Here is a 72089-nt window from a genome sequence, read left to right as displayed (position 1 = left end):
GAGGCCACATGTCACATACTTTTTTATCTCGTGTAAGGGGAAACAAAACATGTCCACAACACGTAACGACCTTCGTGACCGAGATTGCGTAGGCAATTCCAGGTCGCATGCTGCAACAACTTTGATCGTTCAGTAGCACATAACTTCGATTGGAAAGTACATGAAATACCGGACGAATCAAAGGGACGGGAGTACCCTTCAGAAAACAGGCCAAATTCGTGACCCCCGCATTGCAAAGACCGTGAAGAGACACCTGCTTGTATATCATAGAATGACATACAGCAGTCTCACATTCGCTTCCGCCAAGAAAGACCTCTTTTTCGCCATTCGGACATCTATAGCCAAAGGGCAACTCCCAATCTTCCTTAATAAAGCTATCTCCTAGTTGCTCATATCGTCCCACTGCAAGATGTTTCAGGCAGCTTGAGAAACGAAAGGTCGAAATCGGTAAATTAATAATGCCATGTAAGAGCCAGATAGTTGAAGGACTCTCTACTACCGTGAAGGGCAACCTATCTAACTTCTCTACTTGATGCAGGGTGAAACTAGCCTCCCTTTTAGCCATTGTGACTTGTTCCCTGGAAAAATTAAAAGCAGTGAAGAATTCACTCCCATTAATATACTTCCATGGAATGTGGCCACTTTTCAGCGTCTGTAATGTCCAACCTAGCTGCATGATGGAACGTAGCTGTGTCTGCCCATGATATAACCAGGACGAGTCTGTCTGAGTGATATCAATAGCAGACGACACTATATTCGATAGCGAATAAATCCTGTTGGACAATGTATTCATGCCGTTGTCGACGACAGCTAATGTTTTTTCTAAATTTTCTTTATCTAGTTGCCTTAAACGCGCAGCAGCCTCAATCTGGGAAAGTTTCCAAATTTCATTGTACGTAGCATATAAAAACATTTTCGAGCGCTGTTTCCTAGGACCCAGCAGAAAATCCTGCAAGTCTATATTTTCAGAAAGAGTGTTCAGGTGTTTCTTAACTGCGGCTAACGTGTTCGTTTGTACCCATTGCTGGCACAGCTTACCCACACTGTATGTTGTAACTATACCTGTATGTTGACCCGATATAAAGCGAGGGTCTGGCCTGTTAATTGAAAAAAAACCTGAATAGTTCAAAAAACGCGCTTGACACTCATTAGTGTCAGTAGGCCATATTAAAGCTCCCGCCGGGACTGGAAAGCGAAGAATTATAGGTACCAGCCTTAACCATGGCATCTAGCCTTTCCTCAGTGATATTAAGGAAGCGTTGCCAATCCTTATCTTTGCCGGAGTAGGGATACTGGGCGTGTTCAGATCTTTAATTTTTGCTAACCCCAGACAGGATGTCTGCTCAATAGTGTCATTTAAGAAAATCATTTGCACAGGAATCAGGCATGCTCGAAATAAAGCCTCCCTACCCTGTATTTGCCAATCATGTGTTCCCCATACACTTTTCAAGTCGATAGTGCTCTTCCAGTATTCGTAACCCTCAACTGCGTGCCGGGAAACAAAGGGATCTGAATATATCAATTTTGTATCAGTTAGCAAAATCTTTCTTATTTGTGCCGGAGGTATTTTAAAATAATATGACTCTGCTTTTCTTGTATGATGCCCAGAAAAGTATGTAAATTTATCGCTATAATACTTTGGACTCCCCACCTGTGGTGTAGAACAGTGTTCCCACTGTGTGTAGTTCAATACTGGCCTGTATCTAGTGGCACGGTGTAGGTAGTGATGTCCCCAATTGTTATAGCAAAACATTTCCCCATAATTCATTGTATAATCATATGTTTTGACTACCACCCACGAGGCTATTGGAGTAATGCTCGTTCTAGTCTAATATATCTCTGTTCACAAAGATGGCCGCCGTAATTTTGCTTGAGTCCTTCTTTTATTTCTGAGACCTGTTCCCGGAGTGTAGTCCTTCTACAGTTTTGACCACCCTCTCCCATTTTTGCCGGGAAAACTTCTCTTTAAAAGACTCGCACCGAGTCGGGAAGTTGTCTTTTCGGGATAGCACGTCAGGGTAGGTTCCCCTGCAGACTGCCGTCATCCACAAAGTAAGTGACCTCGCGTTTGTGTGTTTATCGCTTTTTTCGGTTACTTATTTACTCTGGGGACGTACATTGAGCTCAACTAATGACATCTCTCAAAGTATTAACAGACTTAGGTCGGGGTAATCCCTTAATATTCTATGGATAACCACGCTTTGCCAGTGTGTTTTTGCCTTTGTAAATCACCACACAGACTATTACACTCTGCTACAGTACTCACCAAGCCTTTTTAGAAATATTTTCTGTTGTAAAACTGTTTTATTCCTCCCAGTTTTCCTTCAACAAATGTCATAAATGCTAGTGACGAGTCTGTGTATGAATTTCCAAATGACATGGACTAATAATGTGCTTGATGTTCATAATCAATTTAACCAACTGACCTCTAGTAGTGAATGTGACTGTTTTGGTACTGATTGATTACACTGCATTCATGGTGTCTGCTTTACCACTTTATTAGTAGTGACCGCTTTCGGCATGCTACTTCCCAAGGGGCCCCCGATGTACCAAGGGATGGTAAGCATATTGTCTTATTATGTTTTTACACAACTGGTTACTACACACTGTTGTGTCACGGGTGTCCTTCCTTATTTTTCCGTGTGTTTTGATCAAAATGATTTGTTTGTATTTTTCTAGGGCGACCATTAGAGGTTTCTGACAATTAGTGAACTTCAATGTAAGTGACTATATGATTTGTTTGACATTTTTGCAAACTTTCGGTAATATAGACAGGAGAAGTCTTATTATGTATTGGTCCTGAAGAAGCGTCATAGGATCTTGTTAGACCACTGTACGCGAAACATGTTGACCATGTCCTAGGAGCCCGACGATAATCTCCTTAAGCTCCAGCACCATGCAGAAAGTGGTTCAGCATTATTCCTCATTTTACACTTTCCTTCTGTTTTTAATCTTGGTCCCGGTCTTATTCCATTGAATAATTAAATTGACTCGCTCCTATTAGGACTGGGAACCAATTTTAGCTTTCACTCTCCTGCCAGGATTAGCGCCTGACCGCAACACCAGGTCTTGTAGTGTCCGCTACCACGGCTGCTACTTAAAAGATCTCCGGCAAAGAGCCCCCTTACGGGGAGCCCGTCAGACATTGCAGCGCCGGTCTGACGAGGAGCTACCCGATGATGAAGCATGACATCCTCTCGGATGTGTGAGGGCTCTTGCTCCTGAACTTTAATGTTCCCCTAGTGATTATATTTTTCCATTTGGAACAGTGTACACCTTTTTTGTATGTTCAGATAATTGGGAGACCGTACACTGGACCAAGTAATCTCCCAGTCCCTCCCTTTGTTGATAATCATATACATCATCACTTTCAAAAGCGGAATAGTCCTTCATTTCAGTTAGCATGGAGTCAACTGTTTGGACATCCCAATCATCAGACACAACATCAGGTGTAAATACATCAGTCATTGAAATTTTGAACACTTATGGTATTTGAATAATTTCTGTAGGCTCTTATATATCGAATGGAACATTGTCCCACACAATGCCATCAGTAATTGGTATCGCTGTAATATTTAAAGGGGACAAATCTCTTCAGACCTTATGTGAAGAATGATGCAGTGTTAAAACTTCAGCAACAGGCTCCACAGAGGAGCGATCAGGAATGTAGTGACCATTTATTAGTAAAAAGAAAACAGTCACAAAACCAATCCATAAAAATAATGCAATAAATGTCAAACAGAACCACAAGTAGCTCCATGGATATATCAAATAGTTCTTTTTAAGCCATCGATACAGCTTACTACTCTTTGAAACATTGTCAATCATAGTAGCGATGAATCCGAAGAAAAATCATCAATGTCAATGAAATATCCAGAGGTAGTCTCTGCAAACACAGGAGCCGATGTACTCTGGTTCACTGCACGTGGAGGCTTTTGGTAGACAACTTCATCAGTCGTTGAAGTGTTCGTGCAAAAAACAGCTAAATCTTGAAGCGGGGTGGTCACTGAAGATGTGACTGGACCCAACAAAAGTTCATTTTCCGCCCTCCCATGGTCGAGGAAGTGTCTGGAACAGCAGATGACATTGTTGCATAGTCTATAGTACTGATGTTCATCCTACTATGTAGACGGATGTCCGGTTGGGTAGTGAGATGGGATCGGGAACCACCCAAGCGACCTCCTGGTCTACTGTGAAGGATAGGCCACATGGTGTAGTTTGATATCATCAATGGAGATGAATCTGTTTGTCTTAGAACCAGACAGTGGTGGAAAGAGGACAGTCCTGGTGCCTTGTATTCCCAAGACTGGTACAGGTGCTCTGTATGATGGACCGAACTCCTTCTTTACAGCGATCTTCTCACGAACCAGATCCCCACCTTTAGGAATCCAGCCAGTTGAAGTTTTCACCAAATCCCTTATTCCCAAGGTGGCAGCACTTGCAGATGATTTATCATCAAGAAATTGTTGAAGCTCCTGTAAAACAGTGAGACGTTCTTTTATGGCAAATGGTGTGTCTGCTGCCACCATACCAGGGGCATCAAGATCTGGGACATACATAGGTATCCCAAAGAGAACCTCATATGGAGAGCGTCCCCCCAAGGACCGTCTTGGCAGATTATTCAGTGCTCTCTGGACCCCATATAGGTGGTGTAACCAAATGCGGCCTGAACCTAATACTCAAGCTGTTATGGACTGCTTTAGATCACGATTCTGCCTCTCCACGACCGAATTTCCCTCGGGATGGTATGGTGAGGAGTAATGGAGTTCAACACCCATCGTCCCCATGGTGTCCCTGAATGCCTTAGAGGCAAATGCAGGGCCCTGGTCGAATGGAATGCTGCAACCGCATATGTACCGATAAAGATCAGCAAATCTTTTATAACAGTCCAGGCGTCAGCCGACCGCTGTGGCCATACCCACAGGAATCTAGAACAGGAATCTACAGCCACTAAAATGTATCTGTATGCACCATCAGGCTGTAAGGGACCACAATAGTCTAGGTACACACACTGTAGTGGCTTGTCGGACACTAAGAGGGATGTCTGCGGTGGGCGTTTGATATTAGAGCCCTTGATCAGCTGGTAAATGTCACAGCAAAGGACATACTGCTTTGTACGTCTGCATAGACCAGGCCACCAGTAGCGTTGCTGTAGGAGTGTTATTGTGGCCTTTATACCAGCATGTGCAGAAGCGACACCCTCATATGCTGCTGTAATCAGATCTAATCTCTGGTCTTCATTGGGGATCACTCAATCTCCAACCCCAGGAATCGTTGTGTAAGCAACATTCTGTGCACTGATTTGGTAAGTATAGTTTGTAGGGTATCCTTTCGGAAGGGTCTTGCCTGCAGCCGAAGCTTTAACGGCAATCAATATTTCATTATCCAATCTCGTCCGAGAATGAGTCACTGCAGCCACAGAAGACGTAGCTACTGATGCTTTGGCCGCTTCATCAGCCAATGTATTACCGGTAATGTGTACTCCTACACGTTGGTGTCCTAATGTATGGACTACATGGACACATGATAGCTTATCCTTAAGATCAGCCACCCTCCCTCACAATGTCTTGTGTTTAATGTTGTTCCCTTTAGAATCTCTAAATTCGTTCAGTTTCCAATTATTGAGATATTCGTTGTATGACTGGACGCAGTAATATGAGTCACAGACTATCAAAGTCTGGCTTCCTGTCTCAGTATGTTCAAGCACTAGAATAAGATCTTTAAACTCAGCCAACTGGGCTGTGCAGTCCCCTAAGGTCTGCGTGTGGGTATTGTGAGGGTGGAAAACTCCATCTTCAATCACTCCGCTCACGGCTGCGCAAGCTGCCGAGTATTGATGTTTAGTACCTACTGCCAGTTGTGCTGAACCGTCAGTGTATATGACAGTATGGTACCTGTCGAGTGGCAAGATATTCAGAGGAGCGGGGTACTCTTGTTCATACTGGAGAAATTCCTGTGTCTGAAGTTTTGGATCGAATATATAATCAACATCAGTGGCGGTCAGAGAAGTTGCCCATTGTATCCAACGTGGATGTAACGCCTTAGCGTTAGGAACGCTCGCTTTGGTGACAGCCTCTAAGGCCGGCACCGGGGAGACAACTATAATACGTTTCCCCTGGGCAAGTGGCCTCTCCTTTATGACGGCCATCTGAACTGCTGTCAGTATTTTTTCTGTCGGTGCACAACGCTGTTCAGCATTTGAGTATAAATGTGATTTATATGCTATGGGTACTGTGTCATCCTCATTAAAGGTGACATAAGTAAATCCAAGGGCACCAGCAATTATTCTGATGACCAAGTTTGTTTTATTGTCACGTGTGTGTGTAAGTGTTTAGCTTCTAGCATGTCCTGTTGCATGTCCCTAAGGATGTGTGTGTGTTCAATTGTCCAGCGTCTGCTAGAAAAATTGGGCTGAACTAAGTCATAAAGTGGCTTGATGCGTTCTGCATAATTTGGAATGTATGTTCTGCCAAAATTGAAGAAACCCAGTAAAGACTGTAATTTCTTAAGTGTGTTCGGAGGCTGTAGTTGAACACACTTCTCTAGAAAGTGCGGGGCCAGGCTCTTCCCCTCGTTTGATAGCTCATATCCCAGGAATAATACGCTAAGAAAGGCTATCTTGCTTTTCTTAAAATTGAATTTATAACCAAGGCCTGCAAACCCCAAAATGATCCGATCGACCCTCGCAAGATGAATGTCGAGGACGTCGTCTGTGAGATATATGTCATCCACATAGGACAATGCCTTGGAATCAATATCATGTAATATTGATGCTACACGGGCTGAAAACAGGCCTGGGCTATTTTTATAGCCTTGAGGTAAACAACAAAAGCGTTTCTGAGAGCCAAACGAAAATGCACTTAGGTCCCTACTTTCATGTGCTAAATTCTGGCAGAAGAATCCATTAGATATGTCTAATGTTGTTTTGTATTTTTTACGCACCATATTGTTTATCAGTGCTGTGCTGTGCACATTTTGTATAGCATATGTGCGTGTATGACTATTTAAGTGTCTATAATCAACGACTACTCTATATGAATGGTCTGGCTTTGCAACGGGGAATAACGGATTATTCATTGCAGATGTTCAGGGCTCAATTACTCCCTGGTACTCAAGTTGGGTGAGGATTTCCTTCACCGGAGCTTTTGCTTCATGTTTAACCGGGTATTGCGGCTGCGGTTGGGGTGTAGACCTAACGGGAATAATATGACAAGGAGACTCCTTGTCCCAACCTACATGACTGCGGTATAGTGCAGGTGCCTGTGCTAAAGCCCATTCAGAAGCATAGGCTTCTTTATCTGCTTCTGGAACAAGATCGGAGAAAGAAGGCAAAATGACATCTTCCCCATGCGGGAGCTTGCGGACGTGTTCAGGTGGCCAATCTCTTTCGGCCAATAGGATATCACTAGTAAGTTCATCCCAAAATATCACACTAATAGTGCGCTCTACGTCTCCCTCTATCTGAATTTTTAAATCATAAACCCTATCAGGGGGGAGAACGCGGCCATCCGCTGTTTCAACCGCGATGTAATCGCTAGTTGCTGTTGCATCCATATGATCTTTCAGACTCAGGCGACATATCGTGACTTCTGCCGCACTGTCTAACAGAGTCACTGCCCACGTCTTGTTCCTCAACAGCATTCTCAATTTTACTGGCATTTTTAACTGTCAGAGCCGCCACCTTTTTCTTTTTAAACTGTGGCTTTTGTTGAGGAGTTTTTTCTTCTTTTTTAATGGTAGACTGTTGTGAGTCTTTCTTTTCTTTCACGTAGTCTGGACGTCGATCTTGACGGCCCCCTCTCTCGCTACGTCTATCCGGTGCGTCCTGAAAGGAACGAGAGGGATGTGAAACAGTATATCTGTCTAGAGTTTTAATGTTCTCCCTATTTCTGAGATTATATCTCCTTTCGGAGTTCTCCGGGTGTGGAGAATCAGCTCTCTTATTCCTTCTTTCTTTGAAAACTTTTTGTTTGTCCCAGCGCTTCTTTGAGCCCTCTTGTGCCTGCTTCGTACCCTCCTTGTGGGCGGTACTTTGTATTTCCAATTTTTTAGGTTTGGCTCCCAAACTATCCCGTCCTATACTAGTATAGATATCGGAAATTATTTTCGGTAGCTGTCGCTCTTGTTCCTGGTGTGGAGTTTCCCGGAGATGCTGGCGAATTGCCAGTGCCACCGCTTCCCCTTTAATATTACTTAGTATTATTGACGAAACAGCGTCAAAGTTACGCATTAATTTCATCCCCAAATCCAGGGCTGGTGCAGCCCCATGCTCATTTTGTATTTGTTTTAACGCTTCCGGCAAGTTGCCAAGTGTCGGGGTACCATGTGTGGTAGTATATATGGCAGCGAAGACTGTACCCCCTATGGCACAGTCATCCACCGAGGGAACCATCCCAAAAGGCAAGCACATAGTGAGCAATCTATGTTTTTCCTGTGGTCCCGTATGGGGAAACACAGCTTCCAGCTGATTAGTTTTCTGGGCAATCCAGAACGGTATTTTTTCCCGTTCCGTGGGCACTTTACCCATAATAGTATGTACTGTTTGTGGATTAATCCCAGTAGCCAATTGATAACCACCAGCTACTGGCGGTGCCGGACACGCTGGTGTTGTGTTCAATGTTCACATTACGAACTGGACTAATCGTCTATATAATGCCACTAATTCATTATATAAAACTCGTAAATCTGCTATTGGCATAGTCTGTATGCCTGGGTGAGGTGTGTATGTAGCAAACATAGGCCATGTAGGTCCATCATTACTTAAGGGACCTAACCTCACTCTTCATAATACATGTGGTAGGGCGCCTTCAAACCAGTTCTGATGCTCCTGGTATGTGAGCGATATTTCATGATACTGGTATGCTTGGTACCATAAAGGTACGTTTGCAACTTCATATGTGTGGAATGTGTTTGTTCTTTGGTCAACCTCAGGAAAGGTGACCCAACAGTAAAATGTTTCTGTTTGGTATGCTTCAGTAGCTTCTATTATCCGAGTAACATCCCCGCCCTCATCTGTAAGGCCATGCGCTAATAAATGTTGTGTTAGTGCATGTCTAACATTTTCAGGAATGTCAATGGCATCAGCCATATTTGTTAGAGAAATGAAACACCAGAAATGGGAAGTATAGTCCTTTTATGAGTTCGAGCTCGAACAACCTACAGCTTAATCAGGTGTTACCTTTTGAGCTGAGGAGGATTCTCCCAAAGACCACAGACGTCTCCGTATAATGGTACTTAGGGTACCTGTGGTCTGTGAGACAGTGATAGTCAGGGTATCCGTAAATTAGTGCCTAAACACCATCGTTTGTGGTGCCATGTCGTAGTTTGGACTCTTGCTCTGAGCAAGACTGCTGGTTTAGGGATGACAGTACTTTTGTTTGTAGGCGACTACGTCTTTCCTACAACAAGTCGCAACTGTTTTCCCAACCTTACCGGCTCATTAGCAGCACCTCACCAGAAACACAATGGTAAAAGGTGATTTATGGCAGCCGTGACGCATGGACTCGAGAATAAGATATCTCAGGGAGTGTTGTGGTTAAACGGAGATTACCCTTTTCTCACAGATATATTATGTCTCATACAAACACAGGCAATGACGCAGATACAGTAGAGTTATAATGGTTTTTATTTAACATAACTGCAATTTGCGATAAGTTGCATGGGCTGCAATGATTAGGATAATGAATAAAGCAAGAAACAGAATTGTGAAGACAAGAGTCATTATTATAAACACCCCCACCATCTTGCAATATGTAGGAAAAATATATGAGATGTAATATGCCCTAATACCCTAATGTGAAAAGGCCTAACCTCCTACCTAAAGGAGAGCTGGGTTTGTTAAACCTAATCTGCCAATGCCCTGTCCATGAGAGGAGCCCCCCCAGCCCTCGTTACCTTGGAATGAGGTCCCTATCTCAGTCTCCGCAGGGACACGAAGACTGGGTCAGCGTCAAGACGACTGCAGCATTGGTATCAGCGATGGTGGTGATGCCCTCTGGTCGGAATCCCTCTGATTATCTGTCTAAAGTGTGATGTATTTATACAGATCTACAAGGTCCCCTGAAGCAGGTGTGTTCCTAAACAATAGATAACATATTTTCGGTAGCTGTCGCTCTTGTTCCTGGTGTGGAGTTTCCCGGAGATGCTGGCGAATTGCCAGTGCCACCGCTTCCCCTTTAATATTACTTAGTATTATTGACGATACAGCGTCGAAGTTACGCATTAATTTCATCCCCAAATCCAGGGCTGGTGCAGCCCCATGCTCATTTTGTATTTGTTTTAACGCTTCCGGCAAGTTGCCAAGTGTCGGGGTACCATGTGTGGTAGTATATATGGCAGCGAAGACTGTACCCCATATGGCACAGTCATCCACCGAGGGAACCATCCCAAAAGGCAAGCACATAGTGAGCAATCTATGTTTTTCCTGTGGTCCCGTATGGGGAAACACAGCTTCCAGCTGATTAGTTTTCTGGGCAATCCAGAACGGTATTTTTTCCCGTTCCGTGGGCACTTTACCCATAATAGTATGTACTGTTTGTGGATTAATCCCAGTAGCCAATTGATAACCACCAGCTACTGGCGGTGCCGGACACGCTGGTGTTGTGTTCAATGTTCGCATTACGAACTGGACTAATCGTCTATATAATGCCACTAATTCATTATATAAAACTCGTAAATCTGCTATTGGCATAGTCTGTATGCCTGGGTGAGGTGTGTATGTAGCAAACATAGGCCATGTAGGTCCATCATTACTTAAGGGACCTAACCTCACTCTTCGTAATACATGTGGTAGGGCGCCTTCAAACCAGTTCTGATGCTCCTGGTATGTGAGCGATATTTCATGATACTGGTATGCTTGGTACCATAAAGGTACGTTTGCAACTTCATATGTGTGGAATGTGTTTGTTCTTTGGTCAACCTCAGGAAAGGTGACCCAACAGTAAAATGTTTCTGTTTGGTATGCTTCAGTAGCTTCTATTATCCGAGTAACATCCCGCCCTCATCTGTAAGGCCATGCGCTAATAAATGTTGTGTTAGTGCATGTCTAACATTTTCAGGAATGTCAATGGCATCAGCCATATTTGTTAGAGAAACGAAACACCAGAAATGGGAAGTATAGTCCTTTTATGAGTTCGAGCTCGAACAACCTACAGCTTAATCAGGTGTTACCTTTTGAGCTGAGGAGGATTCTCCCAAAGACCACGGACGTCTCCGTATAATGGTACTTAGGGTACCTGTTGTCTGTGAGACAGTGATAGTCAGGGTATCTGTAAATTAGTGCCTAAACACCATCGTTTGTGGTGCCATGTCGTAGTTTGGACTCTTGCTCTGAGCAAGACTGCTGGTTTAGGGATGACAGTACTTTTGTTTGTAGGCGACTACGTCTTTCCTACAACAAGTCGCAACTGTTTTCCCAACCTTACCGGCTCATTAGCAGCACCTCACCAGAAACACAATGGTAAAAGGTGATTTATGGCAGCCGTTACGCATGGACTCGAGAATAAGATATCTCAGGGAGTGTTGTGGTTAAACGGAGATTACCCTTTTCTCACAGATATATTATGTCTCATACAAACACAGGCAATGACGCAGATACAGTAGAGTTATAATGGTTTTTATTTAACATAACTGCAATTTGCGATAAGTTGCATGGGCTGCAATGATTAGGATAATGAATAAAGCAAGAAACAGAATTGTGAAGACAAGAGTCATTATTATAAACACCCCCACCATCTTGCAATATGTAGGAAAAATATATGAGATGTAATATGCCCTAATACCCTAATGTGAAAAGGCCTAACCTCCTACCTAAAGGAGAGCTGGGTTTGTTAAACCTAATCTGCCAATGCCCTGTCCATGAGAGGAGCCCCCCAACCCTCGTTACCTTGGAATGAGGTCCCTATCTCAGACTCCGCAGGGACACGAAGACTGGGTCCGCGTCAAGACGACTGCAGCATCGGTATCAGCGATGGTGGCGATGCCCTCTGGTCGGAATCCCTCTGATTATCTGTCTAAAGTGTGATGTATTTATACAGATCTACAAGGTCCCCTGAAGTAGATGTGTTCCTAAACAATAGATAACAGACATGCTTGGGACGGCAATTAATATCAACAATCCCTCGAAAGTATAGAGAGGGAAAATCCCTAAGTGTGAACACCTACTGTTTGTTTGTCTTTGGTGCTTGATCTTGACGCCTTGGCGCGGTGACACTGATAATGTAGCTCATAACAAGTGGCCTAACTATAAACAAGGGAACCATCTTAGAAGAAATAAATAATTAAATGGGCTAAGACAGAGCAAGCTAAGTAGGTTAAAAGTCACTAGGTGACGGGGGGCACGAGTCTACAAGCCAGAAGCTAAGCTAACTCCTGTTATCCCATTTAAACGAACTAGGATTCACTACAATTGTAGAAATCTCCTTCTAACAGAGTCCATTGGTAGCGTGTTGGAGAGAGAGACAAGATAGGGTTTGGACATAAAATAGAATCCTCACTTAATTTGCACGCAGTAGGCTCTATAAGCCAATTGTAACATGTCCTCGGGTGTAGGAGGCTGGCCTGGCTTATAGTGGGTACCTTGTGGTACTTACACCCTTGTGCCAGGTCCAGTTATCCCTTATTAGTAGAATAGAGGTGTTTCTAGCAGCTTAGGCTGATAGAAGGTAGCTATGGCAAAGCAGCTTAGGCTGAACTATGAGACATGCAAAGCTCCTACTACACCACTTATATCATATAGCACAATATCATAAGAAAACACAATACACAGAGTTACTAAAAATAAAGGTACTTTATTTTTATGACAATATGCCAAAAGTATCTCAGTGAGTACCCTCATTTAGAAGGTAAGTAATATGCACAAGTTATATGTACACAAACCCAAAACAGGTAAGTAATAGTAAGAAAAGTGATGCAAACAGTGTAGAATTACAATAGGATGCAATAGGTGAACATAGGTGTAGGGGCAACACAAACCATATACTCCAAAAGTGGAATGCGAATCACAAATGGACCCCAGACCTATGGGAGCTTGTAGAGGGTCGCTGGGACTGTAAGAAAACAGTCAGGGTGTCCAAGATACCCCAACCCAAGACCCTGAAAAGTAGGAGTAAAGTACCCCTACTACTCCAAAAGGACACAATAGTCGTGATAAGGGGATTCTGCAAAAACCACAAACACCAGCAAAGCAGTGAAGACGGATTCATGGACCTTAGGACCTGCAAAGCAAGGGGACCAAGTCCAATAGTCGCGATAGTGTCCAGGGGGGGCAGGAGCCCAGGAAACCCCGGATGAAGGTGCAAGGAAGCTGCCTCCGGATGGAGGAAGCTTAGGATTCTGCAACAACGAAGAGTGCTAGGAACTTCTCCTTTGGAAGGAAGATGTCCCACGGCGTGCTGAAGGTTGCAGGAGTTTTCCTACGCAGAAATACCGCAAACAAGCCTTGTTAGCTGCAAGGGTTGCGGTAGAGGATTTTGGGTGCTGCTGTGGACCAGGAAGGACCAGGATGTCGCCCCTTGGAAGAGGAGACAGAGGAGGTACTCAGCAACTCAGAGAGCCCCCACAGAAGCAGGCAGCACCCGCAGAAGTACTGAAGCAGGCACTTAGAAGATTTGTGAACTGGAACTAGCTCAGAGTCACAAAGGAGGGTCCCACGACGTCGGAGTCCAACTCAGAGGGTTGAGCACTGCAGGACGGAGTGCTGGGGACCCAGGCTAGGCTGTGCACGAAGGAATCCTTGGAGAAGTGCACAAAAGCCAGAGCAGCTGCAAATCACGCAGTACACAGGTTTGCAGTCTAGCTTGGGGAGGCAAGGACTTACCTCCACCAAACTTGGACTGAAGGATCACTGGACTCTGGGAGTCATTTGGATAGAGTTCCTGTGTTCCAGGGACCACGCTCGTCAGATGAGAGGGGACCCAGAGGACCGGTGATGCAGTCTTTTGGTGCCTGCGTTAGCAGGGGGAAGATTCCGTCGACCCACGGGAGATTTCTTCTTGGCTTCCAGTGCAGGGTGAAGGCAGACAGCCCCCAGAGCATGCACCACCAGGAAACAGTCAAGAAAGCCAGCAGGATGAGGCACTACAATGTTGCTGGTAGTCGTCTTGCTACTTTGTTGCGGTTTTGCAGGCGTCCTGGAACAGCCAGCGGTCGATCCTTGGCAGAAGTCGAAGAGGGAAGTGCAGAGGAACTCTGGTGAGCTCTTGCATTCGTTATCTGAAGAATACCCCAGAGGAGAGACCCTAAATAGCTAGAAAAGGAGGTTTGGCTACCAGAAAGGAGGATTGGCTACCAAGAAAGGTAAGAGCCTATCAGAGGGGGTCTCTGACGTCACCTGCTGGGACTGGCCACTCAGAGCAGTCCAGTGTGCCCCCAACACCTCTGGATCCAAGATGGCAGAGGTCTGGGACACACTGGAGGAGCTCCGGGCACCTCCCCTGGGAGGTATTGGTCAGGGGAGTGGTCACTCCCCTTTCCTTTGTCCAGTTTCACACCAGAGCAGGGCTGGGGGATCCCTGAACCGGTGTAGACTGGCTTATGCAGAGATGGGCACCATCTGTGCCCATCAAAGCATTTCCAGAGGCTGGGGGAGGCTACTTGTCCCCAGCCCTTCACACCTATTTCCAAAGGGAGAGGGTGTAACACCCTCTCTCAGAGGAAATCCTTTGTTCTGCCTTCCTGGGCTGGGGCTGCCCAGACCCCAGGAGGGCAGAAACCTGTCTGAGGGGTTGGCAGCAGCAGCAGCTGCAGTGGAAACCCCGGAAAGGCAGTTTGGCAGCACCCAGGTTCTGCGCTAGAGACCCGGGGGATCATGGAATTGTCACCCCAATACCAGAATGGTATTGGGGTGACAATTCCATGATCTTAGACATGTTACATGGCCATGTTTGGAGTTACCAATGTGACGCTATACATAGATAGTGACCTATGTGTAGTGCACGCATGTAATGGTGTCCCCGCACTCACAAAGTTTGGGGAATTTGCCCTGAACGATGTGGAGGCAACTTGGCTAGTGCCAGGGTGCCCACACACTAAGTAACTTGGCACCCAACCTTCACCAAGGGAGGGTTAGACATATAGGTGACTTATAAGTTACTTATGTGCAGTGAAAAATGGCTGTGAAATAACATGGATGTTATTTCACTCTGGTTGCAGTGGCAGGTCCTTTAAGAATTGTCTGAGCTCCCTATGGGTGGCAAAAGAAATGCTGCAGCCCATAGGGATCTCCTGCAACTCCAATACCCTGGGTACCTAAGTACCATATATAAGGGGATTATATGGGTGTACAAGTGTGACTATGAGAATTGGTAAATTTAGTCACTAGCCTGCAGTGACAAATTTAGAAAGCGGAGAGAGCATAAACACTGAGGTTCTGGTTAGCAGAGCCTCAGTGATACAGTTAGGCACCACACAGGGAACACATACAGGGCACATACTATGAGCAATGGGGTCCTGCCTGGCAGGATCCCAGTGACACAAGGGCTAAAACAAACATACATACAGTGAAAATGGGGGTAACATGCCAGGCAAGATGGTACTTTCCTACACAGGGTACTTGTATGCAAATCCCATTTTGTGAAAAATATAATACTGCATGCAATTTACAGAGGAGGTCTCGTCCCAGCAAATTATAGGGTGCATCTGGTGACAGGAGAAACTGATGGGACGCTGTGAAATCCTCAACAGAAACTGGTAGGGGTTCTGATAACTCTTCATGCATCTGCATTCCATTTGCAGCTACAGTAGTTACTGTTTCGCCACTACTGGAACCCAACTTGTTTCCTTCTACTTAGATAGTTGCACCACTAGCTATAAGGAAGTCCATTTCCTCACCTCCTATTTTAATGGGGAACATGGAATTCTCCTCAGGTTTGGCAGATACCTTCATTATAATGCACTGGGCTCGTCGGTTTTCTGCTGCTTGGGTCATCTCACTCTCTGCATGGTCCTTTGCCGATCCATGTTGTTCCTGAAAAGGGTTCCTCAGGGAGTGCTGTGTTTGTCTGATGTCTCTAGGCATGGGTGGTGCTGATGGCTAGACCTCATCTCTGTCAAACCTGTCATACCTGTTGTTTCTATCTTTTCTCTCATAGGGGTCATTACTGTCATTTCTATCTGTTCGACCTCTATAACTTTATAATTTCTGCCCCAGTGCCCATACCTCCGGCAAATATAGCACTGATCACTACTCTTGTCTCTTCTCTGGGAATCCTTGTCCTTCATACTGTTTATGCTGCGCCCCCTGATAGTACATTCCCTCTGGCTCATCCTCTCTTTGTACTTGCTACATCATCCCTTTGTCAGTTTTAGCTGAGTCCTTCTTTACTTTGAAAATACCATTCCTTTCCATAGTTGTCAGAAGCATGCACAACTCTCGATATCCTTTATTAGACCAATTAGGGTGTCACAGTTTACAACTATGGGCCACAAATGCTAATAATCCATTCTTAAATGTCTGAGTTGCCAATACTTTATATGCCTTTGTCATGCGTGGTACCCCTGCACTATTATCCCATGCTTCATTGAACCTTAGGATGTAATCAGCCACTGGATCACCTGACTTCTGCACTGTGGCTGTTACTTGAGAAAAATCACCATGTTTCACTGCTAAGCCACTTATTGTGTCCCCGACAGACTCTAACCAATTCAACAATCTAGTCTCTGTGACATCCATATTATTAGTCAGTATTGTCCAATCTCTTTCTTGTGGAATTTGGAACGCCCTCTTTACCAAAGACCATCTGCTACCATATCCTAGTTTTAGTAATATTTCTACACCTCTGGGAAGGGGGATATAAGCAATGCATATTTTATCAAGCCATTCGTAATATTTCACACTGGCTATGAATGGGTCTCGGGCATCCTTAGCCATCTGAGCTGCTTCCAAAGGAGTCCATGGTTTTAACATTGCTGTTCCTCCTAACCCTATTTTTGGTGCAGTCATTTTAGGGTTTAATAGTACATCATTGGTAAATGAGTTCTCACCCTTTCCCTTTAGTGCCCGTGTGCATGACTGTGTAAGTATTAGCCGTTCTCTGCTATCTATCTTATCCTGAAGTTCATTAATGGAGTGTTGCAATTTCTCCCTTTCAGTGTTCACCTATTCCTGGAACTTATCTGCCTCTCGCCTTAAGTGAGCTAACTGCTCTCATTACCCCTCATTGTTTTTCTCTTTTGCACTCATCCATAAATCATCCCTTAGACCAAAAGTGGAAGTTGGGGCAGGGGTTTCAACAGCAAGCGATCCCTTTCCCCCAAAGGATAGATGTCTATTCAGGACCGGTGTTGTGGCGCCACCTTCTCTGGGACTAGTTGGCATGTCAGATACCCTAGTTAAATAACCTTCCAGGGATATATGGAAATAAGGGACACGCGGTAAGCCTGGTTTTGGACCCAGAGCCTACTTGTGTGTGTTATTTATTTCACAATGTATGTAGGGGCCTCAAAGTGATGGGTAAATTGAAGTTGTTTGAGGAGGTAGAACTGGCCCTGCAGGATGGGTGCTTTGTTCCAGTGTTAGGGAACTGCTCTCATTGTTATCTCTACCTGTGCTCCAGGAATTTAATTCACTATTCACATCCAATCTCTGTCTTTTCCTTTCTTCCTCTGTTAACAACAGTATTTCTTCCTCAGTTAATGTACTACAAGTTATTTGCCCATTGTTTGCTCCTTCCCCTAATTTGACATAAAGGCCTCGAGGCTTAGAGGTGATAAACACTTTCTTCAATTTATTTATGTCAATATACACTTGGCGGTGAATCCAAATACACAGCAAAGCAGCAGCCCTTCTAGAAGTAGTGGCATTTGGTATTGCTTTAACTTTGTCTACTTCAGCTGTCGTCAAACCACAGTGGTTACATAGTGACAAAAAATGCTGCTCTGTTTGCACATAGTTACTTAATATTAATAAACATTGGCTATATTTTGTAGGCCAATCCTTTGCTAGTTCTAGCTCCTTTTTAATAGGTTTTTCACGTTCCCTGTTCACCATTGCTACTGCAGAACAGTTCCTGGACTCTGTGGAAACATTTTCCGTGCCGTTCTTTTTTGAAAGGAGAACTTTCTTTTTAGCAATTGAAAGCCACTGCTGGAAGCAATTGCTTATATAGTGTGAATCCCATGATGGGCCTCCCTGTAATTATATAGCCCCTGATTCTGACCTCCGCCGTCCGCCAAGGTACCGCCGACAAATGACTGCACTGCGGTCAAAAGACCGCGCGGCCATTCTTACATTTCCGCTGGGCTGGCGGGCGCTCTCCAAAAGAGCGCCCGCCGGCCCAGCGGAAATGCCCCTGCAATGAGGACGCCGGCTCAGAATTGAGCCGGCGTAGTTGCAGGGGTGCGACGGGTGCAGTTGCACCCGTCGCGTATTTCAGTGTCTGCAAAGCAGACACTGAAATACTTTGTGGGGCCCTCTTACGGGGGCCCCTGCAGTGCCCATGCCATTGGCATGGGCACTGCAGGGGCCCCCAGGGGCCCCGCGCCACCCCCTACCGCCATCCTGTTCATGGCGGGTTTCCCGCCATGAACAGGATGGCGATAGGGGGTGTCTGAATCCATGGAGGATTCAATGGGGCAGCGGTAAACCGGCGGGAGACCGCCGGTTTACCCTTTCTGACCGCGGCTGAACCGCCGCGGTCAGAATGCCCTTGGGAGCACCGCCAGCCTGTTGGCGGTGCTCCCGTGGTCGGGGACCCTGGCGGTCACCGGCCGACAGGGTCAGAATGACCCCCATAGTCTCTTTCAAGTGTTCAATATCATCTATTTCAAGAGTACCAAACCTAGGCCATCTCCCTTTATTTCCCTTCCAAGTCCAGACTAGTGCACAGAAAGGTGTTATATATTCCAGACAAATTGTATCTTCTAGAACTTGAGCTGCAGGGCTATCTGGTGGTAATTTAAAACATTTCTCTCCTTTCAGTTGTTTAAACTACGTTTCATTCACAGTTTTACACCCTGAAACAGAAACACAATAGTTGCATCCTGCAAAACAAATTGTTAAGCAGGAAAAAGTACTATGCACTGGTGGATAGAGAGAGAGAGACAGGGAAAATAAAGAGCTGTTGACAACTTTGAGACACCACATAAACAGTTTTTCTTCTCTAATGCAGCAATGGTCTACTTTACATATAATTCAAAGAAATATTTCAATGAAACATAGTGGCACATTTACACTTAATCAACACATAATTCAAATATAGCCATTGATCAATGACAGGTTATTTTGTTTGTGCACATTTCAAAATCATTTCCCTGTGTTCCAGTGCCTGCTGATCAAATGTTTCCCAAGCTACACCCTGTGAGGGGTTTTATTTATTTATATATATTTTTTTTTCTCTGGTTTACCCTTTAAAACAAAATACAGTTTTTTCTTCTCTCTGGCTCAGGCTCTCCTGCATTGTCTTATTATTCTCCAAAAGAATTTGCCACTATCATTTAACGTAATAATACGGATAACTATCCATAGTCCCCTGTTTAATTGCCAGCTATATTTGTATTTACACCTCAATCCCTAGTTTTACTACCAGCTATATTATAAGTGTTGAAAGGCCACAACAGCAAGGTATTTAATTTACCGGTGGTGACATCTCACTCATCCCACTTCTGACACCATTTGTTAGGGAAACTACTTCTCCAAACCTCCTCAGAGTGACACAAAGAAATCGCAAACACCAGGCAAGGCTACGGAACAGATAAAATGTTTGTTGAGGTACCAAGGTTTATTGGCAGCCCAAGGCAGAAGGCACACCCACATCTCAGTGTTACGCCTTACAAAACAAGCATCTTCTGCCCTGAGTCATTTAAGTCAGGCAGTGATATATGTTACAAAGTGCTGTCACAGCAAAACCCCAAAAGTGGACATAGTCCAAACATGGGCAAGCATATACAAAATAGGAATGCTGCATATACACAAACTTCTAGACTACAGAGTAAAATTATACATAATGCAGTGTGGGCACAAACAAGTGAACAGACAATAGGTGGACTGATTGCAGGCAGAAAGGAGCTGTGACCTTGCTTGTAGGTTTGCCTGACTTGATGAACTTATTGTGTAAGACAGAGCTAAACTTAACATGGCTTGGACAGGTTTGTTTGCACAGCTGGCATAGGTGTCAGAGAGATCAGCAGAGTAGTCTTGGGGCAGTGCTAAAATAGTAACGTGGACAAGGGGAACCATTCTGTGAATGAGAGGGGGAGCACATGAGCAATAAGCTTGTTCAGATGCAGGAATAAATAGCTTAGTGGGATTCAGATAATGGTGGAGATAATTGGAACTAAAGTATGATATCTATGTGGTACATTCATATGGATATATATTTTTTTTCTAAACAATTTGTGTCCCCTAAGGACTTCACCTCCCTCTCCCCAAGCCACAGGCTCATTGGCTTAGAACATAGGTACTCACAAACATTTCCCAAGGGGCCAAAACATATGGTCTGAGGTGTGACCTGCACTGATGCCAGCAGTGTAGTGGCCAGTGGTGTGGAAGGGTTGTAAGGAGGACATAGGGGGAACAAAGCATGCACAGGGTGTGGACAGTGAGTCATGAAGTTATTTTGAACATTGTTTTATACTGCCTCTAAATTAAGCCCCAAGGAGCTTATTTACAAGCCCCTTACCCCACCGGTCCGCCACTTTTTCCCCATAGAAAAATGGAAGCATTGGCAGCGCAAGAGGCTTGTAAATAAGCCCCCTAATCTCTAAAAGACTCATATATTTGGCAATATTGTGTATTCTGTATCTGACTCACTATCCCTCTACCGCACCCTAGGAAAAGCTACATTTGGCGCGTCAAATGTACAACAAAAGTAAGTTGATTACTGAACTGGAATCAAATAGAACTTTAGTTCTCACAATTTCCTTGTGCATTTAGGGCTACATGTATCAAACTCTGGTTTTGCGACTCGCAATTTGCGAGTCACAAAACGGGATGTAAGTAGAAATTGCAATTCCAGTTTGCGATTCGGTACGGAGTCGCCTTGCAATTTGCGAAATCACAAAGTGCAATTTTGCAAATTGCACAAGGGTGTGGCCCGGACTCGCAAATTGCGGTGCCAAAAAAAAAAAGAAGAAAACACACTTCCTGGTTCTGAGTGATGACATCAGAACCAGGAAGTACCCCCCATGGAACTGGGAGGAGTCTACCCAGCACAGACAGCAGAGGCACACCCAGCTGAGAGGAGCAACTGCAGCCATGGCAGCTTAGACCAAGGAGACATCCACTGCAGGGAGGAAGAGGAAACTAAAGTGTTCTGATAAGGAGCTGGAGGTCAGGACTGAGGAGTGCTGCCTGCACCATGAGGTCCTGTTTGGCAAGGCAGCATGAGTGTCCCTGACACAGAGAAGAAGAAGATCTGGCAGGACATTCAGAGTACGATCAATGCGATAGGAGTCAGCCATCGCACCACTGACGAGGTACGCAAAAGGTGGTACGACCTCAGGTCCAGGACCAAAGAAAGGGTGGCAGAGCGGATGAGGGAGGTGCACCGAACTGGTGGAGGACCATCCACAGTACCACCTCCTACAGCCATTGAGAACATGGTGGAGACCACTCTGGAGCCGGAGGCTGTTGTTGGAATTGGGGACCTGGACAGTTCTGCTCCGGGAACATCCAAAAGTAAGTAGCAAATCTTACTTATTTACACTATTCAATGCACCATGCACACAAACACAGTACACAAAAGCATGCATCCTCCAAATTTGTTCCATGCCTATATTGAAACCTACAGAACAATGCATTATGGGCAATGTAGTACAGTAGTCCAACTTTTGAGGAATATTTATTTTGATACACCAAACATATGAGAGGCACTGACAGTGTATCCCCTGTGTCCCACAGGTCTCCCACAAGTACCCACCGATGACCCTACTGTACAGGGAGATGAATCTGCCACCATCACCGCAGATGAGGCAGCCAGTGTATCAGCAGGGGAGTGCATGACCACACCACTTGTCCACCATGCATGTGATACCACAGAGGAGACAGATGTGAACACTGAGACAGGCAATCTGACACCGGGGCCACAGATGAGTGTGAGTCAGCCACATAGGTCAGCTGGGTCTGGCCGGAGACCGCAACGTCAAACAGTCAGCAGGTGAGGAGGATGTCACAGGGGAACAATTCCTAAGACTGGAGGCATCCTTACTGAGCAGTCACCGCCTGCAAAATAAACATATGTGGTTAATGAACAGGGGCCTGCACAGACTGCAACAGACCCTCTCACAGGGTTTTGCCAAAGTTGACACACATTTCACCACCAGGAACAACAACATGGCAAACCTCACCACCGCCATCAATGACCTGTGCAGGGAAATGGTGGCGGATAGGGCCCCTGCAAGGCACAGAGAGTGCAACACTGCTACCCGTTTGGACCGGCTGAGTCAGTCGATTGGCCGCTTTGCAACCACTACTACCTGCCTGTCAAGGCGCACTGTAACGCTACAGGTGGAACCTGGGCATTTTGCCAGTGATGTAGGAAGGGGACTAAGGCGCATAAGTCATGCAGTAGACCTAATACAGACCACCCAGGCAGCAAGGCGCATTGGCGATACCCCTCAGGATAGTGAGGACATCTAGAGCGTGAGCAACGTTTCCGCCTCAGATGCACGCATCCTGCGGAGTAGCAGTGCCTGCCAAACATCAGGGGACCAACGAGGATCAGGCCATGGTGGACATAGTCGCAGGAGGGTGTGATTTTGCTAATCTGGGATTTGCCCGAGGCACATGATGTAAATGTGTCAGACATTGTAACATTTTACGTTTGTATTGCTGTTTAGACGTCAACAGTTCATTATTACACTCCTGACATTAAAAGGATTTTTTTTTTGCACAACCTGCTCTGTGTGTCTTACATTTGTGAGTGCTGTAATGGTTACCATGTACCTTCCAAAGTAGTGAGTTGCAATGTGGTCCCGTTTCTGTCTGCCCTCCATTGCGATGCTACCATCCCCAGCCTGTTGTTGTGGTGGCTCTTGCTCCTCATCCTCCGAATCTGTGTCATCTAGGGTGAGATGTAGCCCATGTCTGGTTGCTATGTTGTGTAGAATGGCACATGTTGCCACAATATTGCATGCAGTCTCTGGGGCATACTGGAGTGCCCCTCCACTTTTGTGCAGGCATCAAAAAAGTGACTTCAACATGCCAAAGGTCCTCTCAATGACGGTTCTGATTCACCGATGTCCAATGTTGTGGCGCCTCTCATTCTAATTGGCAGGTGTTAGGTATGGGATGAGTATACATGGCCTCAGAGCATATGCACTGTCACCTGTGTAACAATACAGCAGATATGAGCATGGCTCCATGTGGTTCTGCAGTGACATGTATTGAAGACATCAGTATGTACTACACAGTACCTAATAAATATCCTTCACCAAACTCCCCACGTTCTAGGCGTTGGTGTATCCCACTGTGCCTGAATTTGTATGCATCATGTGTACTCCCTGGAAATGTTGCCACTATGTCAGTTATTACATTATGGGCATCACATACCACCTGGATGTTGAGTGAGTGGGTACATTTCCTATTGCGGAACACATATTCCAGATTTGCAGGTGGGCAAATGTGTATATATGTCCCGTCCACACACCCTATTACATGGGGGAAATTTGCAATTCTGTAGAAGTCCAACTTGGTGTTGTGCATTTCCTCCTCATTCCTGGAAAGGTATATGTATCTGGACATGTGTGCGAGTATGGTATCTAAGAACCGTCTAAGGAATTGTAACAGGGCACTTTGGGACACCCCACAGCAACAGCAATCACCCCCTGGTAGCTACCCGAGGCCAAGAGATGCAGTGAGCAGAGCACTTGCACATGTGTGGGGATAGAGCAGCTGCGCAAAGTCTGGCGTTCTAGCTGAGGTTTTAGCAGTTCAATAATCTCTAAGATTACTGTGCTGCTCAGTCTGTATTTGTCATACATTTCCTCCTCAGTTTGTTGGCCTTCCTGGTTCTGTATATCCTCTCCTGTCTCCGCCTCCTCCTCCTCTGCTGGGCAGCCTGGACTCTCTTCCTCCATGCAGTCACGTAGAGTGCAGCCATTTTGAGAAACCCAGATGCCTTCTGGGTCTGCTTTTATACTTTGGTTCTGGTTACCACCTGTTTGAAATCAGTGATAATCTGGGAGTGCAAAACGGGCTTTTTGCGACTATTCGCAATTAGCGACTACCTTGTACATGCGGTTTGTGAGTCGCAAATTGCGATTTCTTAATTGCGAGTCGCAATCACAAGCCACAATTTTTACGAGTCGGTAATTGGTCGCATCGCTATTTGGGACTCCGAAATGGCATTGGAACATACCATTTCGCTTTTTGCACGGTTGCAAATAGCGCTGTGACCAATTTGTGACTCGCAAAACCTTCGTACATGTGGCCCTTAGTCTCTTATCTATTAACCTAAGGTATTGTAATGTTATGGTACCGACTTCTAAAACAGTCCTTGACAAAGACCATCAAACAAGGTGTGAAATTCACTGAGCTGTGCAGACACAAACACCCAACCGCCACTGCTAGACATGGGACAGCAGGAACGTTTTAGCCATGGAACTATTAAACTTGACGTTTAATCCTGGCTTTACTACTTAGCACAAAATGTGCTGGTTGTGTACTCTGTATTTAAAGTCTGGGCAGGTACAACAACAGAGTAGTATTTTGTCAGTGAGTGTAGTCCCTGAGTTTCGCCATCAGAATCACTCACACCCCAGTTGTTATGTAATGAGAAAGATGGAAACGATGACACAAATGTGACAAATTGTGCGTTCTTGGGTAATCACTTTCTGACAATGGTTCTCTGTTTCTTTTTTTAAACAGAGATGAGAAAAATTAAATCAAACTAAACACTGGTAGTGAGTATGTGATAAGAAAGGATGACTGTAACCCAACAATCATTTGATTTTACCCATGGACTGGGGGGGACACCCAGTCTCAAAAACAGTTTTTGAGAAAGTTATGACTCTTGAAACAAGGAGTCTTGCACTGCAGTGCTGGCACTCCTGCTTCACCAAATTGTTTGATAGTGAAATCATATCCTTACTATCCCTTTGTCCCCTTAAATGCCATTATGTGACAGAGGAGGGCAAGCCACTGAATGCTCTGGCTCAGCTTGAGATGCTCTTGAATCCTCTAACCTAAAATGATTCAAGCCTTCATGAGGCTTTTGTCTGCCACCCACTCTCTAACCTCTTGTGCCAGGAATTATTGACTAAGCGTTAACTTTTGATGTAATGTGAGAGAGGGAAAGAGATGCCTGTCTAGTATCTGAATTGCACAATGTGAAACCAGAAAACTTGGGATTAATCCCAGCTTCCCCACTTGATCAACTTGTGTGAACATAGGCAGTTGTTTTATTTCCATTTGTCACCCTTTTCATTATCGTGTATGACAGCACCTTAAAATAGACTCTATTCTATTTAGTTTTTGTAGAGCGCATGGCTACCTGATCGGGAGTCCCAGCACTAACTTAACCACATAGGACAGAGGCAGCACAGGCACATAAGTCTAAAACAAGTAGGTTTTAGGCAGCTTACTGAATCTTGTTTCTGACTTTTGGAATGTGCCTTCTGTGGGGAGAACAATCCACAGTTTGGGTACAAGATATGCACAAGATCTGCCTCCATATCTTGCTCTCTTGATTGTGGGGACTGTCAAGAGTCCATGTGAATGTAAACATAGTGTACGTTTAGAAACATAAGGGGGAAATCAGTTTCTTGATTACTGGAGAGCCTTTGCCGTGGATTATTTTATGGGCTACGCATAACGCTTTAAACTTGATCCTTTTAGTGAGCTGGCAGCCAGTGTAAGGCTGCCAGAAAAAGACCTGCTGAATGGTATTTGGGGATTTTAAATGGAGTCCTTGCGGTGGCATTCTGGGCTACCTGTAACCTTTTGATATCATATTTTGGACTGCCTATATACAATGAATTATTATAGTACAACCTTGAGCAGATCAGGGTCTGTACTACCACTCTCTTAGTAGGTGGAGGGAGCCATTGGAGACATATCCTGAGTAATTACCAGGTCTGGGATTCCATACTATGAATGAAGGGTGTGCTCAGTGCAAAACTTTCTCCCATGTTTGATTTAATGAACGTACAATAACAACTTAGGTGACCAAGAGGAGGCACAGGACAGCTGACTTGCTATTTGGTTCACTAATTGCATTGCTGTGAGGGCGGGAAGATTCATAAATGTTTCTAAATGAATGTTTGAAAGCTATGGCTTTTAATAAATATCTCTTGAAGCAGTGATAAAATAAAACGTATAAATGTGAAACACTTGTGCATGTTAACCAAATACACTTTTTGGAATTTTGAGGAGGCTTAATCATATTTTTACCTATTTATTGCAGCTCGAGCCCTACTTGGAGTATCCCTGGCTTAGAATCTGTTTTCTGTTAAATCGGCTCTCTAGTATGTAAAGGACCTGGCAGTGCCCCTGAAATCCTCCCACGTGGCTGTCATGAACCCACCATTGGAAGATGAATCCCACACCACCAAAAATGATGAATCTTGCTCTACCACTGACGAGGAATCCTACTAAAACCAAGATATATCTCACTACATCACTGATGGTGAATCCCATCCTGCAAGATGGGGGATGTGGAATCTTACACTATAAATAACATTAATTACATACCAACCAGGACATACAATCCAGATTGATCAAAAATGACTAAAGCGCACCGTACCAAGCACAAAGAAGCCAGCCTTGCCAGTGATGATGAATCCGGACCACCTACGATGGCGGATCCGGCTCCATTAGGGAGATGGATCCCACCTTGACAGAGCCAATGAATATGACCTTCCTGGGGCAGCGAATTCCCAGGTGAAATCTCAAGAGGTGACATTCAGTTGTAAGACCCTATTAGATAAATTAAACCACACAGTCGGAGGATTCCGTCATAGGATGCATACAGAACAGGCATGAGGTGAGGTAATCAGCTGACACCCCACCCCATCATCACAACGCCAGGAGTTCTAAGTCCCGCAAAAATATAGGGTATGCCAGGAGCACTCAACACAGTAGATATTTCCGCAAGCAGTGCTTGAAATGGAAAAATAGAAGTGCAGGTACTCTGGTCCACAGCACCTGCTTATTTCTGAGAAGTGCCGGTACTCTCCAATTAAAAGCATTACGTTTTTCTTGAGAAGTGCAGGTACTCTCCCTCTAAAAATAAAAAAAGTGCTGGTACTGCGTACCGGACAGGACCGGCCCATTTAAAGCACTGCCCGCAAGTATCAGTAAGTCCCAGCATTCAGACTCATCACAGAGAACTGTACAGAGCTCTTGAGTGCACATCAAAACTGCATCCATGTCGGGTTTCTGAGGGCCACACTTTGCAGAATAAGGGGCAAAACTGTGCATATTTAAAAAAAATGAAAAAGTAATGAATTGCAAGTCCGCTGTAAGGTCCTCCTGGCTAACAGTTCCAGTATCATGGGTAGCCTGGAGCACTCAGAGATGGAGCACATCAAACTGCCAATGGAAGTAACCCTGGAGGGGCCATGGGGTAGATAATAAAGTCAGCCCCGGCAGTCCTACTGCCCCATCTCTGCTCATTCTCCAGGCTCCTCGAGGTCTCTTTACATGGAGTAGGCGGATTGAGGTGTTTTGTGCAATAATCTATGCAGCTCCCTGTCAGGGCCTAATCCCGCATACACCCACCGACTTTCACGACCTCCGTTCTTTTTCTGTCTGTTTTACAAGCGAGGGGGGGGGGGGGTGGCAAGGAGTGGAGATGGCGGGCTACAGTCTCGGAGAAGAGGTGCTCTGGAACTAACAGTTTAACTTCACAGGAGCAGGTTGAATCCTGGTGGGAAATGATGATTATATTGTATAGCAGCTACTTTTGTATAGTGGTTCGTACTCCTGGCGAGATGCCCATCAAGATGTCAGAATTCTGCATGGGTAATTATTTCCCGAGTTCTTGTAAGTGCCAATTGCACCTAGAAGGAAGCGCTTTGTGGTGGCCTCGATGCCCGGTCTAGCCTGGTGCAGAATAAAGGACAATACCTGGTCAAAGGAGCGTTCAGGTGTCTCCTTCGCTTTTAACCCCTCTCTTCCATGTGACTCTTCCCCTCCTCCACTCTTGTCTTGTATTCTTTTGTCACTTCCTTTGCTCTCACTCTTATCCCATTTCTCAATTCCTATCTCTCTCTTTCTCTTTTCCCGCTCTCTCTTCCCATAGCATCCTCTTTTTGTCTCTCCTTACCTTGATCCATCGCTATCCTCCTCCGCTTCTGCTCCCTCCATGCCTTCCTCACTCTTCTCCTATCCTCTATTTTCATTCTCCTTGAGCTCTCTTTCTTCGTTTAGCCCATCTCTTGGAATAAAGGACCCATGACGACACAGATCAGTTAAGGGAAAGGGAACACTAATAGAAGGAGTGAGGGGATCTCAGTGGCCATCTTTTGCCTCCCCAGTTTTGACCTCTGGTTTAGTCTCCGCACTCATCAGTGTCTTTAGATTTACTGCACTACCCCCATTTCATTAGACACCACCTTGACCCTAGCACCAGTCAACACCCTGTTACGCACATTTTATGACTGCTGCAACATACACTGTACTCCAATGTTCCTGGCTTTATAAATGTACCTAAATCTTTGGGTTATCCATTTTTGTGCTTTATGTAGATCCTCATTTATCCTCTAATGTACCAACGTGTACAGATTATGTAAATTTGTACTTTATGTAACATTCCATCTCTATTGTAAAGCGCTCTGAATAATAAATAAATAAATGAATATGTTATGTGTATTGGTAAAGAACACTATGACCTGCAAGGGTATCATGGCGCTGTTCAGGTGTGTGTCACAAGTCTGGCCTGGGGTTGGTTGGTCAATTGAAAAGCCAGGTCTTCAGCTTCTTATGGAATTCAAGAAGAGAGGAGGAGGCTCTGAGGTGGGTGGAAGATCATTCTATGCTGTAAGAGAATGCCCGTCCTCCTGACCTGGTTCAGTGTTTGTGTTGGATGTGTGCAAGTAGGAGATCTGTGGAGCAGAGGTGTTTGGGGTATTTGGTGGAAAGAGATGCAACTGTTGACAAAGGTGGGGCTTAAGATGTGTAATGCTTTGAATGTGTGTGTGAGGAGTTTGTGTATTGGGAGCTAGTGGACCTTCCTGGGGTGTGGTGTGATGTGAGTACTGTGTGGCAGGTTGAGAATGAGACTGGTGGCCAAGTTCTGGTGGGTTTGTAGTCTTCTAGTGAGTTACTTGGTGATCCAGGCATAGAGAGTGTTCCTGTAGTCCTGTAGTGGAGAAGTGTGGCACAATGGTTAGAGCGGCAGACCCTGATGCAGAGATCTAGCCCAGGACCAGGGTTCAATTCCCGCCTCGGTGGGTCTTGGGCTCAATTCCTTTGGACCAGATAATTCTCGCGTTGATGCCTAATCTAATTAATGGGTCCAACTCTGGGCAATAGCTTGCTTACTCTCCACAACGGCCCTGACAGCGCTTGGATGCCTGGTTTCACCCTGGGGGTTGCCCAGGAGTGGGTGCCTCACAGGGAAAAGCCAGGAGGGGCTCCACAGCAGTATGCATACAGCACCTTGAGACCCTAACGGGTGAGTAGTGCGCTATACAAGTGCAATGTTTACAGTCCAACTTGCTTGTGAGTGATGTTTATTCCGGGGTTGCTTGGGATCCTTCTGAAAGATCTTCCTCAGCATCTTCAAGGTGAACAAGCAGGATGCAGTGGTGGCATTGGTTTGTATGGTCATGTCCAGTTTGCTGTTGATGATGATTACAAGATACCTGGCGTGGGTGCTGGGTGTGGGTCTGAGTTTAGCCGGCCACTAGTTGGAGTCCCATGGTGAGGTGCTCTTGCCAACAATCACTACTTCTGTCTTGATTGTATTGAGCTTGACATACGTGGCTTTTATCCAATTAGCGACTTAAGTCATGCAGGCAGTGAACTTGTTTCTTGTGTTGAGGGCCTTGTCCGAAAGAGACATTATGAGCTGTGTGTCATCGGCTTAGGAGAGGATGCTGATGTTGTGTGCACAGCTGACATTGGTCAGAGGGATCATGTAGGCATTGAAGAGGGTGGGGCTGAGCGATGAACCTTGAGGAACTCTGCAAATAGTTTGCAGGCTTTCAAAGAGTAACGTGCCAGGCTGACAGCTTGTGCTCTATGCATTAGGAAGGAGTAGATCCAGCAGAGAGTGAGTCCTTGGATGCCAGTCTCATGCAGGCGCCTAATGAAGATGGGGTATGAGAAGGTGGTAAATGCTGCAGAGGGGACCAGGAGAATGAGGGTTGCCATGTCTTTTCTGTCAAGGATTATGCGGATCTTGTCTGTTGCTGCAATGAGTACCGTTTCTGTACTGACGTTAGCCATGAATCCAGACTGCATGGTGTTGAGGGAGCTGGTGGCTGCTTGGCTGAGTATGGTAGGAGAAAGCTGGGTCTTAAAAATAAATAAATATTTGTCTGGTCACCCTTTTCCCACTACTGTTACCCTTTCTTGTGCCCATGCTCTCCCTTTTCTGTTCTCCTTCTGTTCCTTTGTGTCCTTCACTCTCTCATCTGGTTTTCCTCCAATTTTCTCACATGTCCTTACTAACCTTTTTTAGGTCTCGTTCTACACCCTTTTATATGTTCATTACCTCATTTTAATTTTTGATCCCATCCCTCAACCCCCTCCAATCTATCATTCTTCCTTTATCTACATTTTGCTCTGTCTTTGGTTCCCTCCTCTTATCCCCTCTCATTTAATCATCTCATCTTGCCCCTTATCCCATGTTCCTCTGTGTTTCTTTGTCTCCCGGTATTCCTCTCGCCAGTTCCTTCCACCCACCCCTTTATCCTGGTGATGCCCCCTCCCCTCTTTTCTGCACACTTCCTTTCATGCTTGCCTCCTCTGCCTATCGTTCTTCTGCTAACTCTCTTTTTTCTCTGTTTTTTTCCCTTCCCTGTTTCTTGCATCCCGCTTCCGGTCCTGCCGTCCCTCTCTCTCCTCTCATAGGCTCCTTTACCACTCTCCTCTTTCGATGTCCCCTCCCCCGCTTAACCCCTCCCCGTCCTCTGAACCATTATCTCTTATAAATTGATAAGCTCCTTGGAAGGGAAGATGAAAGGGTAATTTGCATGCCCCACAGGAGGAGAAAAAAAGGACCATCTCTCAAGAAGATAAACTACAATATTATCTCACTGGAGAAGCACGACAAGGGGAAGCAGGGCTGAGAGCCAGAGAGCAGATGGCGGGGGACTCCCAGAGGACAGCAACCTTCAATTCAGACTAGACTGTTTCTGAGGTGAGAGTGGGGGATGCGGCTAAGAGCTCACCCCGGAGATGGGCCGTCGGTTACAGGGTGGATTTCGGGCACCCTTGAGCATACCCCGGCGCACAGCCTGGTACTTGAAGGGAAAACCAAGGTCGGTCGTTCCACAGCGTGTACGTCGGCCATGGTGCCAGCCTAGTGCGCACCACATCCAGCCGACAGGCGCCCATCACTCTGAGCTGGGGCCTGCTTCCCAGTCCGCGGGACCGCAGGCTCCCCAGGATGTCTGCATCACCTGCTGGTGCTGACGCTGCCACCCGGGCACTGCCGCACTTCCTTATACTTCAGTGGGGCTACTTCAAAATACAAGGCGCATATTGGGGTGTGGAGAGCGAGCAGGGCGGCCGTGGATCAGAAGGAGCACCTGCCCAATGGGAACCTGTACTGTCCTAGGATTAGAAGCAGCAGCTGCGCCAGGGACCTATCCTGTCCCCACATCAGAAGAAGCACCTGCTGGACACGATCTATACAGTTCTCAGATCTCCTGAATTCAGATTAGAGCGAACTCCTGCTATATGTAAAGTTATAACTCGGCCTCGCCGGAATTTTGCTGGGGTAATTGCAGTAATTCCGGTCAATCCGTTACTTTTTACATGGATTTACCCATAATAACAAGATCACTCCTTGCTTGCCGTAATTAAGATTAATTTTGGGACGAAAAGCCTACCACAAATTCCGCATAATCTTGCTGAATTCTGCGTGTTTACAATCCATGAAATTATGCGATCTACGCCTACCCCTAGATATAACGGGCTCAGATAGAGGTAACGCCTGAAGTCCAGTGACCCCAAAAGGCCTGTTTCAAAGTAAGGCAAGGCAGTCAATACAAAATCAGATGCTTTAGTTATATAGTGTCATTTTTTCAATTTTCGTAAATTTTTTGTTTTATTGTGAATGGAACCTATGCTGAGAGCTGAGTGGGTGCCGAGTGGGTCCTTATTATTGTCGAAAACGGGGCAGAGACAGTAATCCTTCATTGGCTGGAAAGTAATCAAAGCGAAGGGCACTGTTTGAAACAGTAAGGGTGAAGCGGACAGAACGCTGGGTATAACAGGAGTCTTAGCAGCAGGTGGACTGGTTGACATGTTAGAACAAGCATTTGCAATGCAACAGGTCTCGCGTTTGCTTGCGATAGAGCTATTAGTATTGTAAACTCCTAACCGGACTTTTCTTGCCACATAAACTAATAATGAAAAGTAAAACAGTTTCACATATGTGAGCCGATGGTCGCCACAAGCGTGAAGAAGACACAGAAAAGAAACAATAGTTCACGTGCAGTGAAATGTATCAGCAAAAGTGCAATTATCCATGTTACCGGCAAAAGTGAAATTATCCATGTAACCAGCAAAAGTGTAATTATCCATGTAACAGGGTCGATGTCATGCAAAGCGCTCGACTTCTGCCCAGCGAGATCACGTTGCGCAGGAAATGAAAAGATAAAGTAGTCCAGAAACCAGCTGAATACATGGAGCCTCGTATGTTTTCAGTAGTTGACCGGAGCACTTGAGGAGGGCTAAACACCAGAAAAGGCATGACATATGCATGCCTTTCACAAATGGAATAAATACATTTTTAAAAGGCAAGCCCACCAACTAATGAAAGTGACGGGCATGACATGGACGTGGTTAGAAGTCTACAGAGAAATTACAACATGGTCCAGACCGCTTGCGCGCTCTCGACCCTAAAAATCAGAAGGAAGCAGTGAGAGCAGCCAGGAGAGCAACGATTCCAATGGAGGAGATGATGTCAAAATCCAGAGCACAAAATCTGCATTTTAGGAGCGAGGCAGAGATGCAGAGATGGACATGTGATGATGATGAGAAGAGAGTCAGGTGAAGATCAGGCAAAGCTTCAGAATGGAAAAGGATGATGGCGAGTAAGCAATTGGATAATATTAGGTGATTAACAGGATACATTTAGGGTCATTTCTGCAGTATAACCAATTCCTTTCAATTGTTTGACTGGGACAGGAAACGGTGACAGGAAAGGGTCCAGAGGACAGGGGAAAAGAAGATGTGTTAAAATGGGAAGCAGGAAGGAGGCTGTGGCCTGCATGCCTAACACTAGGACCCAGATTTATGACAAAGTGGCGCAGGGTGGTGCTGTGCCAAAAATAGCAGTGCCGCGCTGCACCACTTTTGAAACGCAGGGATGCGCCATATTTACAAGAATACGGCGCACCCCTGTGTTTCCCCCTGCACCGGCGCTGAATTAAGCTGCCTGCGCTGAATTAAGCTGCCTGCGCTAACACAGGCATCCTTGCACCATAGTGCAAGGGTGTCTGCGTTGAGGGGACAGATTGTTTATGTGCAGGAAGGTGTCCCTTTCTGCACATAAACAATCTACAATGGCGATTTGGCACTTGCAAAATGCAGCAGACATAGAAGTACCAAAGCATCATTTTGGAATGGTTGTTTATGTGTGTTGTTTTACCTTCCTGCACATAAACAATCATTCATGGCCTTTTGCTCCTTATATGTGTGCTGCAGAATGGGGTAGCGTCAAAAGCAATGGGTGTTGCGGCAGAACGCCCACAGCAACACCCACTGCACACCCCTCTGACGCAGAAAACTGCGTCAGAGGGGCCCATACTTACAAGAAGGCATTAAGCCACAAAAAGTGGCTTAGCACCACCTTGTAAATGTGGTGCACTGCACAGAGCCACCATAGCATCACAAAAAGTGACGCTCCAGGGGCGCTAGGGCCTTGTAAATCTGGCCCTAGGACTTTAGAGGTGGGCAAACTAACTGAATCACTTAGAAAGTAAAGGCACGACCAGCCATGCAGATTACAGTGTCCCTGGCACCAAGGGCGCACAAGCAGAACACCAGGTCAGGCAAATCTGACTGATTTATTTTTTTATGGGGTGATCAGCTAAGTAGCTCCAAGAAGAGTGATCGAGGTTATCCACTTCTACATGAGTACCAGTCTGTAGAACAGTAAACCTTTCAATATTTAATCAACAGGACCTTCCTGGTCTCAATGCAGGTGCAGTTAAAGGTTAAAGGGATGTAAGAATTGAATTTCACTTTAGATTGTTGCAGTGAACTTTGACAGTTAATGTGATCAAGGGTATCAAGACAGGTATCTTTCCACAATCCTGGTGAAATTCCACAGCATTTGCTTACCCTGTGAACTATGACCCTGCTAGAAGCATGGTTATTTTAGTGGCGTTCATTTTAGATATAGGGACCAAGGGAGAAAAGAGACTGGGCAGGGGCGGAGTTAATGCTTAAACATTTAAAATACCAGTGTAATGTATGGATTAGTAACAGTCAGAACTAATTGTGGTTAAGTGGAGGCCATTCTGATAGAAATAACATATCGATGGGTGAAGCATGGACCAATCACTACTCCACTGTTTTCATTGGATATCACTTACACTGCAGAGGAGCTGGTACCTCAACAGATCTGTTGCTCTGCAGTATTATACTGTTTTGGGTATTTGAATAGCTTTTTTAGATATTTCTCGCAAGGCCTACAGCTCTTTTCTGGGTGGTCCTTTTTCATAATTTTATAGTGCTTCATACTCCGGTTGAGGTCATAATGTGCTATAGTTTGCATGAGGTTCCTGGGCTGGAAAGGGTTGAAAAGGGTGTTGTTTGAGGTTTGGCCTATGTATGATATGTTGATGAGGTGCATTAGGATTGATGAAATGGATGCACAGTCGGCTGAATGTTACTGTGCATATGCACTGGTATTCCAGAGTGTGAGATTAGACCCCACCACACATGCAGGTGCCTATCTTTTATGGTGGGCATTAACATATCCGTGAATATCAGAGGTGTTCTACATGGCCTCTGGTGTGCAACAGTACCATTAAAGGAGCATTACATGGAGTCTACCCAGGAAAGACAGGAAAGCAACCCATTGGAGGCACTGTTAAACAATCAAAGAGCGTTATTGAGTTTAACCAGGAACATTTATCCCTCCAATGCATGAAGACAATGAGCCACAATTTAAAATTGCTGGAAGAAAGGCTCATTGATGGCCATCTGGATGCAATGAAAACCATCTGCTGAAGCATGCTTCTGGGGGCACAGGACTACAGACGAGAGGGATAGGATGGGAGGTTGCAGAGGTGTGGCATTTCACAGGAGGCCCTTGATGAAAGGCGCGCAGAGGGAGAATCCTGACAGGTGCTGCAGTATAGGACGTTCCTGATACAAGACATTGGAAAGGAGGATCCTTAGGAGGGGCACTACACGAGAGGTTCCTGAGGATCGGCACAGGATGTAAAAATCATGAGTAGTGGAATAGGGTGGAAAGTTCATGGAGAGCAGCATAGGAGGAGATTTTCCTGAGAAGGGGTACATGATGGGAAGTTCCTAAAAAGTGGCACTACATTGGCGGACCTGAGATGCAGTACAAGACAGGAGGTTCCTGAGAATAGGCACAGGGTGGGAGGTTCCTTATGAGCATTACAGGATAGCCGGTCCAGAGGAATAGCACAGGATGGGAGGTTCCTGAGGAGTGGTGAAGGATGGGAGGTGAGGTCTTACAGTCCACCAATGAACACAGGGAACTTTAATCAAATATGATGATGCTAAAGTGGAAAACAGAATGACCAAGCTATGTTAGAGTGCACAGGAACATGTGTAGGCAGCTGAAAAAGGTAATGTTTTTACTGATGAACGTAGCATTGGCGATACTGTTCCTGGAGTACTGTGTTCAAGTCTGAAAGCCAGAATGGGAACATTGTGTCCAGTTTCGGAGGCATTATCTTTAGCATTGTAACCCATGTCAGGAAGCCTACTGAAAAAGTATATCCGGTTCTGAAGTCCTTGTGTTAAGTACTGTAGCCAGTTCTGGATGCCTCATCTGGACAATTGTGTCCAATTCTCATCTTACTAACATGTCCAGATTTGGATGGCTCATCTGGAGTTGAATGTCCAGATTGGGAGACCTTATGTAGAGAAGAGTCCCCAGGTGTAAAGGCCTCATATTGAGTAGAGTTTCCAGGTTTGAAAGCTTCATCCAAATTGATGTGCACAGTTTTGGATGCCAGATAAGTAATATGGTTCTTATTCCTTAATTTATTTTGAAGATCACCATTCTCCTGAAGAAGGAAGTCAGATTGGAGACATTCTAAAGAAACGTAATCAAAGGGGCATTCTATGAAGAGGTGTTCAAGAATGTATACCTACGTACAATGATGAGAGGGTGATCTGTTTGAAAATTCAAATTATTTGAATGGTGGTCAAGGAAATTTAGAAGTAACACAAGACCGCATTTTATTCAAAGAGAGGATAGTGAATACATGGAGTAAATTTTCTCAAAGGCAGAAACACATCATCTAATTGACCATTCCGCCCCTCTCCCAATGCACCTCTCCTCTCCCACTGTACTATCCATTTCCAATGGATGATTCCCCCTTCCGATCCCTCTCCCAAACAGTCATCCCTCTCATAATGGTCTCTCACTCTCTCTCAAGGCAATATCCCTCTCCCAATGGCCATCTCTCTACCAGTGATCCACCTCTTTTCCAATGGCCCATCTAACACACTATGGGCCATATGTACGAACACTTTTTCCCATAGACACAGAATGGGGAAAAACCTTTGCTACATCTGGCCCTATCTCTCTTCTAATAGACCCTTCCTGACCCAGTGCAATATCCCTTTCCAATGCTCCATCCCTCTCCTTCCCCCAATGGATCATCCCTCACCTAGTGCTCCATTCTTCCCCCAAAGGACCATCCCTCTACCCATACACCAACCCCCTCCAATGTATTATTCCTCTCCCAATAACCCAGTGCAATAACCATCTCCCACTGGATCATCCCTTTCACTCACAATGGCCCTTCTCGGCCATTGGACTATTTCTTTCTTCCAGTGAACCCTGCACAGATTATCCCACTCCTAATGGAACTTTCCCTATCCCAATAGACCATCCCTTTCCAAATGGAACATCCATATCCCAATACGCCATACCTTTTCTTATGGTTAATCTCTCCCAGTGCAAAATCCATCTCACAGTGAATACAATGCACCTTCCCCCATTGTGCCAGCTCTCTTCCAATACACCTACCCTCTTCCAGTGGACCGTTCCTTTCCTAATGGACCATCCCATTCCCAATGCACCATCCATCTAACAATGTACCATCCCTCTCCCAGTGGCCCATCACCTTCCAAATGGGCCATCCCTCTCCCAAAGCAATATCCCTCTCCCAACTGACCATCTTTCTCCCAATGTACCTTCTTACTCTCAATAGACCAACCTCCTGGCAATGGCATATCCCTCTCTAAATAGGCCATCCCTTCCCCTATACAATATTCTTCCCACAATGCACCATTCCTCTCCAAATGGACCATCTCTCTCTCAATGAAACATCGCTCTATCACTGCACCATTCTTCTCCCAGTGGGCCATGCATCTGCCAATAAACTATCCCCTTTCCAATGTACTATACTTCGCAATACATGATGCCTCTCCCAATATAATATCCCTCTCTCAATGGACCACCCCCTCTCAATGTATCAGCCCTCTCCAAAAACAGCCTGCCTCATGTTAGTAAACCATCCGCTCCCAGTAGACCATTTATCTCCCAGTGGAAGATCTACTTCCCAGTACAGCACCCCCTTCCAAGAGACCATTCATCTCCCAATCTCTCAATAGGACAACTTCTCTTCTAATGGACCACCCCTCTCCCAATGGACCAAACCTCTCACAATGGACCATCCCTCTCCCATTAGACCATCCCCCTTCCAATGGACTATCCCTCACCCAAAAGACCATCTTCCTCTCGATGGACCATCCATCTCCCAATGGAATATCTCTCTCTACCAATGGACGATCTCTCACTCAATAGATCATCATTCTCCCAGTAGACTATTCATCTCCTAGTGAACCATCCCTCTCCTAATGGATAATTCATCTCTCAGTAGACCATCCCCCACCCTCCCGGTGGACCACCTAACTCCAATGGCCCATATAATTCCCATTGACTATCCCTCTTCCAATGATTATCTCTCTCTTAATGCAATATCCCTCTCCCAAAAGACATCCAAAGGCATCATTCCGATCCCAATGGGCCATCCCACACTAAATATACTACAGCATCAATTTTACCAAAACTCCTTTTACATGGAACTAAATCAAGAGAAAGTGGTTTAGCTGCAAGTTTCAGCAGCCAAAGCCTCCTCAACGCACAAGAGTTTCACCACACAAGAGTTTCACTGACTGTCCACGTCCTGAGAAGGTTTTACAGATTTTCCATCCACATAAGAACTTCAAAATGTAATCATCACAGCTTTAGAAAATTACAGGGACACCGTCATTATCATTTATCCATACAATAAACTCGCTTGAGCCCACTGACATGTTTGTGTGTCAAAGGTGCTGGCTGACACAGCCAAACTATTTTATTTTGTTATTCGTTTGTTCTCTTATATAGTGCGTCCACCCAGCCGGGGTTCAGTGCTCTGTACAGTACAGGTGCAAACAGCACAAAATGAAAGCATGCGCTGTCTGTGCTTGCACATCAGACAAATGTGAGCATATATAAGGAGAAAAGAAAGACTGCTCCACAAGGGAGGGTACATATTCAACACTTGAAAGATACATGCCATAGACAAAAAAATCAAAGGAAATTCAGCAAAGCGCATAGGTAAAAACACAGAAATTAGACACGTGAGGCGCACGTTTTACTCGAATGCTTCCTGCTAGGCAGAAGCCAGTTCGCTGAAGGGCTTGCACTGCAAAGTTTCCTGGACCTCAGTTGAATGATGCCACACGCCTCTACTAAACTGGTGCCCTGCGTGGGTGTGAGTGAGACCTGAACTCCTACTAAGGCACCGTCTTGCCAAAGAAAACGGCATGCATTCGCTCACCCAATAGAGATGACAATGATTTACTGGTAAATGGGAGAGAGACACGTGTGCTTTACGCCCTTTCATTTAGCCAGGTCACATGGCCTATGGCACTGGTGAGGGTGGGAGGGTATTTGAGTGTGTGTGCAAAAACCCTCCTGGTGAGGGGCTAGCCATAGAAAACATCTTCGTGAACACTACAACATTCTGTAGGGTGACCAGGCGTCCTGGATTTGGTGGCACACGGTCCTGTTTTTTAACCTGTTTTTTTCCATTTATTTTGGCTAATTTCAGAAAATGTAGCACGTACCAGTTAGAGGGAGGCACGTTTTCCTGTTTTCTAGTGTTGAGGTAGTTAGCAGAAATCAATTTAAATAATACAGATTATATTGTGTGTAAACATTGCATTTAATTCCCCTTAGTTTCTCATTTCTCATGGTGGCGATCACTGTTCTGTGCCTCTATGCCCTTTATCAATGCAAAACTGTACTCCTACTTTTATCTTTGTAGAATGTCCCAGTTTTTAGGGTCGAGCATGTGAGAGCATGTGTTAGCGCATGTGCTTGCTCTGTTGTTAACTAAAAACGTCTTGGAGCTCACCCGTTGTTTAACATTTGTTTGCTTGCCTGGCACTCTCCTTTACAGTCCCGTAATTGGTCACTGCAGGCCTAGCATCCTTTCTGTTCCTGTCTGTGGAGCAGTAACCAAGCACTGATTGATCTAGCTTAATCAGTGTCTGTCTGTTGCTCCCAACGTGATCGAGGTACTTCTTTTTAACTTCTAGAGCCCTGCAAACAGAAGGCTGACTGGCAAAAATGTGCCCAACAGGACAAAGACAATTGGAAAGTTTTATGTTCCATAGTGAACTCCTCTATTTTATTTTGCCGAGGCTTCTTATCACACTTTGCACTCATGTTTTGTTTTGTTTTTGCATGTAGGCGTTGTTATCAACAGATAACAATTATCCTGTTCTAAATATTGCAAATCGGTATTGTCTCTTTCTTTTGCGTATTTTCCGAAATTATGCTCTAACACATAATCATGCAGTACACCCCAATCCACCCCACTCCAATCTGATCCACCCCACTCCAATCCTATCTGCCCCACTCCAATCCGTGTGTAAACATTGCATTTAATTCCCCTTAGTTTCTCATTTCTCATGGTGGTGATCACTGTTCTGTGCCTCTATGCCCTTTATCAATGCAAAACTGTACTCCTACTTCTATCTTTGTGGAATGTCCCAGTTTTTAGGGTCGAGCATGTGAGAGCATGTGTTAGCGCATTTGCTTGCTTGTGAGACTCTGCTGTTAACTAAAAACGGCTTGGAGCTCACCCGTTGTTTAACATTTGTTTTCTTGCATGGCACTCTCCTTTACAGTCCCGTAATTGGTCACTGCAGGCCTAGCATCCTTTCTGTTCCTGTCTGTGGGGCAGTAACCAAGCACTGATTGACCTAGCTTAATCAGTGTCTGTCCGTTGCTCCCAACGTGATCGAGGTACTTCTTTTTAACTTCTAGAGCCCTGCAAACAGAAGATTCACTGGCAAAAACATGCCCAACAGGACAAAGACAATTGGAAAGTTTTATGTTCCATAGTGAACTCCTCTATTTTATTTTGCCGAGGCTTCTTATCACACTTTGCACTCATGTTTCGTTTTGTTTTTGCACGTAGGCGTTGTTATCAAAAGATGACAATTATCCTGTTCTAAATATTGCAAATCGGCATTGTCTCTTTCTTTTGCGTAATTTCCGAAATTATGCTCTAACACATAATCATGCAGTACACCCCAATCCACCCCACTCCAATCTGATCCACCCCACTCCAATCTGATCCGCCCCACTCCAATCCGATCCGCCCCACTCCAATCCGTGCCAATCCACCCCACCTCACCCCACCACTCCAATCCACCATACTCCAAACCAAACCACTCACGGCATTTCACTCCAATCCACAACACTCCAATCCTCCCAACCCACCCCACTCAATTTCAAAAGAACATGACCTACTCCAATAAAAAACAATCTGCCCCACTCCAGTTTGCCCCATGCCAACCCAAATAATCTGCCTCACTCCAATCTAAAACAATGTGCCCCACTCCAATCCAGAACAAGCTGCCACACTCCAATCCAAAATAACCTGCCCCACTACAATCTGTCTCACTCCAATCCAAAACAATCTGCCCCACGCCAATCTAAAACAATCTACCCTACTCCAATCTAAACCAATCGCCCCACTCCAATCTGTCCCACTCCAATCTAAAACAATCTGACCCACTTCAATCTGCCCTGCTTCAATACAATACAATCTGCCCCACTCTAATCCAAAGCAATAATCTTCACTCCCATCTGCCCCAATCCAATTCAAAATAATCTGCCTCACACCAATCTAAAACAATATGGCCACTCCATTCTGCCCCACGCCAATCCAAAACAATCGACCCCACTCCAATTTAAAACAATCTGCCCACTCCAATCTAAACAAATCTGCCCCACTCCAATCTGCTGCCCTCCAGTCCAAAACAATCATCCCACTCCAGTCTAAATCAATCTGTCCCACTCTAATCTTCTCCACACAGTCCAAAACAATCTGCCCCATTCCAGTCCAAAACAATCTTCCCCACTCCAATCCAAAACGGTTCAATATGCCCCACTCCAATCCAAAACAACTGTCCCACTCCAATCCAAAACAATCTGCCTCCACTCCAGTCCTAAACAATCTGCCCCACTCTAATCTGTCCCATTCCAATCTGCCCCACTCCAATCTGTCCCACTCCAATCCAAAACAATCCGCCCCAGTCCAATCTGCCACACTCCAATCTCCCCACTCCAATTCAAACCAATCTGCCCAACTCCAATCTGCTCCACTCCAATCTGACCCACTTGAATCCAAAACAATCTGCCCACTCCAATCTGTCCCACTCTAATCTCCCTCACTACAGTCCACCTCACTACAATCCAAAACAAACTGCCCCACTGCAATCCGGCCCACTCTAATCCACCCCAATCCAATCTATCCCAATCCAATTCAATCCACCTCACCCCAATCCAATCCACCCAATCCACCACACTCCATTGCAGTCCACCGCAATCTACCCCACTCCAACCCAAAATAATCTGCCCCATTCCAATATGCCCCACTCCAGTCTAAAACAATCAGCCCCACTCTAATCCAAAATACACCTCAATCCACTCCAGTCCAATCCACCCACCCTATTCCAATCCAATCCACCCCACCTAAAACCACCCTAATCTACCCCACTTCAGTTCAACCCACCCCACTCTAATCCATCCACCTCACACAAATCCATTTCACCCCACTCCAATCCATCCCACTCCAAAAATCCACCCCACTCACATCCAATCCACCCTACTCCAATCCAATCCACCCCACACCAATCCAATTCACCCACTCCAATCCAGTGCACCACAATCCACCCCAGTCAGTCCATTCAAATCAGTCCACTCCACCCCAATCCAATCCACCCCATTCCAGTCCACCCCACTCCAGTCCACCCCATTCCACAAAGCCTTCCCTTTCCAATACATGCCACTCCAATCCACCCCAATCCAATCCACCATACCTTAATCCAATCCTCCCTAATCTAACCCACCCCAATCCAAATCCAATCTACCCCAACCCAATCCAACCCACTCAATCCAATCCACCTCACTCCAATTCAATCTACCCCACTGCAATCCAATCCACTCAACTCCAATCCACCCCACGCCAATCCAATCCACCAAACTCCATTCGATCCCACTCCAGTCCACCACACCCCATCTAATCCAATTCTGCACAATAGAACCCGCCCCAATCCAACCCATCCCACCCGACTCCAATCCACCCCACTCCATGCCACCACACCCCAATCCAATGCACCCCACCCCATTTCAGTCCACCCCACTCTACTCCAATTCACCCCATCCAGTCCACCCCACTCCAATCTACCACACTCCTCTCCAATCTACCCCACTCCAAACCAGTCTACTCCAATCCACCTCACTCTACCCAATCCAATACACCCCATTGCAGTTCATCCCATCCCACTCCAATCCAATCCATCCAGCCCGCCCACTCAGCTCCACTCCAATCCACCCCAGTTTAATCCATCCCATTCTAATCCAATCAACCCCACACCAATCCAATCCCCCCTGCGCCAATCCAATCCACCCCACTCCAATTCAACTTAATCCACCCCGTTACAACCCAATCCAACTCACCCCAATCCATTCCACCCCACTCCAGTCCTATCTCTCCATTTCAATCCACCAAACCCAATCATTTTAATCTAACCCACTCCAATCCACCCCAATCCAATCCACCTCACCACATTTCAGTCCACCCCACTCCTCCCCATCTAGTCCACCTACTCAAACAAACCCACTCTACTCTACTACAATCCAATCTACCAGACTACCTCAATTGACTCCAACCCACTTCACCATATTCCACTTCACTCCACTCTACACATTCCACAACACTGCACTCTATGACACTCTCTGCCACTGAACTCTACTTCCCTCTACTCCATTCTATGACACTCTACTTTCCCTCTGCCACTCTAAGCAGTGCTTGAAGTGGAAAAATAAAAGTGCAGGTACTCTGCACCAGAGTACCTGCTTGTTTCTGAGAAGCTCTGGTACTCTCCAATTAAAAGTATTACGTTTTTCTTGAGAAGTGCAGGTACTCTCCCTCTCAAAATAAAAAAGTGCCAGTACTCAGTACCGGACAGTACAGGCCCATTTAAAGCACTTACTCTACGACACTCAAATCCAGCACATTCACTGTACAACACTACTCACGTTCTATGACACTCCACAGCGCTAACTTTTAGCCATGCTGAACAGCAGCCACACTGGTGTACATCATGGCAAAAACACATTGCCAATTCAATAGCTCTTGTATAGGCTAAACCTATTGGCTTTGCCAATGCTTGTTGGTCTTCCTACCATCTTGAAGAAGACCCTCTCCAGCACCTCATTCTTCCTGGAAGTCCAAAACATTTTAATTTCCGAAGCCATTTCTGTGTCATGTGTAAGTACTACAGGGAGTGCAGAATTATTAGGCAAATTAGTATTTTGACCACATCATCCTCTTTATGCATGTTGTCTTACTCCAAGCTGTATAGGCTCGAAAGCCTACTACCAATTAAGCATATTAGGTGATGTGCATCTCTGTAATGAGAAGGGGTGTGGTCTAATGACATCAACACCCTATATCAGGTGTGCATAATTATTAGGCAACTTCCTTTCCTTTGGCAAAATGGGTCAAAAGAAGGACTTGACAGGCTCAGAAAAGTCAAAAATAGTGAGATATCTTGCAGAGGGATGCAGCACTCTTAAAATTGCAAAGCTTCTGAAGCGTGATCATCGAACAATCAAGCGTTTCATTCAAAATAGTCAACAGGGTCGCAAGAAGCGTGTGGAAAAACCAAGGCGCAAATTAACTGCCCATGAACTGAGAAAAGTCAAGCGTGCAGCTGCCACGATGCCACTTGCCACCAGTTTGGCCATATTTCAGAGCTGCAACATCACTGGAGTGCCCAAAAGCACAAGGTGTGCAATACTCAGAGACATGGCCAAGGTAAGAAAGGCTGAAAGACGACCACCACTGAACAAGACACACAAGCTGAAACGTCAAGACTGGGAGCAAGGTGGAGGTGGAGTACTGGTTTGGGCTGGTATCATCAAAGATGAGCTTGTGGGGCCTTTTCGGGTTGAGGATGGAGTCAAGCTCAACTCCCAGTCCTACTGCCAGTTCCTGGAAGACACCTTCTTCAAGCAGTGGTACAGGAAGAAGTCTGCATCCTTCAAGAAAAACATGATTTTCATGCAGGACAATGCTCCATCACACGCGTCCAAGTACTCCACAGCGTGGCTGGCAAGAATGGGTATAAAAGAAGGAAATCTAATGACATGGCCTTCTTGTTCACCTGATCTGAACCCCATTGAGAACCTGTGGTCCATCATCAAATGTGAGATTTACAAGGAGGGAAAACAGTACACCTCTCTGAACAGTGTCTGGGAGGCTGTGGTTGCTGCTGCACGCAATGTTGATGGTGAACAGATTAAAACACTGACAGAATCCATGGATGGCAGGCTTTTGAGTGTCCTTGCAAAGAAAGGTGGCTATATTGGTCACTGATTTGTTTTTGTTTTGTTTTTGAATGTCAGAAATGTATATTTGTGAATGTTGAGATGTTATATTGGTTTCACTGGTAATAATAAATAATTGAAATGGGTATATATTTTTTTTTGTTAAGTTGCCTAATAATTATGCACAGTAATAGTCACCTGCACACACAGATATCCCCCTAACATAGCTAAAACTAAAAACAAACTAAAAACTACTTCCAAAAATTTCAGCTTTGATATTAATGAGTTTTTTGGGTTCATTGAGAACATGGTTGTTGTTCAATAATAAAATTAATCCTCAAAAATACAACTTGCCTAATAATTCTGCACTCCCTGTACACTGGAAGGTAGCTCCAACCTGCGTCATCCTAAAGACAACAATTTACCAGAATTACATTTAAGACAAATAAAACACGAGTAGTTTTGCAGCGGTGAAGCAATGAAGTGAGGGCTCCCATCATTAACAGAATAAATTATGCAAACTAGACTGTTGCCTTGCCTTCCTCTCCCACAGTCTGCCACGAATCAAACCTGGGCTGCTGGAAACAGCCTTGAAAAGATCAACTTAGTAAGCGTTGGTCAATTCCCGAGCGGCACAACAGCACGGAGGAAGAAATTCCAGGGGATTTTTGGCTCCACTCCATGCACCACCAGGCTTCCACTGCCCTCTGCTGGACACTGGAGAGGCCTGGCTGCCTCGTCCCATTTCTCGCTCTGGTAGGCAATTATAAATACATACATACATGATACATGCATACATAAATAGATAGATAGATTTCACTATTTGTTGGCTGACATTTTCTTCCAAGGTCTGATCTGAAGTGATTAGGTGTGTTGCTTCGTTCACACTGCATTGCCCTTCAGTGTAGCAGCTGTGGAGATGAACTTGGAACAGTGCCTGGGGGGCCCAATGAAACTGGGTAATAAAAAAGCCAAGACGTCGAGAGGCGGAAAATGTCCGCTTTTTATTATTATTTTCTTTTCTTTTTTTGTTTTTTTGTATTTTACACTGCACTTAAGTTTTTTTAGGCCAAAGACCACATTTATGTTTTGAGTTGCAGCCTTTCGGTTGTTAATTTTGCACTGGTTTGAAGTTATTTATTACACTTGTTTTACCTGCAGTAAAAAAACACACCGACGTATTTTCACCAGTGTGAATGACTAGTCGTGAATGACTGTGTTTTAAACGGTGTGTTGCTGATAATTACTGTGTTTTGGACCAATTCATAACATTACAATCTGACCTAATAATCATTCACAACCAAAGACTGAGGAGTCTAAGATATGTTCGCAAATGACAGGCATATTTCGGCCTGTTTTAGGGTTGCCGGGTGTGAGTACTTCCGAAACAGTGGAGTACGACAGTGAATGTTTCAGTTTTTTCCCAATCTTTTCGTTCATCACAATCGTTGGCGTTGCCAGGTTACGACGTGTAATACTCTCACATTGCAGTGTATACACTGGCAGTGCCAACTGGGCTGTCTCTGTACACTTTTAGGAATAAGCCTCTGTACTACCCAGTTCAGTGGTATTCACTGTATCCGCCCCAGAAGAATGGAAGGCATATTCAGTCCTGTGTGTAGTAGTGCCCCCTGCACTCACACAGTCAAAGGTGGTGGTACTTTAATGTGATGGCAGTGCATTCTGGTACATGTAGCCTTTAAGTTGTCTTTCGTGTTTTTTTATCACAGTCATTGTGAACAACATGCATGGGTAATCTTTTCACAAGTGCACCACAGTGAGTCTTAATCATCACAGGAGCAGATTATCTTTCATCCATGTTTTTTGTCCCATGATGCTTCACAATCACGTTTGGTCCCATTACCACCAGAAGCATGGTGTGATCAGGGAGCCTTCAGGAGTCAAGGTAACTTCTGGTCGTAGAAGCAATTGGTCGACTTTGCTGATGACAGCACTCAAATCGTTCACAAACGTTTGCACTGTAATGTGACACCAGTGCATTATAGTACACAGGGGACATCTCACCAATACATTTTTCAGTACGTAAAGGGATTTCTCTAGTACTATTTCACATACTCACACATAAAATTCACGTAGCCGCATGTGTAAACCCACTCCTACCGCTCCCCCCCAATATTTTATTTGTGCAGACCTCTACCTTAATTGTGGAGAACGCCGCGCATAAATTACTCTTCGTGAACAGGTTACGTGGTCATTTTAGCATTCACGTCTCAATGGTTGTGAACAATACTAATGCGCAATGTCTTAACACAGGCTTGGACCTGTGATGGGCAGTGTATACGCAGATCTACGCAGTTGATGCACGAGCAATAGACCATCTAAGCAGACTTTTCATGAGACGAACTACACAAGACAGATGAAATAAAATGTTGCATCATCATCACTAACACTAGTGGAATACACGTGTGTCCTATTTGAACCTTTCTAAATGAGACTTCAGTTTAGTGATGGTCGTGGCACCTCAAATTGGCTTCACGCTTCCCAGTCACAAGCAAGGGCTTTGAGAATGAATTATAGCAACTAGTTTTATATCACTCTTGTTACAACAGTTTTCTCTATTCCTGTAAATATCAGTTGTTACAAGAAGGCAGTACTCAGACTGTCAGTCTCAGAAGAAATATAGCCTATGTAGGTCCTAGGGGTATTTGAGCCTATGATACTAGAGTAAACAGATGTTTGCAGTTAAACATCTGAACTACCTTGTAGGATGCTTCAAAGTTTCTAAGTTAGAAGTCCGAAACTATTATATCTATGTACCCAAGTGCCCCAAAAATATACCCCTCCAGTACGATATGAGAATAAACATTTCTTTATGCTGCCAGGATGTACACAATCTGGAGGGACAACCTGGGAACCTGAAGCGACGTGTTGAGACAATAGGAAAATATTCTGATGGAGTGCGAATATTCTGATTGGCTCTTCAGGAGAGGACGATAACGAAGGAGGTTAAATGCCACCCTGCCGATAGAGGACACATATGTTCAGTGTAAGATCCTTGCCACAGGCGCGCAATGGCCTTTGGCTCCAATTGTGCACCCTTGGCAGACTGCCTTATAGTCCACACCAGGAGGAGAGATATTTACACCATCACTGTGTTGTCTTTACTAGGCATAAATGCTAGTTTCATCTCTGGCATTGCCATTGGTTGAGGAAAGGGATCTATTTTATTTGACAGAGTGCAGATTCATCGTGTTATTCACATCTCTCCATTTCATCTAAAAAGTACATCCATTTTAGGAGGGCGGCTCCATCGCGCTTTTTAGTTGTGTCTCCTATCATTTACTATAACAATGAGACTTGGAAACAAAGCATGACATTTTATTCAGTATACAGATCAAAGGGAATAGTTTCCACCTTCAAGCAGTGTACTGTAGAACTGCTACCAACACTAATGTAGCCACTGTCACTTCTATGGTACTTTCTCCCTAGTACTATTGCGTATTGCAACTCTTAGCAACTCCTATTGCTCCTAATACTGGGAGTGTTGCTAGTAGTGGTTCACACCTACTGGTAATAATACTTGGAATGCTACTGGTACTCTACCTGTAAAGGCCATTAGTAGTATTGCACATACTAGTTTCACTACTCCAGCTCGTGCTACTATTAATATTGAACTAAGTACTACTGCTACTACTAGTACTGCTACTGGATCTGCAGATGCACCTCTATTGTCTCGATAACTACTGGTACCACTAATGCAGGTTGTACTCCGTGCACTGGTACTACTTCTGCAGGTAATTCAACTACAAGTAGTTCCTAAACAACTAACAGTATTACTGCCTGTACTACTAGTGTTGCCTTCAGCGCTGCAAAAATAACAGATATTACTAATAATACTGCTGTCAAAACTACCACTATTGCTACCACTAGTAATCATCATCATCAAAAGTGTCTATTCGAATAGTACGAATTTATGAAACGTTTATCACATAATAATAAGTTATACAAAAATAGGATTGTATGATCATGTTATAACATTGCTACATGGCACAGTTAAAATAATTTAAACATCTTTGTCTGATAAAATAAAATGCAGTGCGGCCGAGAAAAAAGGGCGTTTAAGCGGTTGAGTTCATGAACTTTTCAAATCTTCTCTGTGAGTACATCAAATATCTTGATTCTTGTAAACTTCCAAGGTGTGCTTACAGGAGTCCTTACTGCTAAGTTACTGGAGCGCCTACTCAACTGATGGAAAATCAGTAATACCCAACTGCACTCAATAGGTAAGTAAAAGGTGCACAGCGTAAGAACATGTGCTACAATTTCTACAGTGCAGTCACTGAAGGGACAAGAGGGGTTAGTTAACACAGAGTCATTTCACTCGGTGGTGAAAGTTGCTAATAGTAGAGGTGCTTGGAAAGCAATATGTTAGAAATGTAAAGCTCAATGAAATCCAATAATTTTCACAGCCCCTAATGACTTACATTTGCCATAACCACTAGTAAAAGAGTGTACCTTACATCCATCAGTGACCTCACCTGTAACCACAGCAGTGGCAACAACAGGAATGGCAAACGCTGCTCCCACAGCAGGGACAACAACATCAACCACATCTGCCATAAATGCAGCCACAACAACCATCACCACAGCAGCAGTAATTACCACAAGAGCAATATTAGCTGGAGCCACATCAATGGCAAAAACTGTAATGAAAAGAAAGACCACAAGAGCAACCCAAGCAGTTACTACAAAAGGGACCAGATTAGTGACAACAACTATAATAGCACGAAACCACAGCTGCCACCATGTCCTGTCTGGTGGTGGACCCTCATTTAGTGAGACAGAGATCTTCACTGAGTTGTTTCTCCAATTTTTGGATGATAAACCTGCTATCATTGAGCTAAAAATCTCTTATTTGATGTCTGATGGGTCCCCTGCAATCAAAGAGCTAACTAGATATTTTCTATAGTAAGGTTGTGTCTGGTCCTCATTCGAGGAGCTAAGGATCGGTTTCTAATGCCTGGTAGTCGTCTGCCATACAGAGAGCTGAGGGTCTATTTCTGAGGTGTTGCAGTACTAGTCATTTCTTCTATGAGGCCTCAGATTTTGACCCTCTTTCATTGTTACTGTACTTGGATGTGGCATTAGATATTACAGACCTTGGGATGTGTAAGCGACTGGTTTATAAGAGGGGGTGAGTACAGGGCATGACCCCATCAGAGATCGGCAATATCCGGGGTGAGGATGTTATGGTGGTTCTTGATGTGTCACTATTGTGCTGTATAATAGATGAGTAACTACAACACTTACAACTAAAACTACAAACTAAATCTGAGTTCCACGGACTAGTGGGCTACCCGTCCACAAAGTGCCACCACACCTCATCAGGGTTAGTAAACATTATATAGATCTACAAAAGAATATACAGCTCTCCGTCTTACACGTAGTTATGCTGAATGTTCCACTCTGACCCTCGCTCCCAGGATTGTTAAAAATCCCTCTTATGTTTATAGGACAACTGCGTGCCTTCTCTCCCTTCTCACTCTCTGAGTCTGTGGACTGTTTTGTATCATTCCCCCCTCCTGTTCATGGTACTACTGCTTGGCCTATTCTTGTGGCGACTAAACAGCTTGCTCCCATGACTACCAGTGAGGATTGCACCCACAACCTGTCCACTGACCCGGTGGCCAGCTCCCTAGCCATGCTGCGGCTGTCAGCTCAGGCCCTCTGTGCCCAGCTGATCCAGGATGGGCAACCAAGGGGGCCCTGTTTCACTGGGCTGTTAGCGTCTCACAAGACCTCCGCATTGGAATGGGAAAGCGACTGGGTTAATATTGTACACTACTGAGTAGATATGATGGGGTCAATTCACCTCTAGGTTTTGCTTTTCGGGGGATTTTGCATTACCACCTAATTCAACTCAGGCCCTATCAAGCGTATGTCCTAAGGGCATTCCTCACCCCCCTGGCTTCCATGCCTGCCTCACCCAACACCACCAACATGTGCTAAAATGTCCGACAGATCCCCAGCAGAATTATCCGAGAGCAACAATTAAGCTGGTCAATGAGAGCTGAAAATGTTTTATTTTTATTGAAATATTTTACTCACTGCAACTGTTTTGGTCTACTCGAAATGTGCTCTGCAAACATGGAGAGCTCAAAACCTGCAACGAACAGTAGTCAACCTCGCGTGTCCCTCAAGGTGTATAACAAAGCCGATGACGATGGCGCCCACCGGACCCTACTCAGCGAGTCATCCTCGCGTTCATAGTGACGTCCCGCGCGCCATCTTTCACTGCTCGACTTGGATGCAGTTTCCGCGAGCGCGGCAGAAGCCTGAGACCTGCGCAGCGCGTGTGCAGCCACGTGAATAATGAGACAGGAGAATCTTTGATCAGGACATCAGAGCCTGCAAGATTACGCTTTGAGGATAGTGGCGGATGAAAGAGGCGCCCCCACCGGAATGCCAAGCAGTGAGTACATTCAGTAGACACCATCCCTTCCCACCATGATGTCGCTCTGCCCTGGGGCATCTGCTGCGGTCCAGACAGCTGCTCCCCCTGTTTGATAGTACAGAAGGCCGAGCAGTATCGATGCTGCTTTCCCCTCCCAGCACAGATACACTCATCCAGAAACACAGGCAATGTTTAGTGGGTGCCGTTGGCGGTGCAGGTGGGGGACACATTCATGTCAAGTTTTGGAATCAGGAAAGAGGGAGATTTTGAAAAATAAATCTGGTGATTTTATTTTACGCATTGACGTGGAGAAAATGTTAGGCGTGAGTGAGCTAAAATAAAGCCATTATTGGCTTAAAGATCAGAAGTCTGAATCAAATGCGTTGGCATGCGTACCTGCAACACTTATTTGTGGGGCCTCAGGCTTGTTTTAAAATCATCAGACTTTGACCCACAGCAATAGAGAGAAAGGTAGAAAATTGAGAAATAAGAAGGAATACAAAGTTAGGAAAAACGGAGTGCACAGGGATGGAAAAACACCCTGAAAAGTGAGATAAAGAGGCAGGAAGTGAAAGGTGGAGGAAGAGAGAGAGGAGTTGCAATTAAAATGATAGAGGTGGGCGAGCCACTGAAAGCTTGAGCCAGGCTGGAGCCCGAAGCCTGGCTCAGCTCGAGGTCCTGTTGGAAATTCGAGCCCATAACGAGGCAAGCTTTCATGTGGCTTCTTTCTGCCTCCTGCGCTGCAACCAGGAGGTGGTATAAAAAAAATTCTAGCTTACGCGTGAATAATTTTCAATTCTATTAAGGACACGGAGGCGAGGATTATGCTATCTCTCTCTTTACTGACCCAAACAGCAGCCAATCAAAATACAGTAAATGAAAAAACTACACATCCCATGATGCTTAACATTTAGTCACATGGTCCAATCACCAACATGGACCTTAGTCCATAAATGTCTTGACCCACGATGTCACTTCCTCTTTCTTTGGTAAAATCAGATAATGTTCAAATTGAAATCGAAACTTCTTACATATGCTTGAAACCAAGAGTGAGGAACAACTCCAACCGAATGTCACAAGAACTCAAAGAGAGCCCAAACTTGTAGGGAAAATCTCCCAGGAAGAAATCGCATAAAGGAATCCTCATCAAGAAGCAGAGGAGATTCAGGAAGTCTTCTGATCAGACCCTATAAATAACATAAAAAAGGTAGGTAATATCCAAATAATTGAACAAATTTCAATAAAACTGATAATCATTCAGTATAATCAAAATGGGTGGGTAATAAATAGTAATCAAATACAATCAAATTAACAGATACTTTTAAGTCAACTAAACAACTCTTCCTATGGGCGGGATAATCCTCGCCTCCGTGTCCTTAACAGAATTGAAAATTCTTGACGCGTAAGCTAGAATTTTTTTTATTCTATGTCAGGACCGGAGGCTCCGATTATGCTAGTTTAAAGCTGCTCCATTACCACAGTAGCTACGTCCAACACAGGCTTGTGATAAAACGTACGAAAATAACTTTCTGAAGACCAATCAGCTGCCTTCATAATGTCTTCTAGATGAGATCCTAAAGCATAGGATTTGGAGGCCATACCCCCTCTAGTACAATGAGTCCCAAAATGTTTGGTATCTATGCCCGCTTCATTCATTAACCATCTCATCCATCTAGATATAGTAGCTGACATAACAGGTTTGAAAGGTTTTTGCAAGGAAATCAATAATTGACCATTAATATCTTGTCTAAATTCTTCTGTAACCGCTTCATACTCCTTTAAACATTGAACCACAAATAACTTTGAATTATCTGGATACACTGGAAATGATACTGACCTGTAATTCGTTTTTGTCCTTCTGGTCACCGTAAAGGTAACCCCTTCGGGAGAATACACTCTACCAGCTAAATCTAGAGCTTTAACATCCGACACCCTCTTACAAGAAATCAGACATAATAACATGGTCAGCTTAGCTGAAATCTGTTTGCGAGACAAGTATCTATTGGCAGGCCAAGAATCTACGAATATTAAAATAATGCTAACATCCCATAACATAGAATACTTTGCTTGAGGAGGTTTGAATAAACGGATACCCCTCAACAGTTTACAGATCAAAGGATGTTCACCAACAGGTTTACCCTCAATAAGAATATGGCCAGCCGGAATGGCTGATCTGATATTATTGATCGTCCGATAAGCCAAACCTGCACCTGCTAATTCCGCCAGGATATTAACAATCAGTTCAATATGTGCTTTCACTGGATTGACACCTCTTCCATCACACCAACTATTCCATCTACGCCATGCAGAGGAATATCTTTGATGGGTGCTACCGGCCCAAGCCTGTTTAATGTAGTCCGTAGCCTGTTACGAAATGCCTGGGGTACTCCATCTTGACCTGAAATCAATCAAGCCAACAGAGTTAACTTCTCTGATGATATCATTGGATGTTGAAGGCCCTCCGGATTCAATAGAAGATTCTGATGGGGAGGAATGAGAAGAGGAAGAGCACAAGCCAATTGCAGAGCTATTGGGAACCAAGGTTGAGCTCTCCAGAAAGATGTCACTAGAACGATCTCTGCCTTCTGTCTCTGTACCTGAGACAGTACCCTGGCAATCATCAGAAACGGAGGAAAAGCATATCCCAAGAGAGTGATGGAAAGCAAGATGGCGGCCGCGTAATTCGGCCGCGAACGTCTGCTTCGGCCGGAACCCTCCAGTGCGGTGGAAGCCCTCCTGCGAGCCAGAGGCTCTCTTGGCGGCGACGGCGTCCTCGCGCGTCCACGCATCGGATACAATGTAGCGGATTCACTTCTGGCGGTTTGCCGGTCGCACTGGATACTTTATAACGGCAGCTTGTTGCCTTGGAAAAATCACGGATACTGTTGCTAACGTTAAAGGATTACACATTACCTGTATGAGAAGTGCTCTAGCTCACTTTGCTCCTGGTCTTGTTTGGGACAATAAAACAACGTGGATATTGCTGGCGGAGTCAAAGGATTATATACCGCTTCCGTGGAATGCGTTCTGGTTCGCTTCTGCTTCTGCCTGAGGGCTACGTCTGGTTTGCGTTCCCGGACGCCAATTGGGGAAAGCTTCAGACGTGGATCCAGAAAACGGTCAGAATCTCTTTTCTTTATTACAGACGCTTGGCATTTGGTATATATAACAATAACGTGTTTTTGCTTCAGAAAGCAAAGAAAGTAAAAATGCCGCCAAAGGGGGTGAAAAATATGACTTTGTCTGGACGGGGTAAACCATTAAGGGTTAGTTTGTCAACTCGGCAGGGGGGGACAATGGATACGAAGCATGGTTCGGGGGAGAAGACTGGCTCTAAAATTAAGAATGCCTCATTGGACAGGTTTTTGGAGAGAGGGAAAGACATACTGGCGTGGGGTATAGATACCCCCTCCGTTGTGGTGGTGGCTGATCAACTAGCAACCATTAAGATGGCGGCTGCGGAAGGACCCCCCCCCCACAGGAAGAGGGGGGGAGGCAGAGTGATGGGTTAGACTTGGCGGCCTTAGAGAAGCAAGTTACTGGAAGTCAGGCGGAGCAGAGGAAGAGCTTTCAAGGTGACATGATACCGCCACAGGTAGATGTTGGAAGTCAACAACAACCACAACAAAAAAAACCCAGCAGCAACGGAGATTCGTCACATTTTGCTGGAATAAGTCTGTTAAAACAGGGGCCTGTGATGTTATGTGATAATGAGATAATGCAAGGGGATACGTTTTTTTCATTATCGGATCATTCAAGTTGGTCAAGCAATGAGCAGTTGGACTTAGAGGCGGATAAGACTTCTTCAGAGCTTGATTCCGAGGTGTCCTCCTTGGCACCGGGGAGGGAATCATATGAAAGTTGCAAGAATGCCACGGTTAGGAAAAAACAGAAGAAGAGAAGCGAGCAAGTAGGACTTAACAAGCACTCTACCAACTCGCTGGACACTAAGGGTCTTCAGGGTCTTCAGTGGGAGTATTCTAAGGATGACTTAACTCTATATGACAATGTTGAAAAACAGCCTAATCCTGTGTAGCTGGAAACCATATATCAAAGTATTATGGAACATCGAGAAGAATCTAAATCTGAGAGCCGTAAGACTCAATTAGCTTGCCGTAAGATGCAAATCCAAATTCGTCGGGTGGCGAAGACATGCTCGGAGTTTGCTACACGGATGGAAGAAGTGGAGACTCGTATTTCTCACCTGGAGGATGAGGCCGGATCTCACCAAGTGACCCGAGATGCTATAGAGAAACAACTTGAGGACACTCAGTGGAAATTGACAGATTTAGAGGATAGACTAAGGAGGAATAATTTGCGCATACTGGGTATACCAGAGGGACTTGAAGGATCAGATACACATAGCTTTATGGTCGCACTTTTTAAGGAGGCCTTTCCGGACTTACATCAGTGGGATTGGGATAGAGAGATTCAAAGAGCCCACTGATTTCCCTTTAGCAGAGCAGGGTCAAACTCAGTATGAGGAAGTGGGAGACCCAGAGCAATGTTAATCTCTCTGCTTAATTTTCAGGCAAGACAGGTTATATACGATCGAGCTCGACCCAATTCTAGAAGTAAGGCTAAGGGTTGCGAGTTTTTTGTGAGACCACATTTCTGCCACACTACCGTTGAAAAAAGGTGGAGGCTCCGTCAGTTAATTCAACCACTCCAAAATAAGGGGGCACAGGCTTTTTTATTAAACCCAGCTAAACTGAAAGTAGTAATTGTAGGAGGCTGGACTGGCTTGTAGTGAGTACCAAGGGGTACTTGCACCTTGCACCAGGCCCAGTTATCCCTTATTAGTGTATAGGGTGTCTAGCAGCTTAGGCTGATAGATAATGGTAGCTTAGCAGAGCAGCTTAGGCTGAACTAGGAGACGTGTGAAGCTACTACAGTACCACTTAGGGCCTGATTCTAACTTTGGAGGACGGTGTTAAACCGTCCCAAAAGTGGCGGATATACCACCTACCGTATTACGAGTCCATTATATCCTATGGAACTCGTAATACGGTAGGTGGTATATCCGCCACTTTTGGGACGGTTTAACACCGTCCTCCAAAGTTAGAATCAGGCCCTTAGTGTCATATGCACAATATCATAAGAAAACACAATACACAGTTATACTAAAAATAAAGGTACTTTATTTTTATGACAATATGCCAAAGTATCTTAGAGTGTACCCTCAGTGAGAGGATAGGAAATATACACAAGATATATATACACAATAGCAAAAATATGCAGTATAGTCTTAGAAAACAGTGCAAACAATGTATAGTTACAATAGGATGCAATGGGGAAACATAGGGATAGGGGCAACACAAACCATATACTCCAAAAGTGGAATGCGAACCACGAATGGACCCCAAACCTATGTGACCTTGTAGAGGGTCGCTGGGACTATTAGAAAATAGTGAGAGTTAGAAAAATAACCCTCCCCAAGACCCTGAAAAGTGAGTGCAAAGTGCACTAAAGTTCCCCTAAGGACAAAAGAGTCGTGTTAGAGGAATAATGCAGGAAAGACACAAACCAGCAATGCAACAACTGTGGATTTCCAATCTAGGGTACCTGTGGAACAAGGGGACCAAGTCCAAAAGTCACAAGCAAGTCGGAGATGGGCAGATGCCCAGGAAATGCCAGCTGCGGGTGCAAAGAAGCTTCGACTGGACAGAAGAAGCTGAGGTTTCTGCAGGAACGAAAAGGGCTAGAGACTTCCCCTTTGGTGGACGGATCCCACTCGCCTTGGAGAGTCGTGCAGAAGTGTTTTCCCGCCGGAAGGACGCCAACAAGCCTTGCTACACGCAAATCGTGCGTTTGGCGTTTTTGGACGCTGCTGGGGCCCAGGAGGGACCAGGAGGTCGCAAATTGGACCTGCAGAGAGAGGGGACGTCGAGCAAGACAAAGAGCCCTCACTGAAGCAGGTAGCACCCGGAGAAGTGCCAGAAACAGGCACTACGAGGATGCGTGAAACGGTGCTCGCCGAAGTTGCACAAAGGAGTCCCACGTCGCCGGAGACCAACTTAGAAAGTCGTGCAATGCAGGTTAGAGTGCCGTGGACCCAGGCTTGGCTGTGCACGAAGGATTTCCGCCGGAAGTGCACAGGGGCCGGAGTAGCTGCAAAGTCGCGGTTCCCAGCAATGCAGCCCAGCGAGGTGAGGCAAGGACTTACCTCCACCAAACTTGGGCTGAAGAGTCACTGGACTGTGGGGGTCACTTGGACAGAGTCGCTGGATTCGAGGGACCTCGCTCGTCGTGCTGAGAGGAGACCCAAGGGACCGGTAATGCAGCTTTTTGGTGCCTGCGGTTGCAGGGGGAAGATTCCGTCGACCCACGGGAGATTTCTTCGGAGCTTCTGGTGCAGAGAGGAGGCAGGCTACCCCCACAGCATGCACAAGCAGGAAAACAGTCGAGAAGGCGGCAGGATCAGCGTTACAGAGTTGCAGTAGTCGTCTTTGCTACTATGTTGCAGGTTTGCAGGCTTCCAGCGCGGTCAGCGGTCGATTCCTTATCAGAAGGTGAAGAGGGAGATGCAGAGGAACTCGGCTGAGCTCATGCATTCGTTATCTAAAGTTTCCCCAGAGACAGAGACCCTAAATAGCCAGAAAAGAGGGTTTGGCTACCTAGGAGAGAGGAAAGGCTACTAACACCTGAAGGAGCCTATCAGCAGGAGTCTCTGACGTCACCTGGTGGCACTGGCCACTCAGAGCAGTCCAGTGTGCCAGCAGCACCTCTGTTTCCAAGATGGCAGAGGTCTGGAGCACACTGGAGGAGCTCTGGACACCTCCCAGGGGAGGTGCAGGTCAGGGGAGTGGTCACTCCCCTTTCCTTTGTCCAGTTTCGCGCCAGAGCAGGGGCTAAGGGGTCCCTGAACCGGTGTAGACTGGCTTATGCAGAATTGGGCACATCTGTGCCCAACAAAGCATTTCCAGAGGCTGGGGGAGGCTACTCCTCCCCTGCCTTCACACCATTTTCCAAAGGGAGAGGGTGTCACACCCTCTCTCAGAGGAAGTTCTTTGTTCTGCCATCCTGGGCCAGGCCTGGCTGGACCCCAGGAGGGCAGCTGCCTGTCTGAGGGGTTGGCAGCAGCAGCAGCTGCAGTGAAACCCCAGGAAGGGCAGTCTGGCAGTACCAGGGTCTGTGCTACAGACCACTGGGATCATGGAATTGTACCAACAATGCCAGGATGGCATAGAGGGGGCAATTCCATGATCATAGACATGTTACATGGCCATATTCGGAGTTACCATGGTGAAGCTACATATAGGTAGTGACCTATATGTAGTGCACGCGTGTAATGGTGTCCCCGCACTCACAAAGTTCAGTGAATTGGCTCTGAACAATGTGGGGGCACCTTGGCTAGTGCCAGGGTGCCCTCACACTAAGTAACTTTGCACCTAACCTTTACCAGGTAAAGGTTAGACATATAGGTGACTTATAAGTTACTTAAGTGCAGTGTAAAATGGCTGTGAAATAACGTGGACGTTATTTCACTCAGGCTGCAGTGGCAGGCCTGTGTAAGAATTGTCAGAGCTCCCTATGGGTGGCAAAAGAAATGCTGCAGCCCATAGGGATCTCCTGGAACCCCAATACCCTGGGTACCTCAGTACCATATACTAGGGAATTATAAGGGTGTTCCAGTAAGCCAATGTAAATTGGTAAAAATGGTCACTAGCCTGTCAGTGACAATTTGGAAAGAAATGAGAGAGCATAACCACTGAGGTTCTGATTAGCAGAGCCTCAGTGAGACAGTTAGTCACTACACAGGTAACACATTCAGGCACACTTATGAGCACTGGGGCCCTGGGTTACCAGGGTCCCAGTGACACATACAACTAAAACAACATATATACAGTGAAAAATGGGGGTAACATGCCAGGCAAGATGGTACTTTCCTACACAACCCCCCCCCCCAAACGAAGGACAATAAGACTAGCCATTACCTGATGAGTCTTCATTGTCTAAGTGGAAATATCTGGAGAGTCCATCTGCATTGGAGTGGCTACTCCCAGGTCTATGTTCCACTGTATAGTCCATTCCCTGTAGGGATATGGACCACCTCAACAATTTAGGATTTTCACCTTTCATTTGTTTTAGCCAAAGTAGAGGTTTGTGGTCTGTCTGAACAATGAAGTGAGTGCCAAACAGGTATGGCCTCAACTTCTTCAGAGCCCAGACCACAGCAAAGGCCTCCCTCTCAATGGCAGACCAACGCTTTTCTCTAGGGGTCAACCTCCTACTAATAAAAGCAACAGGTTGATCCTGGCCCTTAGAATTAAGTTGTGATAGGACTGCCCCTACTCCTAATTCAGATGCATCAGTTTGGACATAGAATTTTTTAGAGTAACAAGGGCTTTTCAGGACAGGTGCAGAGCAGATGGCCTGCTTCAGCTCCTCAAAAGCTTTCTGACAGCTTGCTGTCCATAATACCTTTTTAGGCATTTTCTTGGATGTGAGGTCATTAAGAGGGGCTGCAATGGAGCCATAGTTCTTAATGAACCTCCTGTAATACCCAGTGAGGCCTAGGAAGGCTCTCACCTGAGTCTGAGTGGTAGGGGGAACCCAATCAATAATAGTTTGGATTTTCCCCTGAAGTGGTGCAATCTGTTCCCCACCAACAAGGTGTCCCAGATAAACCACCTTACCCTGCCCTATCTGGCACTTTGAAGCCTTGATAGTGAGGCCTGCCTTTTGCAGAGCCTCCAAAACTTTCCAAAGGTGGACCAGGTGATCATCCCAGCTGGAGCTAAAGACAGCTATATCATCCAAATATGCTGCACTGAAAGCTTCCAGCCCTTGCAGGACTGTGTTCACCAACCTCTGAAAAGTGGCAGGTGCATTTTTCAAACCAAAAGGCATTACAGTAAACTGGTAATGTCCTCCAATGGTAGAAAATGCAGTCTTAGGTTTAGCATCTTCTGACAATTTGATCTGCCAATACCCTGCAGTCAAATCAAAAGTGCTTAGATACTTGGCAGATGCCAGTGTATCTATAAGCTCATCTGCCCTGGGTATAGGGTGAGCATCAGTTTTGGTTACCAAGTTGAGACCTCTATAGTCTACACAAAACCTCATTTCCTTCTTTCCATCTTTAGAATTGGGTTTTGGTACCAGTACCACAGGAGAAGCCCATGGACTGTCAGAGTGCTCAACCACTCCTAGTTCCAACATTTTCTGAACTTCTTGCTTTATGCAGTCCCTGACATGGTCAGGCTGCCTATAGATCTTACTTTTGACAGGTAAACTGTCTCCAGTATCTATAGTGTGCTCACACCAAGAAGTGGTGCCTGGCACAGTAGAGAAGAGTTCTGAAAATTGTCCTAGGAGATTTATGCAATTATCTTTCTGCTCAGCAGTAAGACAATCAGCCAAAACTACACCTTCCACAAGAGCATCTTGTTCTGTGGAAGAGAAGAGATCAGGTAGAGGATCACTGTCTTCTTCCTGTCCCTCATCTGTTGCCATGAGCAGGGTGAGATCAGCCCTGTCATAGTAGGGTTTCAGGCGGTTGACATGGAGCACCCTAAGGGGACTCCTGGCAGTGCCTAAGTCAACCAAGTAGGTGACTTCACCCTTCTTTTCAACAATTGTGTGTGGACCACTCCATTTATCTTGGAGTGCTCTTGGGGCCACAGGCTCCAAGACCCACACTTTCTGCCCTGGTTGGTACTGAACCAAAACAGCCTTCTGATCATGCCATTGCTTCTGGAGCTCTTGGCTGGCCTGAAGGTTTTTACTGGCCTTTTTCATGTACTCAGCCATCCTTGATCTGAGGCCAAGTACATAATCCACAATATCCTGCTTAGGAGCTTGTAAAGGTTGTTACCAACCCTCCTTTACAAGTGTGAGTGGACCCCTAACAGGGTGTCCAAAAAGAAGTTCAAAGGGGCTGAAGCCCACTCCTTTCTGGGGTACCTCCCTGTAGGCAAAAAGGAGGCATGGTAGAAGGATATCCCATCTCCTGCGGAGTTTTTCAGGGAGACCCATAATCATGCCTTTGAGAGTTTTATTAAATCTCTCCACCAGTCCATTTGTTTGTGGATGATAGGGTGTTGTGAACTTGTATGTTACACCACACTCCTTCCACATGGCCTTTAAGTATGCAGACATGAAATTGCTTCCCCTGTCTGATACCACTTCCTTTGGGAAGCCCACCCTGGAAAATATTCCCAGGAGGGCCTTTGCCACTGCAGGTGCTGTAGTGGTCCTTAAAGGAATAGCTTCAGGATATCTTGTGGCATGGTCCACTACCACCAAGATAAACCTATTGCCTGAAGCAGTAGGAGGGTCAAGGGGGCCAACTATGTCAACCCCTACCCTTTCAAAGGGAACCCCAACCACAGGCAGTGGGATAAGGGGTGCCTTTGGAGTGCCACCTGTCTTGCCACTGGCTTGACAGGTTTCACAGGACTTACAAAATTCCTTTGTGTCCTCAGACATCCTAGGCCAATGAAACAATGGAACCAATCTGTCCCAAGTTTTCATTTGACCCAGGTGCCCAGCTAGGGGAATGTCATGTGCCAGTGTTAGGAGGAACTTTCTGTACTCCTGAGGAATCACTAATCTCCTGGCAGCTCCAGGTTTAGGATCCCTATGCTCAGTGTACAAGAGGTTGTCCTCCCAGTAAACTCTGTGAGAGTCACTGACATCCCCATTAGCCTGTTTGACAGCTTGCTGTCTGAGACCCTCTAATGTGGGACAGGTTTGCTGTGCCACACTCAGCTCCTCTCTGGCAGGCCCCCCTTCACCCAAAAGCTCAGCAGTGTCTGCTTCCAGCTCCTCTGGTGTAGGTTCTGCACAGGGAGGGAATTCTTCTTCCTCAGAAGTAGAATCCACTGTAGAGGGAGGGATAGTAGGAAGTGGTTTGCTTCTACTAGCCCTAGCTTTAGGGAGCACTTGGTCCATTGTTCCAGGATCCAAGCTTCCCTGTCCTTTTTGCTTTTTGGCCTGAGCCCTTGTCAAAGCAAAAATATGCCCTGGGATGCCCAGCATTGCTGCATGGGCCTCCAACTCCACATCTGACCAAGCTGATGTCTCCAAATCATTCCCTAATAGACAGTCTACAGGTAAATCTGAAGCTACCACAACTTTCTTTGGACCAGTTACCCCCCCCCAGTTGAGATTTACAACAGCCATGGGGTGGCTTTGTGTTATGTTGTGAGCATCGGTTACTTGGTACTGGTGTCCAAGTGTGTGTTGTTCAGGGTGCACCAGTTTCTCAATCACCATTGTGACACTGGCACCTGTGTCCCTGTAGGCCTGGACCTCAACACCATTTATTAGGGTTAGTTGCTTGTACTTCTCCAAGTTATGGGGGCAAGCAACCAAAGTGGCTAAATCAATAGCCCCTTCAGAGACTAAAGTAGGCTCTGTGGTCTCCCTAATCAGACCAACCCCAGCTAAATTACCAAAAGTGAGCCCAGCTACTCCCTTGGATTGGCTATTAGTAGGTTTGCTCCCACCACCACTGCTATTAGTAGGGACACTAGGTGTAGCAGTAGGGGTTGTAGTGGTAGGAGCTGTGGTGCCTTTCTTTGGACAACTGGGATCTGTTGTCCAATGGCCTTTTATTTTACATAAATAGCACCATGGTTTCTTTTCCTTGTTCTGATTAAAGGAGGATTTGGACCCACCACCCCCACCAGAGTGTTTTTGTGGGCCTGATGAAGACTCATTTTTAGATTTGTCCCCACCCTTGTCAGAAGACTTACCCTCCTTCTTTTTGTTGCCATCTTTGTCACCCCCTGTATGAACTTTTCTGTTCACTCTTGTTCTGACCCATTTGTCTGCCTTCTTTCCCAATTCTTGGGGAGAGGTCAGATCAGAGTCCACCAAGTACTGGTGCAACAAATCAGACACACAATTATTAAGAATATGCTCTCTCAGGATCAAGTTATACAGGCTGTCATAATCAGTAACTTTACTGCCATGTAACCACCCCTCCAAGGCCTTCACTGCCTGGTCAATGAAATCAACCCAGTCTTGTGAAGACTCCTTTTTGGTCTCTCTGAACTTTATCCTGTACTGTTCAGTGGATAAGCCATAACCATCCAGGAGTGCATTCTTAAGAACTTGGAAATTATTAGCATCATTTTCTTTTACAGTAAGGAGCCTATCCCTACCTTTTCCAGTAAATGATAGCCATAGGATAGCAGCCCACTGCTTTTGAGGGACATCCTGTACAGCACAGGCCCTCTCAAGTGCAGCAAACCACTTGTTAATGTCATCCCCCTCCTTATAAGAGGGAACTATCTTGTGCAGATTCCTGGAATCATGCTCTTTTGCAGGATGACTATGGGGAATACTGCTGCTGCCACCATGGGTATCTAAACCCAACTTCTGTCTTTCCTTCTCTATTTCTAAAGACTGTCTATCCAAATCCAGCTGTTGCTTCTTGAGCTTCAGTCTGGTTTGTTCCACTCTCAATCTATTGAGCTCCCTTTCTAACAATCTGTCATCAGGGTGGGTGGGAGGGACATTTCTAGATACAGAGGTATGATGGGAATGAACAGAAGGAGACCTGTCCCTTACAGAGGGCACCCTAACAGCTTGGCTACCAGCATAATGTGAGAGCACACCATCAGTATGGTGTGATTCAACCTCTGTACCAACTATGCTAGACTGTCTAGTAATGGGCAGGCTGAGAAGTTTCTTTCCTGAATCTTTTCCTGGGGGAGTCCCTGGATCAGATTGAGAACCATTAGCTACTTTTTCTACAGATTGGGCACTTATGGCCTTATCCTGTACTCTAAGCATGTTAATTAACAGTTCTAAGGAATGATTCTTCCCTACACTCAAACCTCTCTCTATGCAGAGACTCCTTGCTCCTTTCCAGCTAAGGTGATCATATGCAAGTTTGGACAGTTCAACATTTTTTCCTGTGCCAGACATTTTTTAGAGAGAGTTAAAGTGATAGAAAAAGAGAAAAAAGTTTTCAGAACTTTTTGGAAAGACAGAAAAAAACTTTTTAAACTTTTAAGAACTTTTTAGAAAGTTAGGAGTACTTTTCAGCACTTAGAAAAGAGTGAAAAGAGGAAATGCAAAACTTTTTGGCTATGTGTATATACACTGACCTTGTTTTGTATATTTTTCTCTTATGAAAAGTACAATGACAAGAGTGGTAAGTAGTCTCAAGCACTTATCCCACCACTGCACAACCAATGTAGGAGGCTGGACTGGCTTGTAGTGAGTACCAAGGGGTACTTGCACCTTGCACCAGGCCCAGTTATCCCTTATTAGTGTATAGGGTGTCTAGCAGCTTAGGCTGATAGATAATGGTAGTTAGCAGAGCAGCTTAGGCTGAACTAGGAGACGTGTGAAGCTACTACAGTACCACTTAGTGTCATATGCACAATATCATAAGAAAACACAATACACAGTTATACTAAAAATAAAGGTACTTTATTTTTATGACAATATGCCAAAATATCTTAGAGTGTACCCTCAGTGAGAGGATAGGAAATATACACAAGATATATATACACAATAGCAAAAATATGCAGTATAGTCTTAGAAAACAGTGCAAACAATGTATAGTTACAATAGGATGCAATGGGGAAACATAGGGATAGGGGCAACACAAACCATATACTCCAAAAGTGGAATGCGAACCACGAATGGACCCCAAACCTATGTGACCTTGTAGAGGGTCGCTGGGACTATTAGAAAATAGTGAGAGTTAGAAAAATAACCCTCCCCAAGACCCTGAAAAGTGAGTGCAAAGTGCACTAAAGTTCCCCTAAGGACAAAAGAGTCGTGTTAGAGGAATAATGCAGGAAAGACACAAACCAGCAATGCAACAACTGTGGATTTCCAATCTAGGGTACCTGTGGAACAAGGGGACCAAGTCCAAAAGTCACAAGCAAGTCGGAGATGGGCAGATGCCCAGGAAATGCCAGCTGCGGGTGCAAAAAAGCTTCGACTGGACAGAAGAAGCTGAGGTTTCTGCAGGAACGAAAAGGGCTAGAGACTTCCCCTTTGGTGGACGGATCCCTCTCGCCTTGGAGAGTCGTGCAGAAGTGTTTTCCCGCCGGAAGGACGCCAACAAGCCTTGCTACACGCAAATCGTGCGTTTGGCGTTTTTGGACGCTGCTGGGGCCCAGGAGGGACCAGGAGGTCGCAAATTGGACCTGCAGAGAGAGGGGACGTCGAGCAAGACAAAGAGCCCTCACTGAAGCAGGTAGCACCCGGAGAAGTGCCAGAAACAGGCACTACGAGGATGTGTGAAACGGTGCTCGCCGAAGTTGCACGAAGGAGTCCCACGTCGCCGGAGACCAACTTAGAAAGTCGTGCAATGCAGGTTAGAGTGCCGTGGACCCAGGCTTGGCTGTGCACGAAGGATTTCCGCCGGAAGTGCACAGGGGCCGGAGTAGCTGCAAAGTCGCGGTTCCCAGCAATGCAGCCCAGCGAGGTGAGGCAAGGACTTACCTCCACCAAACTTGGGCTGAAGAGTCACTGGACTGTGGGGGTCACTGGGACAGAGTTGCTGGATTCGAGGGACCTCGCTCGTTGTGCTGAGAGGAGACCCAAGGGACCGGTAATGCAGCTTTTTGGTGCCTGCGGTTGCAGGGGGAAGATTCCGTCGACCCACGGGAGATTTCTTCGGAGCTTCTGGTGCAGAGAGGAGGCAGGCTACCCCCACAGCATGCACAAGCAGGAAAACAGTCGAGAAGGCGGCAGGATCAGCGTTACAGAGTTGCAGTAGTCGTCTTTGCTACTATGTTGCAGGTTTGCAGGCTTCCAGCGCGGTCAGCGGTCGATTCCTTATCAGAAGGTGAAGAGGGAGATGCAGAGGAACTCGGCTGAGCTCATGCATTCGTTATCTAAAGTTTCCCCAGAGACAGAGACCCTAAATAGCCAGAAAAGAGGGTTTGGCTACCTAGGAGAGAGGAAAGGCTACTAACACCTGAAGGAGCCTATCAGCAGGAGTCTCTGACGTCACCTGGTGGCACTGGCCACTCAGAGCAGTCCAGTGTGCCAGCAGCACCTCTGTTTCCAAGATGGCAGAGGTCTGGAGAACACTGGAGGAGCTCTGGACACCTCCCAGGGGAGGTGCAGGTCAGGGGAGTGGTCACTCCCCTTTCCTTTGTCCAGTTTCGCGCCAGAGCAGGGGCTAAGGGGTCCCTGAACCGGTGTAGACTGGCTTATGCAGAATTGGGCACATCTGTGCCCAACAAAGCATTTCCAGAGGCTGGGGGAGGCTACTCCTCCCCTGCCTTCACACCATTTTCCAAAGGGAGAGGGTGTCACACCCTCTCTCAGAGGAAGTTCTTTGTTCTGCCATCCTGGGCCAGGCCTGGCTGGACCCCAGGAGGGCAGCTGCCTGTCTGAGGGGTTGGCAGCAGCAGCAGCTGCAGTGAAACCCCAGGAAGGGCAGTCTGGCAGTACCAGGGTCTGTGCTACAGACCACTGGGATCATGGAATTGTACCAACAATGCCAGGATGGCATAGAGGGGGCAATTCCATGATCATAGACATGTTACATGGCCATATTCGGAGTTACCATGGTGAAGCTACATATAGGTAGTGACCTATATGTAGTGCACGCGTGTAATGGTGTCCCCGCACTCATAAAGTTCAGTGAATTGGCTCTGAACAATGTGGGGGCACCTTGGCTAGTGCCAGGGTGCCCTCACACTAAGTAACTTTGCACCTAACCTTTACCAGGTAAAGGTTAGACATATAGGTGACTTATAAGTTACTTAAGTGCAGTGTAAAATGGCTGTGAAATAACGTGGACGTTATTTCACTCAGGCTGCAGTGGCAGGCCTGTGTAAGAATTGTCAGAGCTCCCTATGGGTGGCAAAAGAAATGCTGCAGCCCATAGGGATCTCCTGGAACCCCAATACCCTGGGTACCTCAGTACCATATACTAGGGAATTATAAGGGTGTTCCAGTAAGCCAATGTAAATTGGTAAAAATGGTCACTAGCCTGTCAGTGACAATTTGGAAAGAAATGAGAGAGCATAACCACTGAGGTTCTGATTAGCAGAGCCTCAGTGAGACAGTTAGTCACTACACAGGTAACACATTCAGGCACACTTATGAGCACTGGGGCCCTGGGTTACCAGGGTCCCAGTGACACATACAACTAAAACAACATATATACAGTGAAAAATGGGGGTAACATGCCAGGCAAGATGGTACTTTCCTACAGTAATGAATAATAGGACCCAGTACTTCACGTCAGAGGTGAAAGCAAGAGCTTTTTTGGGTGGACTTAGTGGTCCGGTTTCTTAAGGTAGAGCCCGTTTGATTAAGGTAGGGGGTGGGGAAAGCAGAAAGGCTATGGAGTTGAGAAGATGAGGTAGCGGTAAATAACCCCTGTATGTTCCCCCCTCAGTATTAATTCCTTTTTTTTATATAAAATTCAGACAAAATAGTACTCAGATAGATAGAGATAGAGATTAAAAAAAAGGGGGAAAAGGTCTAAAAAACACGCACTGGGTGGGACGGTCAGAGCGGATGTTCTATCATCATTAGGGATAGTAGGATCCCATACTTTCCATAAACTGGGCGTAAGGGTAAGGTTAGGGGAATGGGGGGGTATAGATGGGTGGGGGGGGTGCGGTTGGTAGTAGGGTTGGGTGGCAAGGGGTGGGTAGGAGGGAGAGGGGTGGTGGGGAACGCGGGGTGCTAATATAGGCAGGAATGTTCCGATTAAGTTAATGAAGACATGTCAGAGGAAGAGGATTTATATGGCTCAAAGTCAACAAGTAGGTTTGCTTAGAGGAAGAAGCAGTGACGTAAGATTGGTACAACAAATTGTGCGATATGGCAAATAGATTAAGGATATGTACGCTGAATATTTGTGGTCTTAATAGCCCTCAAAAAAGGAAAAGAGTGGCAGCTGGGCTTAAACTAATTAAATCGGACTTATACTGCTTACAAGAAACACACATTGCATGGAGAAAGCGAGAGCTCATGCGAGAGCTTGGGTTAACGCCTCTGGTTTTTTCCCGGCAGGAGGTGTCGACACGTGGTGTGGCGATATTTGCTAGAATGAGTAATGTTTATGTTTGTCGATCTCAAACAAGCAGTGATGGGCGTTGGGCTCTCGCAGAGCTATCTGTCAACACATTTAAATTGACTCTTTGCACTATATATGGATCAGTTTTTGACGAGGTTGAGCCTCTGGACACATTGAATGTAGAACTAGCTGGATGGCCCTTACCAATAATTGTATGTGGGGATTTAAATATTCATTTAGAGGTAGGTAGTAATAGTATGGGCGCTCAGAGCTTATATCAGGGCCGAAAGCCCAAAGTATGGAAAGCTTTAAGGAGGTTAGTGATGGATCATGGGCTGATCGATGTTTGGGAAAATACTGAAACTTCACATCCAGGGTATACCTATTACTCTTTCCCACACGCGAAACCAGTAAGGTTGGATTACTTTTTTATATCACAAAGTTTAATTTGAGGGGCTGAAATAGAATGTAAGCCCAGATTTTTATCAGATCATAATCCGTTAATCTTGTCTATAGTAGTAAGGGGGCCATCTAGTCCACGGCGCGTGTGGACATTTGATAGGAAATTGTTGGTTGACCCAGGATATATATCCTACATGAAAGTGTGGATTCACCAATTTTTTTTTAATTAATAGGAATACGGCAGATCCGGGGATGGTATGGGACTCATTTAAAGCTGCGGTAAGGGGTGAAACCCTCAGTTATAGTCTGGGAGTGCAGACAGCGAGGGGGAAGGAAATCGCAGAGCTTCAGCAAAGATTAATAACAAAAGAAAGGGAATTAGCCCTTAAAATCGTTAGTAAGGAAGATGTTACTCTCACTCAGACCCAGACGATGATTCTTAAGGCTAAAATAAATGCTTACCTGAAGAAAACAGTTGCAGCTGATTATCAAAGTCATCGATCTGAATATTATGAATATGGTGAAACAACAGGAAAAGTTTTAGCTAGGCGGGTTAGACAAAAGGCCGTTAAGCAGAATATTTTGAATATAATTGATAGTAACGGACAGAAACATGCAGAGTTAGAAGGAATTCTAGAGGTCTTCAAGGGCTACTATCAGGATTTGTATAGAGAGGATATAATGTACTCTGAACAGCTTCAAAAAGAGGGTAGCGGATTTTGGGGGGAATTAAAAGGTACAAGGCTCTCTCCTGAGGAACAAATCACATTATATGCACCAATTCAGATTGAAGAGATAATTGGGGCAGTGAGCTCCCTGGCAACAGGGAAAGCCGCTGGGCCGGACGCTATACCACTCAAATTTTATAAGTTTTTTTTAGCAGACATAAAAAGGGACATGCATAGTATTTTTTGTATAGTGCAGACAGGCCATGTGCCCCCATCGTACGCAAGTATTATAGTGTTAAAAAAAAAGGATAAACCAGCAGAGCTACCCAGTTCATATAGACCTATCTCCTTGTTGAATGTAGATGGAAAGATTTATGCAAAGGTTCTGGCTAGTAGATTGGCAAATGTAATAGTCAGTTTGGTAAGGAAACAACAACATGGATTTATTCCTGGCAGAGATACAATTGATCATATAAGAATAATAATATCCATGTTTGATCTTGCAGAATTGCATCAAACAACTCTGGGGCTATTACTTTTAGATGCCGAGAAGGCATTCGACCGTGTATCATGGAAGTTTTTATGGGAAACTATGCGGTGGAAGGGCATAGGGAGTGGGTATATCACAGCCATAAAAGCCTTATATGCAGCCCCAAAAGCTAGAATATGCATCGCAGGTTTGGAATCAGGTATTATTTCAATTTCAAGGGGGACCAGACAGGGATGCCCCTGTTCCCCCCTGCTTTTTGCTTTATACATTGATTCTTTCTTGTTAAGATTGGAAGAATGCAAAAATATTAAACCTCTATTATATCATGGAGAAGCATATAAGGTGTTTGCGTATGCTGATGATGTAGCTATAGTAACAAGCAATCCGGAGGAAGCTATTAAGGCAGTAGAAATAGAGGCAAGAGAGTTTGGAAGATACTCTGGATATAAGTTGAATTCTGATAAGACACAGATAGTATGTTCTGAGCATGTCTCGTTAACAGACAGCCGGCTGGTATATGAAGCGGTGTATCTGGGGGTTAAAATCACTCCGGTGGTTAATCGTTTGGTGGAAATTAATTTTGCTCCACTGTTAAGCAGAATAAAGAAGGATTTAGATAGAATCCATAATTTGCACTTATCATTAGAGGGTCGCTGCAATGTACTGAAAATGCTAGTTCTTCCGAAAATTCTATATTTATTTCGGGCCATTCCCCTTGAGGTTACCAAAAAGTGGCTTAAGAGATTGGAAAAAATGGGTAATAACTTCTTATGGGGATATGCTAAAACGAGAAGGGCTATGAAGTATATGACACTTCCCAAGGACCGTGGTGGCTGGTCATTCCCTAATTTCACACTGTACTACTATGCTTGCTGTCTTCAACACATGGATGAACTTATAAGGGGAAGCTCCAGTGGAGTTGTAGAAGTAAATCAAACCCCTATCTATGTTATGATGGCGGGGAGGGAGGCAAGTGGATGGTTATCGAAATTTGAGGAACCAAGCTATTTTTAAAAAGTAAGATTCAAGCCTTTCTTAGCCGCCTTCAAGGTTTGGGTTCAGATAAAATGGAGCATGGGATTGGGAAAGATTACGGCTTACACACCAATGAATTTTTTGGCTATCCCGAATTATATCTTTAGGGATCCCATACTAGCGTTTTGGCATTCGAGGGGAATAAACAATGTTGGAGACTTTTATTGTAAATCCGGATGTAAATCTTTTATGTAGCTGCAGTCCCAATATGGTTTACCTAGGACCCATTTCTTTAAGTTCTTGTAAATACGACATTTTCTTCATTCTCAGAAGTATGATAGGTCAGGAATGATGGAGATTCCAATAGTTGAGGCTGTTAAAAGTGGCGCAAAGATTGTCAAGTTATATACTTTACTAACTGAGTTGCAATCAGATGATATGGCACATCAGAATGAACGATGGACTGTACGGTTTGGTTTGGCTGGGGAATGGATGGACCAATCTTTAGTTATGGCTGATACAACACTTCTCTCAGCTAATTTGAAAACCCAGCATTATAAGACACTGATGGACTTATATTACACTCCTGCAAAGTTGAAAAAGTGGGGGAAGTCCTCTGGAATCTGCACTCGTTGCGGGGAAGCTGAAGCTGAGTTAACGCATATGTTTTTTGCATGTCCAATGCTGCGGGGAATTTTAAATGAGATAGAGGTATTCCTCAAGAAGATTACGGGTTGCAATGTTCAGGTAACTGTTATGCTGGTAGTACTTGGGGTTATGGACTCATCTGAAAATATGGAGCCTGCACTGTATAAAACAAGGCGTTTCTTATTTTTAACAATGGCAATATACCGTCTTTGTATTGCTACAGACTGGATTAAAAAAGAACCCCCCACGTTTGAGGGATGGCACTCTAGATTACTCGCTATCTATAATATTGAACTAAGTCTTTACAAACTAAAGGGCCATAAGAAGAGGCATAGGGGGGAACGAATATGGG

Source organism: Pleurodeles waltl, chromosome 6 (assembly GCF_031143425.1).
Source record: "Pleurodeles waltl isolate 20211129_DDA chromosome 6, aPleWal1.hap1.20221129, whole genome shotgun sequence".
NCBI lineage: Eukaryota > Metazoa > Chordata > Amphibia > Caudata > Salamandridae > Pleurodeles > Pleurodeles waltl.
The sequence above is the reverse complement of the archived record's forward strand: the minus strand, read 5'-3'. Positions refer to the sequence as shown.